This window comes from Cupressus sempervirens, chromosome 6, assembly GCF_028749045.1.
Source record: "Cupressus sempervirens isolate cs-2001-9-10 chromosome 6, ASM2874904v1, whole genome shotgun sequence".
Taxonomy (NCBI): domain Eukaryota; kingdom Viridiplantae; phylum Streptophyta; class Pinopsida; order Cupressales; family Cupressaceae; genus Cupressus; species Cupressus sempervirens.
This window is the reverse complement of record NC_143123.1, coordinates 135,764,624-135,836,712: the sequence shown is the minus strand read 5'-3', so window position 1 is coordinate 135,836,712 and position 72,089 is coordinate 135,764,624. Positions and strand designations below refer to the sequence as shown.

General features: G+C 32.7%; 1 protein-coding gene across 6 annotated transcripts; it reads left to right on the top strand.

Annotated features, from left to right (window-relative positions):
• The first annotated feature begins 28,210 nt into the window (after window positions 1-28,210).
• On the top strand, window positions 28,211-47,446 carry LOC149551591 (beta-glucosidase 16-like). Of its 6 annotated transcripts, none has more exons than XR_016353314.1 (10): window positions 28,212-28,434; window positions 28,511-28,580; window positions 28,662-28,720; window positions 29,171-29,242; window positions 31,064-31,116; window positions 46,497-46,564; window positions 46,656-46,721; window positions 46,809-46,898; window positions 46,998-47,063; window positions 47,157-47,446. XR_016353314.1 is itself a non-coding variant. In XM_089789711.1 (5 exons), exons 1-4 carry the CDS (start codon window positions 28,294-28,296, stop codon window positions 29,192-29,194), a joined length of 294 nt encoding a protein of 97 aa, XP_089645837.1. In that variant the 5' UTR covers window positions 28,212-28,293; the 3' UTR covers window positions 29,195-29,242; window positions 29,634-30,014. The 6 variants fall into 6 exon arrangements, 1 of the variants encoding a protein (XP_089645837.1); XR_016353313.1 differs by having other exon boundaries at window positions 31,047-31,116; XR_016353312.1 differs by having other exon boundaries at window positions 30,758-31,116.
• The last annotated feature ends 24,643 nt before the right edge of the window (window positions 47,447-72,089 follow it).

The following is a 72,089-nucleotide window of genomic DNA, read 5'->3' as shown; positions in this document are numbered from 1 at the left end:
CTTTGAGATTGTCTTGGTCTTACTTCTCCAACCTATATGTATAGTGGGATGTTGATTTTAAGCCTAAAATTAAGGGTTTGTCAAATTTCTAATAGAAATCACAAGGGATTATTCAAATCCCCATTAGACCATGTCACTAGGAGGTCTTCTTTGGCATAGGAACTCTTTGCTCCTAAGTACTTCTCTCCATCCTCTTGGATTGAAGAGTTCATTGCATTCAGTCCCCTCATCTATTGTTTCAATCTTTGTGATCCCTGGCCATGCTCACTTGGCTTGCCTAGGGCATCACTACAAAATAGCCAAAATTGATTTCTAGGGCCAAATATCTTACATTACTATAGTACAAGGAGTCTTCTCACACATTCTAAGAGACCGTACCATTGTCACAGTTGAAAGGTTTAAGTTAAGACTCCATTTTCACAAACTGCCTAGTTTACGACAACAACAGTGCCCAAACCAAACTATTTACAAAAAGGAAATGTAATTGAGTCAAAAAAATATCTAATCACACACAAAAATTGATTTAAAAAATATATTGATAGATGAACAAGGTACAATATAGAATTCAATCAATCTAATACCCTCAACAAGCAAAAATCCCATATTGTGGTAAAAATAATACTGAAATATGTTTGTTCATTACACAAAATTCTTCCACAATGCCATCCAACCCTTGTTATAGGTCAAGGGAGGTCTTAATTATCTCTGTTACACCTACTCAAACCATTTTGAGGTGGTTACACAACCATCTGATCAAAGTTGCACTTTTTGCAATAAAAGTTATCATGACAACTTTTGCAATTTTGCAAAATTGTCAAGCAACTCTACAACTTTTGTCCTAGTTAGACTAAACTTGATCTAGACCCCCTAAAACTATATCAAGTTCTTAGATATATTATTTATGATATGGAACTATCATTCCACCCCTTTGTTAACTGTTTTATCCCTCTAAATGCCTATTTATCATCTTTGACAAGAATGACAATGATTTCATCACAGTTGGCATTATTGGACAACTAGGTCACTTTGAATGTTCCTAAAGACCTAGTTAGACCTCCTTATAATGGAAAATATATACAGTAGGAGCCATTATTACCTTTATTATACTAGTGGTTTGGCTAAGGCCACTACAAGCCAAAATCTAAGTACGAACCCTAGGTTAACAATTGGCCTTACCTAGGTGCTCCTACACCATGCTCCCCACAAGAGAAAATCAAGTCACTCCTATAGATAATATGTCATCAAAAATTCCCATTTTCTTAAAATTTTTAGTAGCAACCCAATTTTCATTGACTCTAGCTTACCTTTCTATTTGATGAGATGTTCCATGTACACCTTGTGCCTAGTAGTCTTATTTACTCTTGAATACAGTACCTTCTCCATCTCTAGCTTCACCTTGCAAGGTAGGACATCAGATGCTACATACTTGTTGACCTCTTGGACATTCCCATCTACTTCACTTAGAGGTTCCTTAAACTCTATTAGATCTGGCACATTGAAGACTAGTGAGAGGTTCAAGTCACTAGGTACATCGACCTTATAGGCATTAGCTCCATACTTAACTAGGATCTTATAGGATCCCACTCTGTTCATTTGTAGTTTGGTAGGTACTCCCTTTTACAACCCATATTTGTTCAAGTGTACTATGACATAGTTACCTACTATTAATTGAATATCCCTTCTCTTCTTATCCACTTTAGCCTCCAACCTTTGGGTGGACTCTTGTATGGTCTTCTTCACCTATTCTTGAATCTCCTTCATGGTCAGAGTGAAATCTTCATCCTAACCACTCATGTATTCCATAGCTCCAAGATCTCTAAGTTCACACACACCCCTTGGATGCATCCTATAAATAATCTAAAATGGGCTTCTACTTTGTCCTCCTATTCACACTGCCATTATATGCTTATTCTTCTTGAAGAATAATCACATCCCATTTTTTACCATATTCCTTAGTTAGGAACCTTAACAAGTTACCCAATTTCCTATTGACCACCTTAGTTTGACCATCAGTCTGAGGATGGTAAGCTGATCCAAAAGATTGGTTAGTTCCCAACTTACTCCACAAAATTTTCCAAAAATGACACATAAACTTGGTATCCCTATCTAAAAAAATTCTTAGGGGTAGTCCATGTATCCTCACAATCTCCTTAAAGAACATATGTGCTAGATGACTAGCCTCATGGGTAGTCTTACAAGGTATGAAGTGATCCATCTTGCTAAATCTATCCACCACTACATAGATGCTATCATATCCCTATTTTTTCTTAGGTAACCCCACAATGAAGTCCATGCTAACATACTCCCATGGCCTATTAGGGACTAGTAAAGGTTGGTACAAACCTGTATTACTAGCTCCCCCTTTTTTCTTTATGCACACTACACATTATTCCACATATGTTGTCACATCCCTTGATGACTTTGGCCAACAATAGAACCCTTGACCTAGCTCTAGGGTCTTGTTAATGCCAAAATTTCCACTTAGGATTCCATTATGTTTTTCTTGGATAAGATTCTCCCTCAGAGAACCCTTAAGAACACAAAATTGGTGTACCCTTGAATGATAGTCCACTTTTCAAAGTATATTCAACAAAAGAACTATTAAATTTATTCTAAACTTTAGAGCATACCTTATACATTTCAAAAAAGTCTTCATCATCCTTGTAGAGGTCCTTGAAACTCTTTATACCAATTCTATGGAATTGAACTTATTTAATGGTCAGCATCCTCCTACTTAGTGCATCTATAACCTTATTCATTTACCTCTTCTTGTACTTGATGGTGAATGTGAATGCTTGAACATATTCCATCCATTTCAAATTTCTATTGCTTAACTTTTCTTGGGTATTGATGTAGCTAAGGACTTGGTTGTTAGTAAATACCACAAACTCCTTGGGTAGAAAGTAATGCCTCCATTTCCTAAGAGACTAAACCAATGAATACAACTCCAAGTCATAGGATGAGTAATTCTTCTTAGGTTCATTTGACTTCTCAATAAAGAAGCCTACTGGTCTACATTCTTAACTCGACACATCCCCTACTATCATCCCACTTGCATTACATTCTAGGGTGAATAATTTATCAAAACTAGGCAGTTTAAGGATAGGTTGTGTGGCTACTTGTTCTTTCAACTTTTCAAAAGAATTTCCTACTTTAGGATTCCACCTAAACTTGGTTTTCACTCCACCCTTAATGGTATCTAGAAATAGTGCACAAATAACATTAAAATTCCTAATGAATTTCCTATAAAATTGAGCTAACCCATGGAAACTTCTTACCTTTGTTTTTTTTGTGGTAGGTGCTGGCCAATTTAAGATAGCTACAACATTGTCTTGATCCATCTTCAAAGACCCTTTGGATACCACAAATCCTATGTATACAATCTCTTGCTTCATAAATTCACACTTTTCCAAATTGATTGCCAATTTCTCCTCATGCAACTTTCTTAGCACTAGCTCTACATGTTCTAAGTGCTCTTCTCTTATCTTGCTAAAGATTAGTATATGATCAAGATATACCACCACAAACCTTCAAGTTTAATCCTTCAAAACTTCATTCATGAGTCTCATGAATGTGCTACGAGAATTTGAGAGCCCAAATGGCATCACAAGCTGCTCATACAATCCATGTATGGTTTTAAAAGTTGTCTTCCACTCATCACCTTCCTTTATCCTTATCTAATGGTAACCACTTTTTAGATCCAACTTTGTGAAATATTCAGCTCCTCCAAGACAATCCATCAAATCTTCAATTATAAGTATGGGAAACCTATACCTTATTATGATTCTATTGATGGCCCTTGAGTCGATAAAAATCCTCCATTTTCCTTGCTTCTTGGATGCCAACTACTAGCACTGCACAAGGACTGATGCTCTTCTTTATTAGACCTTGATCTAGGAGTTTATACACTTGCCTAGCTAGCTCTCTATTCTAATCTAGGGTAAGCTTATAGGCTCCCTTATTTGGCAATGAAGCACCAGGTAAAAATTCAATCTAATGACTTATCACTCTCCTAGGAGGTAAAGTTGTAGTTGTCCCATCACTCATAATGTCCTTATACTTCACAAGCATCTCTTGGATCTTAGTGGGTAAGGGCTCTTATTTGGTTTTCTCTTCCTCCTTGGGCTTGACAAGAATAGCATACCCTTCATTGTCTTCATTCTTAAGGGCCTTGATGAACTCCTTCCCACTAGTCAACAATACACCAAGAGTTTTAGACTGTGATTCATCTTCCTCTAACAAGGATTGAATCTTTAAATTTCTTCCATCTTTCTTAAAAGAGATAGAATTATCCTTCCCATCATAGAGAACACCTCTATCATATTGCAAGGTTTTCCCAATAGAAAATGGCATGTATCCATAGGTAATATGTCACAAAGAAATTTATCCTTGTATCCCACAATTGAAAACTCAACCCAAGTTTGATCATTCACCCACTCTACCCTTTGTTCAACCATGTTACCTTGTATGGATTAACATGAGGTACCTTTACTAATTTGAGATTCTCCACTACTTCCTTTGATATGATGTTGTCTATGGAGCCTGAATCCATAATCACTTTGCACACCTTGCCCATAATCTTGCACCTAATTCCAAATAAGGCTCTTTTATGCTTGAGTTCATCCTTAGCTAGTTGTCTAATCAATACCCTCTTGAACATTAAGTTCTCTCCTCTCTTTGACTCAATATGATCTACCTCAAATACCTTAGAACTTATGGTGTCCTCATGATCATAGGAAACCCTCTTATCACCACTTGAAGAAGTAGGCTTGTTAGAACATCTATAGGCAAGGTGGCCCAATTAACCACAATATAACACTTCACACTTGCAAAATATGAGCTTCTCCTACCTGTACCTCTTCCTCTATTTGAGCCTCCTTGATTTCCTCTTCCTTTTGAATAATCTCCCCTTGGAGTAGTTTCACTAGCCTACTTAGCTAGTTTAGAGTCACCTTGGTTTCTCTGATCATTGCCTTTGCCTTGGTATCCACTCATATGTGCTCTTTGGTCTTTTCCCTTATCTCTACCTTTGAAACTTGAGTCTCTCTTCTTCCTATTCTTTTTTTCTACCTTAAGTTCCAATTGATGACACTTCTAAATGATAGTAAGGACCCATAGGCTTAGCTCCTCTTGCATGCTCCATTTAAGTCCACCAAAGTATCTTGCTACCTTAATAGGTTCCTCTTCCTAGATCTTTGACCTTAGGCATAGTTTTTGGAATTCCTCTATATAAGAGGCCATATCCAAGTCTTTTTTCTTTAGGCCTTGCCTCTTTCTATGCAACTATACCTCATAATCTTCTGCCAGATAGTTCTCCTTCACTTTGGTTACCATAGAATTTTAGTTAGCTAAATGCTTCTTTCCCATACTGACCCTTTCATTCTACAAGTATTTCCACCATGTTAGCATTGATCCTCTGAGTCTTGATTTTTTAACCTTCACTTTTTGTTCCTCTATGACACCTTCACATTCAAAATGACTCTCCATCCCCTCAATCCACTCCATCACTATATCAGCGTCCATATTTCCATTAAACAATGGAATTTCTTCTAGGACTTTTCCTCCTAGTGCTTTGATGGCCTTCAAGAATGGATCTTCATTCACTGGAGGGTCTAGTTCAAGTATGATGTCCTCCTCATCAATCTTGGCCTTTCCTTTTTCACTACTTCCACTTTCTTCATCTTTATTCTTTGCTTCTTCAAAAAATTCTTCTAGCTTAGTCTTCATTTCTTCTAGGGCTTCTTCAAGAATTTTTTAATCTCCTTTTTCTCACCCATCTCTTTGGATAACTCTACATTATTCACCATGTTTGTTTCACCTAATGACTCTTCTATAGTCTGAAACATCTATCCACTATCCCTAATCTTTTGGGGCTCTTATACCACTCTGATGTAAGGACAAGTATTTCTCCTTAACCCTAACTTCTCCTAGGGTCTAGCCTAAGCCTCTTCTCTAGCCTTTCGGGATTCTTTCACTAACCCCAACTTAGGAGGATCACACTCCCAATCCCTTTCTCTTTCAACTTGTCCACACCAATATAAAACTTAACATCAACTAGTCAGCCCTCCTCAGATGCCTTACTGGCTCATCTACACCAAACACCAGCACATGGTCACAATGCTCTCAACATGGGGGGAAGATGATTGTCCCTAGGTTTTTTATTCCATTCCAATATTCATTCACCAAAAATGCACTGAACTCTCTATTAATTCAAGAAATTTCTCTGTTTTAGGCCTAGAAGGGCTACAAGGGATTAGGCCTCCAAACTAACCTTTTGGCACTTAGCTTGGAAAAAGGCTTAATGAGGTGACAAACTAACATCACATATAGATACCCTTTTGAAGACCTTTGATATTCACCTGGTCTTACTTCCCCAACATATCTATATAATGGGATGTTGATTTTAAGCCAAAAATTAAGGGTTTGTCAATTTGCTAACAGAAATCACAAGGGCTTGTTCAAATCCCCATTAAAACATTTCAATAGGAGTTCTCTTTAGCATAGGACCTATCTACTTAAAAAATTTCAATAGTAGGTCTCTTTGGCATAGGACCTATCTACTCCCATTTCCTTCTCTCCATCCACTTGGATTGAAGCATTCATTGCATTCAATCCCCTCATCTGTTGTTTTAATCTCTATGATCCCTAGCCATGTTCACTTGGCTTGCCTAGGGCATCACTAGAAAATGGTTAAAATTTCTTTCCAAGGCCCAAGCTCTTGCATATCTATAGTAAAAATAGTCTTATCACACATTCCTAGATACCATACCATTGCCATAGTAGAAAGGTGAGTTAAGACTCCATTTTCCTAAACTACCTAGTTCAAGATAGCAATAGCGCACAAATCAAACTATTTACAAAAAAGAAATGGAATGGAATCAAAAACCCATCAAATCACACAAAAAACTAACTAAAAACATATAACAACACATGAAAAAGGTATAATATGGAATTCAGTCCATCCAATACCCTCAAGAAGGAAAAATCTTGTACTGTGGTAAAAATTACATTGAAATGTGTTTGCTCACTACACAAAATTCTTCCACAATGTCATCCAACCCTTGTTACAATTCAAGGAATGCCTTATGTAGCTCCATTACACCTTCTCCAACTATTTTGAGGTGGTTACACAACCATTTGATTGAAGTTGTACTTTTTGCAATAAAAGTTGTCATGACAACTTTGCAATTTTGCAAAAATGTCAAGCAACTTTACAACTTTTGGCTACAGCTAGTTAGACTAAACTTGATCCAAACCCCCTAAAAGTGTACCAAGTGCTTAGATATGTCATTCATGATATGAAAAAAATAATACCCCTTGGTTGACTAATTTAGCCCTCTAAATGCCTATTTTCATCTTTGACAAGAATGACAACAATTTCATCAGAGTTGACAACATTGGACAACTAGGTAACCTTGCATGTTCCTAAGGACCTAGTTAGGCTTCCTAATGGAAAAGACACACACTAGGACTCAATAGTCCCTTTATTATGCTAGTGGTTTGGCTAAGGCCACTACAATCCAAAACCTAACTAGGAACCCTAGGTTAAATATTGGCCTTAGCTAGGTACTCCTACACTAGTTACCTCTTGTTTGCATTCTTTTTCTATTCAAATTACCCTCATCATCAAAGATCTTGAGTTTTATATTTTAAAATTCTAGCTTGTGACTTAATTTACTCAACTATACAACACAAAAAAATCATAATTTAGCCCTTGAACCCAATATGCATCATCGTGTCTAATCTTATAATTCAAAATTAGTGATCCTCTACCTTTCACTAGATATGGAACATCATTAGCTAGCTTAGCCATTCCACCATCATCAATTTCCTCAAACTTATCAAACTTACTTAGATCACCAATCCTGTGATGTGAGCATCCATTATCTATAATCTATGAGTCATTCTTGCTAACATGTGAAATAAGGGTAGTTTCCCTTTTATATCATTCTCAATTAGGATCTTCATTGATAGAAACACATACCATCTCAACTACTTCCTTTTCATCATTATAACTAGACTCCATGTGCTCTTCTTCATCAATGAAGCATGATTTCTTCCTTTTATCTTTGAAATCTCCATTCTTCCTATACTTAAATTGTTTCTTATCATTTCTATCATTCTTACTTCTATTAGGACATTTAGCAACAAAGTGGCCAACCTCATTACATTTTTAAAAACCAGTGGTAGTTTACCTTTGTATTTATAGTTACTGCTTGACAACCTTCTTGCAAGAAATTCTTCATCTCTATCTAGATCATCCTCAGATTCAGATTCACTTTCTTCTTTACTTTATTTTTCTTTCTTTGAACTTCCAATGGTTAGTGAAGAATTAAAATAATTTCTAATTATAACCATACTGTTTTCATAATTTCTCAATTTAAATGAAGTCATCCGACCAGCTAAACTCTCAAGTGTCAATATATTTCTTGGCATAGCTCTCACTTCTTGAATTGCAAAGACTTTGATAGCATAGACATGCAAAAAAGTTCTTAGAACTTTACTTATAATTTTAGAGTCACTAATAACTCCTCTAGCATCTTCGATTGTGCTCATAACTTCTTTGATTTGGTATACATGTTTTATCTTTAGCTCAAGTTCTTGTAAATGTTTTCTCCAAGCATTGAGCTCTTGTACCAATTATAAGATAACTGAGAGGGGGGTGCATGAATTAGTTGTGTTTAGTTATCCTATAGTCTCTTCAAATAATTTTAGTACCAATAAACATTCATAATCATCATAAACTTTCACTCAATGTATTCATTGAACTTCACATCTAACTCATTCAATCACTTTACTCTAAATTGTTGTTTCATTGTTATGTTATAACCGACTAATAGTAGTAAAACTTAGTTAATACTGACCATAACTTAGTTGTTACCATGTTACAGTAAAATGAAAATAACATGTAAAACAACTTGCAACATAACAACACTAACATATTTTACACTAAGATTTTTATCATGGAAATCGTGTTAAGGGAAAAACCACCTGGGACTGGAAACCCAAAAATTCACACTCTTTTGGAGTGAGCTCTGCTAGGATCCAACCTTGTTAAAGGTTATAAACATATTTTAAATGTGACCTTGTTAGAAGATTTTAACAAAAATATCATCTAGACCTTATCACTCCTTAATCATGTCTAAAGAGTTGTATGCTCTAGAGGAATTAAAAACATCAATAATCAATGTTACCATATAGGATTTAAAAGACTTGTTAGATTCACTTAGTCTACAATATTTATTGCTAGAATGATTACAAAATAAAATGTGTAAAAAATGATTTGTTTAGGTATAGTGCTACCTTGCTTGTTTAGATCTCTATTTTGTTCGGGGAGTAAAAGCACAGATCTTTGTCACTGTTTAGGAAACCAAAACCTATTTTGGTCAAATCTCATTTCTCTATCAAAACTCAATCTTTTTCAAAAACTAAAAATACCCTTTTATAGATATCAGATTCAATATCATCATTATATAAATTTTTGAGCGTTTTGATTAGTTATAATATGTCATAATATCAAACTATTATAAGTCAATATTTCAACATTTCAGAAGATGCTACCTCAAAAAAGGAAAAAAAATAGTAAATCATATCAAAAATGGTAAAAGATCATATTTATCTCTAGAGGAGAGAATCATCTTCATGAATATGTAATTTTTTTCAAGAAGGTATAGATTTGATAGGGAAGTTTTGATAGGAAGAAAAAATTGTTCAATTTTGATAAGGTTGAACTTGAGTACTTATAACAAAGAAAATATAAATTAAAAATGATTATTTCTTTTTCTTTCCCTAGCTATACATGTCATCTATAATATATTTTCAGATCAGAACAAAAAAATATGATTTGCATATAATTGTTTAACGGGAATTACACCCTATATTTTTTATAGTTAAAAAAGGGTCTTGAAAATATAATCAAATGAATAAATTCTTACTCAAAAAATTATAAAATTTATAGGCATAAAATTTATCCAATTCTACACATTTCATCAATTTACATCATCTTCATATCCTAAACACAAATACCATTTTTTTTGTCATTAACGTTGAACTATCACATTCTGATATCCCATTTCTTTATAAAAGTTGACACAGGTTTGTGCTTTTACCCTACATTGTTTTAGATCTTCCACTCTGATCTATTTTAGTATTCTCTTGAATGGTTGATTCACTCATCTTTATTCTTCCTTCATCTCAACTTGGTTCACCCGATTCAACTATCTTCTTTCAATTTCAACAACTTTGCACAATCACCACCTTAATAATAGCAATCAACTCCAACTAGCAACTAAATCAATGACCTAAAATTATCTTGAACATCTCCTTAAATAATCATCTTTAGGCTATCATATTCTTCATTCTATTGTCACTTAATCACAATCATCGATCTCGATTCAATGAACTTATCCATGACATAGAAAATAGAACTTCATAGAAATTTGTGCTCATTCTTGTCCTTCTTCAATCTCCATCATCAAAACCTTATTGAATTTCCTTGGTCATTGGTCTTCTAACAAACTTTGACTCAGGCCTTTGAACATCTTAAACATTCTATATTTTCATAAAAAGTTGGTCATAGATTTCATCTTTACAATCTTATTCTTCTAGCTTTTACTCAATGAACATACCATTTCACTGAGGTAATATAGTACTTAGTCAATCCTAGAGTTACTCAGGCAATACTAGATTTCTAACTTACATTGTCAATTGCTTGGTGAACACTGTAGTGACTTGGTGAATATTGTCTTCCTCCTTTAACATTATCACTTGGTAAAGCTTGAGTAGCTTAATACATTACAATATTTCATGACTGAAAGTAACCAAACCAACATTAAATTATCACTATCCAACTCCTTCAAGTGCCCATTTTTTACCGTGCCTACTTATCATCTCTGTCTTCAACATAATTTCTTCAAATCCTCTTAATAAATCAAATTGATATAGCACAAGTACAAAGTTAGCATAATGTCTAGCCAACTAAGATTTGATAATAATGACAACATAACAACTGATATGACTCTTTTACATATATTCATAACATTATCAATTACATTATTACTTTGGGCTCACATAAAATAGAAAAATACCAAAATTTTAGATAATAAATTAATAAGAATCTCCAAAACTATAAAATGGACAGAATTCTTGTTGCACATTCAAAGCATGTTAATAACCTTTTAAAATGACAGAAACTAAGAGAATAATAATTATTGTGTGTGTGTGTGTGTGTGTGTGTGTGTGAGAGAGAGAGAGAGAGAGAGAGAGAGAGAGAGTGATGATTTAAGAAAAAGTAATGGAATCTAGAATTTGGTTGATGAGAGCCATTTTTGATCCATTTGTATGCCATAGTTTAATCCATTTCATGTACCCTCATATGAGTGTTTTATTTCTATTCTAATTTGTCCAATTTTACTATTTTATATTGCATTTGGTTTAATATATGTAAGTAGTATTTAATATGGCGTTGGGATTAAAATATGGAAAATGTATTATTGATTCTACTACTAATAATTATTATAATCTTAAGCTTTTGGAAAATCAAGCTTGCAGCATACAAATCACAAGAACTTTCTACTACAAGAACATTATGCCCTTCCTATCGCCTTCTTCACTAGAATCTGCTATCTAAAAAATTATTCCTATCATATGCCAAATTAGTCCCTTTTATAGTCACGTGGATTTATTTGATTATCCACTCCAACACTTTCTATATTATTATTTTTACAATCCATGTACATGGAGTTATTTATTACCCAATTATTTAAACAACTTTATTGAGGATTATGGAACATAATGCATTCATTGGCTTTGTGGAAGATCTCTAGATATTATAATATCCTATTATTATTTGTTGTTATAAAAATGGCTCTAACAAGTGGCTGGTATCCAAGATGTTGTGCATATTATTATGACATATATTTTCTTATTTATAGCCATGGTTATAATAAATTTGTTTAATTATGTGGCCAACAAATAATATATTATATAAACCAATTATTTTTAGGTTGTTGACCATGTTTAAAAACAAATTATCTATTTTCATATTTTTTTACAACTACAATAATATAAGCAGCATATGTAAATATTTGAATGTAATTCCTTTGTATCAAATTGCTAAGAAATAAAATCATTGTGCTAATTGTTTCTTGTAGTGCCTACCTCTAGTTAACTTTTTAGATTTTATTGCCGAACTCTTTTAGGCTTGTTTATGTTTATGCTTGATGATTAGTAGCATTATTTTCCAGATTATGGGATATTGTTTTCATACTCAATTGATTTTATAACAAGACTGCTTTTGTACTAGTTATTTTGAATGTATGCACAATTATACCTTGATGATGATTTTTTACAGTGATTTTAGTTATTTAATGATATTGTTTAGATGGATTATTTATACATTTTTTATATGGATACTTACTCCATACTTGCATGTGTATGGTGTGCATGTATGTTTTCTTTATTTATGATGTTTCTAATGTGGTTAAGGAAGGGAGTCATAGTCACCTGCTAGTCAAGATCTACATGATGTACCACATCTTGCCATTGCCTATTTGTTTTAGAATATATGTGTTTTTACATGTGTGGATTTTATGTAGATTATAGGTACCAGGTATCGACTTCCCTGAATTGTCAAGATGAGCGTACCCTATCACAATATCTCAATGGTAAGAGAGGGGAGATAAATTCTTGAGTCCAAATCCTAACCCTTTAAACCAATTGTCCTAGAAAAACTAGGAGAAGTATCTGAGATGATTACCCTTCCGAATTCATCATATGACATAAATATATGATTATAACCTTTGAGTTTGATCTTGTATGTGGTATTTTATGATGGGTTTCCATATTTCATCTTGTAAGTCTTTGGTGATTTTTCTATTAATTAAGTCAAATTAAAAGATTAATTAATGATCTAATTTAATGAAAATTTATTAAGATAATTACAATATTTAATTTAATTTAATTAATTGAGAAATTAATTAAATAAAAAGAATTAAATTTAAAGAGAAAATTATAGTTTAGTTTGAGAGTGTAATAATATTTATTTAATTTAATAATAATAATATATACTTAGGAGATCATTTTTAAATAAATGCTAAATATTATTATTACTTAAGTTAATAAATATTTTATAAATTAATGGTTCAAAAATTAAATAAAAAGTGAAAGAGAAATTAATTTATTAAAGATATTTAAAATTGCATAAAGTATGCATGAATACAAAAAAGTTAATAAAGAGTTAAAAGATTGTGATCAACGAGTTCCTTCATGTGATTACACAATTAGTACCCCAATTTCAGGGAAGAACTCCATATTAGAGATGGAGAGTTCTTTTCACAAGGACCGAGAATTTTGGAGAAGGGAATTTTTAGAGAGAAGGTTTTGAGAGAAGAGATTTCTCTCACAATCTTCATGTGACTACAAATTAGCATTAGAACTAGGCCTTGTGTTTTATGCACCCAGTGAATTATGTTTCTTCGAATTTTCTATCTTCATCATGCTTGTTGAATTGTTTTTTCTAAATTTCATTGTGATGATTCTTTTAAATTTTCATTTTGAAATTACTGGTATTCATATCATTTTCTTTTGTATATGTGAGGATTGAAAATATCAATAAAATCCTCATTCTATAGATTTAAAGGTTGCTAATTAAATCAGGAAAGGTTTTGAAAGAAATGGAAATTTTAGATTATAAATTTGGCTGGTTTGACGTATTTTCCCTATCAGAGTATTGATAGAATTCTTCAAAAAAAATATGTATTTTTTTAAATGTTCTTAGGGGGTTTGTTTTAAAAAAAATCTTATAAGAAAATTAAAAAATATAATTTGAAGGGGAGGTGGGCCCCCCAAACCCCCACCTCCCTCTTTTTTACCTTTCTAGTAGCGAATCTCTGTCACAACTGCTCGCAGTGGTACTGCGGCAGTAGGACAACTGCAACAACATGCCAGCCTTTAATGGCCAGCCATGCGGGCCTTAAACACTTTCCTTATGCAATTGTTTTAAAATTTATTTTCTTTTTTAATAATTAAAAAATTATTATTAATAATTTTATTATTAAACTTTGTTAATTGTTAGTTAATTAATGATTAATAGATTATTAATATAGTTTGGGTTTTTTTAATAGTTATTAATTAATTTAATTAAATTTAGTTTAATTAAGTTTAATTAATAATAAATATTATTTAATAAAGTTTTAAATTTATTTATTTTATTATTATTATTAATGATTTTGATTTTTAATAAACTTGTAATTATTTTAGTAGATAACCGATAATTATTATTTTAATAATTTAATAACTAATTATCTTTAAAGTATTTTAGAATATTTAATTGAAATCAGATAAGGGCAATTGTGCAATATGTTCAAATACAAGAATTGGGTTAAGTTGTTAGAGTTAAAATGTCAGCTTCACATATTTGAAATCTTACATTGAAATGAAAACTTAAACCTAATTATAAACTTAGACTACGTGTCTTCAAAATCAAACCAAACTATGAAACTACACTATTATATGCATGTTGTCTTGTGTTTTGGGATTGGGTTGAATAGAGTGTTTACCAGTCTTAGGATGTTTACTAGAGGCTTGGGAGTTCCTATGTTTGCAATGTTATGATGATGATTTGATCTTGATCTTTTAAACTCAACCATGGTAATGTTTTTGGTATGCTCTGTGATGAGTTTGGATTTAATGTTTGTCATTTCTTTTAGTATTCTTGTGTGAAACTGAGATGAATGGTATGACATATTTGACTTAACCTTTGAGTCTTCGATCAGTTATTTTTGGGATGCTTTCTAGTTGCTTGTAAAGAACTAAGGCATTATTGTGGATTATCTTTTGTTGCTTTCTAGTTGCTTGTAAAGGACTGAGGTGATATTGTGAATTACCTTTTGATGATTTCTAGTCACTTGTGTAGGGCTAAGGTGAAAATTGTGATTCTTTGATTTGTAATTTTATGAGCCTAAGGTAGGTAATCTATATGTTAAGTTGGGAAGTGACTTGCAATGGAGGTCGAGGCACAAAGTGGCTGCCAAGGTAACCCATTGTAAGTAGTTAATAAGTGAAAACACTACACTAAATGAGAGTAAAATGAACCTAATAAGAGTCTTATTTTTCCTCGCCCATGCCTCGAGTGCTAGTACAAACTAGGATGGGAGTAGAGAGGATGCTTGGTTGCGACCATGCATCATTAGTATGCATTGTCATTATGAAACGATACTAGTGCCACATAGAGTCACTAGGGGGCTGGAGGATTAAAAGACTAGCTAGGTAACCCTAGAGTTGGTTTGTGTGATGACACTTGCCCACTAGTAGTATATATTTCCTACATGTCTTTGTTTGCCTCTAGGTTTAGCTATTGATTTATCTTGGAACCTTTGTGTTAGATTACTTTTAGGGATTTCTTTGACCTAGATATTACCTTTTAATTTTTTGGGGTTGATATCCTATTTGGGACTTGAGACTATCTCCTCAATGCAGTGGGAGTGGACCTTTTGGGTTACCATGAGGTTGGGTGGTAGTGCATTTTTACTTTTACCATTAAGATCTGTTTGTTAATGTCATGGCTAGAGTTCCTTATCATTCTATCTTTGTGTATTATGATGGATGGTTCTATCTATTTCATGAATGATTTTACTTGTCATATTGTACTTTGTTTCATGGATCCAAAAGGGATGGTGTAATCTATTTTATAAATGTATATTCTTTCAGCCTTTCATACCCTATGACATGTAAAGTGGATGATTGTGCATTCCAAATTTTATTGCTAGGTGGCATTCAAAATAAATGTATATTATTTAAATGGACTTGAACTTGTAGTTATTATTTTATGTGGATGTGATTATTTATTGGAATTAGTATTATTTAAATTTCAATGTGATTCAACATTTTGGGATCCATAAGGAATGTAATCCGTTATGTTTTCTTATGTATGATTGTATGTTATTGCTTGCACTACTTTCTAATTGTTGTACATGTTATTCTTTTTTTTTTTTTAAATATTTTTTTTGGCAAACTTAGTAAAATTTTAGGTTAGTTCTTTTGGATCCCTTGGCAGGGCATTACATTTCCAACATCATTTTGTAAGCTTTATCTCTATCAACTAATTAGGAGGAAGGGTGCCCACTCTCCATTAGCTCATGGATGGTAAATATTATGTAACCTATATTGTGTGTTTTGGCTTTAATTCATTATGTTCTATATATTGTTTTGTTTGTATTCTTAGCATGTGTTAATAGTTGGTCATAGTTTTATTGAGTTTTATGATATTATATTTCTATGTTTACTATGTGTTAATAATTTATGTTTTATAGATTTGGATAATATAGTTTTCACATTTGATTTTTATTTCAGATGCTCCCATATTTTGTGTAGTCCTTGTAGAATTGTAATCATAGAAATAAAGAGTTAAACCAATTGTACATTATGGAATAATTTTATAAAATTAACCATTCATATCTTGTGCACGTTTATGGTTTGTTGATTAGTTTTATTTGGATTTGTAAGTTTTATTTTTGAAATTATTAGATCTATTAAAAATGTTATTCCAATAAAATGATAGTTCCTATTGCTAGGAAGTGGCATTTCTTGTCACCAAAATTGCCTTATTTTGCTGCAAATTCAATTTTGTCTGTTCTAGTTGTATTCATAATCACTCAACTCACAACCTACACCCCTTGGTGGTATTTTTCCTAGACACCTTTCACAAGATTACACCCCCAAATTAATTTAAATAGACCAAGATGAAAATTATCTTAATTTATATTCAATCTTTCTCATTATTTACCCCAGTGTTGGCCTATCATTTTGGCATTATTTTTGGGGAAAGGTGTCAAAGGCATGTAGCTTGATGAGTTGAGTTAGGAATAGTGCACTTTAGAAAGTGCATGATCAAGTGTTGAAATTGCTCAATCTGGTACCTTTGGTTTGTGTTATAGTAAATCATATAGATGAATTGTTTTAGAGTTTGCAAGTTAGATCCATTTTTACATTATAACTTTTTGTTTTGAATAATTGGTAAAAAAGAAGTAAATTTGAAGAAAATGTTAAAAATGATGGATTTTGAAGGTAATTCACACACATCAATTATGGGGGAAAAAATCTTTGAAAATATAAAATGTGAAAAGGATGTAAGAAGAAAGGCTCATTTCCCCTTGACCCAACTGGAGGTTTTGATCCCTTGTCCCTTACTCTCAAATTTAAAGACAAAGGAAGAAATCATGCCAAGTAAAAGTGATGTTTCTATACACTCTCTACTTAATGAATGTAACTTAGATGATCTTGATCTTCCATTATCATAGGTATGTCCAAATGTTATCTTTATGCCTGAACAAGAGTAAATAATTGATTATTTTATTAAAAAAATCTGATTTTGAGAATAAAATGTTTAGCCACACATTGTTATTTGTTATAGGCAAGATGATAAGTGCATATGCTCAAACAACCAAGAGAGCATGATGAGTGAACTACAAGATATTTGTGAGTTGTTCCATGATATAATGTAAGTGAACAAGTCTTCCTTGTAAGTAATGAACCATTTAAAATACAAACTCAAGAAGATCAAGGTACAAATTATGACTGTAACATGCATTATCACTCTATTACATTACAAAGATAACATGTTTCTTCAAATAATATGCATGATGAATGGAATCGTGAATACTCACAACAACCACTATACCCATTCTTATCATCTCTATTCTTCTTATCGTACTTATTCCCGCCCACTTTATACCCTCAAAAAGTATTTCCATTATCCCATTTACATCATATATTAGGCACTCCACAATATCCATGAAGGGAAAGTATATTTCTCCTAATAGATTTTATAATAAGGTGGATAAAACTATGCATATAATATCATTGAATTTTCAAGGATCCCATCACCATCTAAGGATGTGCTTGAAATTGGAAAATCAATGTTGGAATAGATTGATGCACATATGGGATGTAATTTTGGTTTAATTGTTTTAGAAGAACAATATAATTTATTGAATTATAATCAACTTTGTTCTTCTTTTGTACTTAGTGAATCAAACATGCACACAAATGAGGTAATACTTCAAAATGAGTCAATAGTAAATATAGAACTCATAAATATGTGTGTTGACATTACTCATACACTAAGTAATATTAAATCATATGCATTCCTCATTTGACAAATGTGTTTTGAGATTCTCCAAGATCTATATTCTATTACTTTTATATGTATACATATCGATATTTGGAGGCATACATGGTTAAAATATGTATTCCTCACATCCTTGTTGCTTTGGGACTAATAATTGATTAAGAAAAACCATAAGGGATTATACACATTAATGGCCAAATAAGTTACAAATGGATGATCTTTAATTTCAAAAGGATCAAAGTATTATTATCTATTCCTCACTCTTGATTCATTGAATTAAGATGACTATTCATTGATAAAAATGCATTATTTTATTCATTGATCCCTTGATTGGTCTTAATGTGGTATCTTTGATCAAGGAATAAGGTATTCTTAACTATTTTAAAATTCTTTATATTATCATCTTAATGCTCTCATTTCCTTGTAGTGTGAAGTTAAGTTTGGGGCGGGGGGGGGGGGTGTTTGGAATCCCTTGAATTCCAATTGATTCCTAATAAATCCTCCTTGAATTTTTTATTGGCAACTTTTCTACTCATAAATTTTCTGACACTTGGATCACATCAAGGTATGCATTCAAGTGTATTAGTCAATATTAATCTTTTTGTCACACACATGCTACTTAGCATCCAATGATAAGATTTATTGATCTTTTTGTGAGAAGAATTGGATGATTTCTTTGTATTTCCCTCATGGAAATCACAAGTGGATTATTGGGGTATTGATGCAGAGGCATCTGAGGGTCAAGGTTGTTGACTCAGATGTGGGTTTTGGTCGAGATTTACGTCCAGGGGTCATAACTTTTGACTTGGATTTGGGTTTCGACTAAAATTTTATAGGTGGTTGTGTGAGGAGGAGTTATTTGGATTGTAAATGGAGCTTTGCTCAATAGGTGGCCATTTTGACATCTTTTTGGGAGCCTAAAATATCATCTTGATCTTTGAAATTGGTTTTTTTGTGTTTTTGCCATGTTTTTGGAAAGTTGCTTTTGTAATAAATCTGAAATCATATTTTTGATTTCGTTGATTAGTTGGAAATTTTTCTTGCCTTAGGGGTTTTTCTTGGGAAAAATTGGGATTCGTAGGATGAGTTTTTAAAATTACCAAAAATGGAAAATTTCATTTTTCTTGAAAATTTGCCAAATATGGTAATTTTCACAATTGTAATAAGTAGTTATTTTCTTTCATAGTAGAGGAGAGTAGAGTTATGAAAGTTTAATGAAGAATTATGGCAGTCTGAAACATCTGTCTTATGTCAATTTATGATTTACTCTTTGATGAGATTGGGTTACATCATATATATGCTCAATATTTATGGTTACTAGATCTCTTTTGTACAACCTTGGACGCTAGATAATGTGACACTTGGTTTTTGAGATCCATGGGTCTTATATATTTGGTTAATTCTTCATCACACATGGTGTGAAGCCATATATTAGGAATCAGAAGACTCTAAATATGTTTTCATCATGAGTTTATTCATCTATCTATCTGGAGCTATGATGATGAGTTGTAGTGCTACGTTGATCTTTCTCTACATTTCCTTCTACTAAACCAATTGTGCATTATAGAATTATTTTATTAGATTAACCATTCATACCTTGTGCATGTTTATGGTCTATAGATTAGTTTTATTTGGATTTGTATTTTTTATTTTCTAAAGTATTAGATCTATTAAAATTGGTATTCCTATAAAATGATAGTTTATGTCGCTAGGAAGTGACGGTTCCTATCCCCAATATTGCTTTAGTTTTCTACAAGTTTATTTTTGTGTGTTCTAGCCACATTCATAATTTCTCAGCTCATGATCTACACCCCTTGATGGTACAATACTAAGACACCTTTGGCAAGCTTACACCCCCAAATTGACATGAATAGACCAAGCTGAAAATAATCTTAATTTATAGTAAATCTTTGTCATTTTTTACCCTAGTGTTGGCCTATCACTAGTGACCTTTCAAACATATTTTTAGATAAAATTTCTCGTCTAATGATGGTGAGAAGACCTAATCTAACTACTTTCTTTCTAATGTTGGTGTCCCATGAAAGACAAATCCCTTAAAAATAGAGCAACCACCACTTATATGATTTTTATTAATTATCAAAGGTGAGTGGTCCCATGAATCATATATTGTATTCTAGTTTAAAATTTCAGCTCCAAAATTGAAGGAAGTTGGGGAATTTTTAAGTATAAAAGATCAAATCAAAAAGTGAAAAACTATTTCTCCTTCTAATTTTTATTGTTTGTAGGGGAAAATGAGAATACTGTTGGCATAACTATAGAAATTTTCCCTAAGTTAATGGGGTTATTTCAAATTAAATGGGATGAAAATTATGGGTTGCAATTTTGTAGGAGAAGATTCTAAATAATCCTTTATTACCCCAAAAAAAAATCTTGTGGTACATCTCTTTCATAAAAAATAAAGCCAAAGGCCCCCTTGTGAGACCCCTTTCTAATCCCCTTTCTAGTTATTTTTTCAACAAATTTACATGTACCCTTTTTATGGGTTTGGAGAGCCCTAAATATTATTGTTAGGGTGCAGAATCCACAATCCTTTTTATGCATAGCAATATTTCTACCCATATTAAACTTAGTGTTTAAATAGACCACACTTTTATTATGTTTCTAAATATTATATGCTCGTGTAGATTCAAAAAGACATATATTACACTATTTCATGGCCTCATCAACCCGCTAGCCACTGAGAAAGACCCATTTTAATACATGTCTAGAGAAACTAGAGACAAGAAAAATTTCCAAACTCTCTCCTCAAGCTTTCCCTTTTCCTTTACTTTCTTTTGGAAACCACCACAATAAGAGGACTTGAAAAAAAATTAGGCAACTCTTGGAAGCATTTTGAGGGCCTATTGTTACGTGTGATATGGAAGGAGACTCAAAATATTTTAACATCTCTTGCACCATTTGTTTGTGCAAAAATCTTAGGCTTGAAAACCTCATATCAATACTTGATTAATCCTTGTATAGAATCAAACAAGATAATAAACCTCTTATTATGGGGTTTTGATTATTTATTTCTCTTCCCCTTTACAAAATAGCTTATACTAGAGAAATTATTTATTTATGGAGTCTAAGAATCTAAATACCTAAATCCATGGCATTGAGATTTTCTTTGTAATTCACTATAATGCATGTTGATTTGCATTTTGTTCAAACTATTATTTAATATTCACTTGTATAAACACATTGAACATCTTTTATGTTCTTTTATAAATTTTGCATATACTCAAGGATATACATTCCTATCAAAAAATATGGAGGATTTTGTCTAGAGCATGGAAATGTTGAGCTCGTGTGGGTGAGAGGGAGAAATTTTTCCTATTTGATTTTCTTGAGTCTTAATATTTAGTTTAAGATGATTAAATAGTTTTAATTTTTAATGTAAAAGAAATAAAGTAATAGAATAAGTATTTAAGATAAAATATTACTTGTCTTTAAGAAATGTCTTAAATTCCCCTCTCATGTAGGAGTGGGCAATAGGTGTCTCATGGTATTCCATCTTTTATTATATAAAATATAACATGTTTAATTTCTAATTTATCATGACCAAGTTGGAGGAAAAGTATTGCAAATAAAATTGGTGTCCTTTTGCATTATGAGGAGGAAATACAAGGTTTGGGATGTCTAGAATGTAGATACATCTTTTAATTCAACAAATTTTTTTTTGGAGCTTGACATGTCTATAAAATAACTCTTTATATGTAGAAACATGAGGAATAATTGAATGTAAAGTTACTCCATCAAATTAAGGACAATTTGAGGAATAACGAGGTTTCCCATAGGTACATATGTATTTCCATGTTGGAGGAAAAGAGGCAAATGAAAGTGCATGCATTATAATCTCATAAATATTTGAATATCATATATATTTCTCTTCTTGTGGAGGTTTCTTCTTTTTCAATAAGAGGTTTTTCATAGAAATTGATGTTATGTGATTCTCTTATGTTGTAGATTTGTATTTCTTTTCTACTATAATATGACAATGGCATGTCTTATTTGTTACTATTATATGTTGACATAATATAACGGTGTTAAACATGATATGTTGAATAATTTTTAGTATTATAAAGAAGATCATATATCAACTAATGGTAATCTATATTAAGGTCACTTAAACTTAGATTTACAAATAAAGTTCCAGTTTTATATTGTATTAGTGTAAGCCTTGTATCACATCTATTGAACTTATAAACTAATTATATGAATTGAGATTAAAAGTTCCAAAAGAAATAATGTATTAATAATTAAGAATATACCAACATCAAATCAACTTCAATAAAATTATATATTTTAAAGAGGCAATGGTTATGTTTATAGAAAATTATAAGATATAATTATAGTATTACATAATCTTTGTTTAAGACAAAATAATATTTTCAAGATGAAACCTCTTATATAAGTAAAAAAGTGATGGGCATATATGACATGTTTTACAAAAAAATGTTTTTGATTAAGTCTATAAAAAGTTTTTTACAAGGGGCCTAAAACCCCAATCATTTTATAGAAATACAAAAAAATTAAGATCCAAAGCATAATAGTGTTTTGACTAGTAGAAAAACCCACTGCCATATCCAACAATACATGGCTAAAGTCAACACTAAAACTAGCAACTAAAGAAACACAACTAATGGTCTCTAATAGTTTGTATGTTGTTTCATCCACTGTGCAATGGGAAATGTGCCAACCACCATATTTAAAAGGTTTCTTCATCAATAGTTATGTTTTAATCATTCATTGGGAGATTTTACAACATCTAGGCCATCCATTTCAAATGGAAGATCTACATTGACTATCCACAACTTTTCAGGCAAATTATATGATATTTTCCACATGTGTCAACTATATAGGTGTATGTGGGTGGGTTAATATACGTGTTATCCCATCACATATTTTTTGACAGTGGGACGAATTGATTTATTATGGCCATGACACATTACAAGGACCAGTTATTTAATGTTGAATGACATTTAGGGTCTTGTTCCATGACGCTAATGTATTCCATGTCTATTCATTACTTGGAAGGAATAGAACTTTGGGGATTTGAACTCTTATGGCTAGGTGTATTTCCTTTTGTTCTTTCCTATCACTTCCAATAGAAATTGCACTTCAATATCAAATTTCATTCTAATATTCAGTTATTGATTGTACAACTAGTAATTATGTCAACCAAGTGAGTGGGCATGTTTTCCAAAGTTCTATAATCAAATTTTCAATATGGTGGCATGAATTCACTAGGATCCAACATTCTTATAACAATAATTCTATGGAGATATGAATGGTTACTCTTGGTGAGGTATATTTCCTTCTAATTGGTCATCATTTGAAGATATACAAGAAACCCATTTTATCAGTGACTTTTATGGAACTCTATGATTTGGATGGTTTTGTTTCTATATGAGAGTTTCCATTTCTTTGTTCATTATATTCAAATTCTCATAAATGAAAAAAAAAAAAATGAAAAAGAAGAAATGAAAAATGCAATAAAAGATCCAACAATGCAAAACCTTTAAGAGTTGTTGACCAGCTAATATCTGAAAACTAGTTTCTAGTGGATGTTAAGTGCAAAATAAATTCTTAGTGGTGAAAATTACTTTGATAGTGTCATTAAGTGGTGAGTGATCTAAATGTCAATGGTCACTTGTCATTATCAAAATTGAAAAACCAAAATATAGAAAAATGAAAAAGAAAAAGAAAAAAAATGAAATAATTGGTTTTGAGCTAGCTATTTTTCAAGGACACTTAGCTACTTCTATAGCTCTTTACGTCTCTTAGTGTCTCTAACATCTCCTATTACTTAGTTTTGTAGTTGTGCTTCCATATGGTGATCACCATTGATCACCTTGGGCACATGCTACACATTCAGTTGAGGTATTATGAAAAGTAGATTCTACTCCCTTCGGTGTGGTATATCCCTCTTTAGTTAGACATTGATGGCTCCTCATGTTGCAGGACTTTTTCACAATTTTTGGTTTCTTCTAGCGGAATGTTATCTACTACTTTCAGTTAGATGGTGGTCTTTATTGGTGTTGAAATTCTTGGTATCCTCGTCAATTCATTATTGCAGCTTCATTGTCTCTATTATTGAGATTCTGTGGTTTCCTAGGACATGAAAGTTAGTGAAATGATCAATTATATATTTTTATTTTATCTCTTAACTTTATTAATATTGCTTATTGTATTAATCATTTTTCAGCACTCCTAGCTGTCCCCCTCCTTGTTTCCCAAGGACGGTTAGCATTTCAAGTTGGGGGGAGGTGTATCATTGTATTACTTATCCATTCACCCATTATTTCACTTTTTCCTTATCATTTAATCATAAAATTAATCATTTCAACCCACATAATTTGATTTTATTAATCAATAAAAGAATTCCTTATCTATCTCGATATCGTGAAAAGAACTTGAAATTTAATTTTTGAAACCTAAAACCAAAGAAGATCAAATTATGAGAACATTTAGATTTTAAAAATGATATATTGTTAGAAATTTCTAATTAAGTAAATTAGCAGAGGGTGTAAACCCAACAATAAAAAATATAACATAAAGTCCAGAGGATGAAAAGTCATAGGTTCACTAGTAGTGAGACCCTATAGAACTAGAACTAACATGAACTAGGCTATGAAAAGACCAAAAATCAATGAAAAAGATAGAAAGAACCATACTAGAGAAAACCAATATAAAATAAACCAACAAGCAACACAAACAAAAAAAACCAATGGAGACCTACCAACACCAAACCAATACCAACATTGAAACACTCAGCAACTACTTCATTAGCTCATTGACCTTTTTTAGAAAGGAAGGCTTCTCAAAAAAGTGAAAAGAAATAGAAACCCTCAAGAAAATATCTGGCTTAGTGTGGTATGAAGACCCTCCTCTTTACCATACGAATCTTCTACCCTTTTTCTCTAAAGTTTCTTCTCCTCCAACTCCCATTGAATTTCACCAATGGCTTTATCCATTCTATCCTAGGCCACCATCTTCTTGAAAGAGAGGTCATTGATTTGGTCCCCCAACTTAGCCTAGGAATCCTTCATAGACATCAGGGCAATGAGGATCTCATTCTTATCCTCTTCTAAAGGCATAAGGAGATAGATATCTAAGATTATCTCCTCCATTAACTCCAAATTATGCATTTTTTCCTAAAGTCTCTACCTACTTCCCACAAAGCCTCATCCCTTTTTCCTTTAGTCCAGTCCTCCACCTTTCTTTCTGCCTTAGCAAAAGCCTCCAACTCATCAATTTTTCTTCTTTATATTTGTAGCTAGTAGAGAAACCACTTGGTAACTACTTTGAGCCTATTATAGAAGATAGAAATCTCATGTGACTTAAGGGCCAGGTTAACACCACCATCATTGGCTCTAAGGAAAATACTGGGAGAAGCAATCCAAGGGATATTGTGGTCCTTAGAGTATTTCAATAGAGTCTTAGGGGAGAGGAGGAAAATAGGGGTAGAGGGCCTATAGTAAGGAGTGGAATCAAGGGTCTAGGCCAACTTTGTGGCCCACAATGAAGAAGATTCCAATTCATCAAAAAAATTCATGGTTTCCTTAGGATGACCCTATTGTTACTCTTTCTCAATGTTCTCATTCTTAACTTAATGGCCAAGAAGAAGTCTAGTACTCAAAAAAAAGGACACATTAGGGGGCTCCTAGGTTGCCAAAACTTTCTTGTCCCCAGAAGAGACATGGGTAAATACTAAATTATTGAGATCGAGCTTACTTGGCAAGTTAGAGCCTGGTGAAACTCATGCATCCTATAATTTAAGCTTTAGTGGAGAGGGGGACTACCCTTGACTTTGTCTTTCTCAATAGACAATGACAAAGACAAGAAAATCTAACAAGGCAAATAGAACTTCACATTCCTCCTGAAATGATTGATCTTTGGAAAGAGATGAGGATGGTGGCCATAGCTTTCCACTCCCTCAAAAGTTGTTCCCAGATGAAACCACTCTTTAGTTTTATGATTTCCTCCCCAAGCTCCAAGAACAACTTGAAATCTCCATTGAAAGGAACTTTAGTTCTCTTGTGAATTTTCATGCCTTCTATGCTAGTCTCGATAATAATTGAAATATTTTTTGGTTTCATCAAGAAAGAAACCCTACCAATAGTTACCTTCTCATCCTCCCAATTATTCACAAATGTTTGAGAATGATTCAAGCTATACCCCTTTATGCCTTCCACATATGAAGTCATTTTCCCTCTATCAATTATTTTCCACAACTTGGAGTCACTTTTAAACTCCTCCAACTTATATGAATCAATTTGATACGAATATCTACCCATCATAACTCCTAAGCTATCTTTCTCAGTAAGAAAAAGTCTAAAAATCCAACACCGGTAAGACTTAGCTAACACAAGTTGTTCAATGTTGTAATCAAGAAGACTCCACAATACAATAAGAAAGGAAAAATCATAGAAGGAAATATGAAAGACTTGCTATCCCAAAAGCCAAGGAAAAGGGTAAAAAAATGACAACTTTAAGTATCATTCATTGCATTGTCATTATTGTGCAAGATTGCAATGTATTGCATGATCGCCACACAAACCTCAAGAGAAATTGACAACATGTCTTCCCAGATTTTTAAGTACTTAGTGTACTTCCCTAGAGATGTGAGCCTATCGGCAATGTTGTTACCCTCTCGATAAGTATGATGGAAAATTACCTCCATCCATCATACCTAGTAATTGGATAGTATTTTTGATAATGTCCATAGCATTCCATCCTATGCTAACTTTGTTGTTCAAAATTTTAATCACATTAAGTGCATCGCCTTCCACTATCACTTTCTTGAAGCGTTTTCCTATCACAATTTTAACATCGTGGAAAAGGGAAAGCATTTCTACCTCATAGGCTATTTGGATACCCAAATTAATAGCATACGGAGCCAAAATTATTTCTCTAGAATTCTTAATGAGGCCAACCCCTCCTGTCTAAGCCAGGTTACTAAGCGACGAACCATCAAAGTTCAATTTGATTCATCCAGTATCAAGAGGGTCATATATTGTTTGAAAGTTATGATTATTATTTTAAAATACATTTATTACAAATTCAAACATAATTCATATGTAAAATATATAATGATTACATATCATTTTTGCAATGATTGAGAATTTTTATAGTAACAATTTTAATTTAGCCAAATATGGCTAGCAATTTTTGTTACCTTTAAACGCAAATTTTGCGGAAGATTTTAGAATAACACTGTGCATGTAATTTTGATTTTCTTAATTGATTGTGGGCTTCCCACTTAAATTATTTAAATATATTATAAAGATATTTTTGTAAGGAATCTAAACTTGAACTAAAGATGAAATATATTTTCATTAACTAATTTATATTTTTTTATCATTAGTATCCCATTATATAATGCACACACGTAAACTCAACTATTAACTACCATTCTTTATAACCTTTATGACTATAATTTATAATAATCATCATTATTTGATTAAAAAAACCTATTTAACTATAACAATATCACTATGTTTTTGATATTTTTCCTAAAGATATCTATGGTACCATTCATATAACTTGGACGATTTATCCTTCATATCCATTGATTACTCTCTAGTGATGCATGAAATATTGGTACTTTACGGTAAACAACCAACCAATTATTGTCAAAATATTGGTACTTAATGGTGAAAATATAAATCGTAAAAAGTTTACACATTATGGTCAATATATAAGGTAAAGGCAACTCTCGACGTACCCCGTAGAGTGTGAACTGTGGTGGTGATTGAAGGTCTTCGTACTAAAATATTCTTTTTTAATTATTTATTGGTTTGTTTTGAAACATGTTCGTAACATGGGCTCGTAATTCAATCATCAACTACCATTCAGCGGTAAACACCACCGACTGCTTCAACTTCGGATAGAACTTTTATTTGTCTCTTGATTAAGAAGTTCCATTTTCAATAAACTACAACACACGTAATCGAGACTATGGATCCATTTATTTCTCCATTCAAGCTGCTTGTTTGGTGCAATTTCAATTTCAAATTTTAACAATAAGTTGCAAGGATAAGGTGTGATGACTTTTTAACCGTTGAAAATTGTAATATTTGAGTTGGGTTCTTATCTTGGAACTTTCCAAGGAAAAAAATGAGCTGGTTTTGAAAATTTTAGTTTTGAGGGTGGAATAGATCATGAAGGGAAACGCGAATATGTCGAAAGTAGTAATTGTGATTATGATCATGATGGTGGCAACAGTTTTAGGAGAAGTAAATATTGATAGAACAAGCTTTCCTCCCGGATTTATTTTTGGAACCGCCTCTTCTTCCTATCAGGTTCGATTCCCCTTTATTTAAGTTGTAATTGATTAATACATTTTTTTGAATCATTGAACTAAAATCGGGCTTATAGGTGGAAGGTGCGTACATGGAAGATGGAAAGGATTTGAACAATCGGGATGTTTTCACTCACACTCATCCAGGTTTGATTATAGGTTTTCATAGTTTAAAGTTTTGATTTTTTTAATTTTCAGTTATATTGATGGGGAAGATTTGTGGAACAGGAAATATTGCTGACAGAAGTAATGGGGATGTAGCTGATGACCACTATCATAGTTACAAGGTATCTAAATACAATTATGCAACTGGTCTCTTTGGCTTTTTTATTAATTGTAAGTTAAGAAGATCAGATTTCCATAATCTATGATAGTTATGGTGCTTAACTTCTGAATTAGATTGTGTTAAGATTTTTACTATCAACGTTTCAAATCACACTACGTGATGTACCATCAGAATGAAAGAGCAAGAGATGTAAAACAACGTGATTCGAAACGTTGATGATAAAAATCTCAACACAATCTAATTGATAAGCTAAACACCATAACTAATTGAAAGTTTTTAATTAATGCAATATAAGAAAATATTGATTTGATGAGTTCTCTTGGGATGGACTCCTATCGATTCTCCATATCCTGGTCTCGAATTCTTCTAGGTATATATTGTCTATGGTATAAATTCATATAGAGGGATCGATCTTAATGTTATTCATTTGTACTTGATATTTGTGATAAAGATGGAAGTGGAGCTGTCAACGTGAAGGGAATTGAGTTTTATAATAATCTCATCAACACTCTTCTGTCAAAGGGTATGTTTCTGTGTGTATGGAAGCTTCTATTTTTTTTTTTTGTGGGGGGCGGGGGGGTTCTTTATAATGAATCAATAGGAGTCTTTTTATCTCCATGCTGGGTCTTCTGTCATTGGATTAATTTTCTTTGTGACCAAAAGTTTGTTATAGTCTATATGTAAGGGTGTCTATTATGCTTCAAACAGAATGTATTAAAAGTCAAAAAAGAAATTTTATTAGATCTACGGTGATTTTTTTTTTGTTGTTTTTTATTACAAAACATATAGATCATGAAGAACAAATGCTAAAAATTTCAGCAAAATCTATTGTATTTTTTATGTTTTCATATTTGATAGCCCGTAAATAAGCATTGCTAACTTCTTAAATGAGTTTGACTAAATTGTCGTTGCAGGGATTGAACCATTCATGACATTGAATCATTATGATCTTCCACAGCAATTAGGCCCCGTTTGGTTGCTAGCATAGAAATAGAAAATTAGAATAGAAAAATGGAATGGGAATGGAAATGAGGAATGGGAATAGAAATAGGCAATTCCAATCATGTTTGGTGCACTTGAAATTCGACTGAGAATATGTTAATCTATTGTTTGGTTGTACAAAAATAGAATAGGAATAAGGTTAAGTTTTTTATAGTTACAAAGGAATAATGAGGTTTGGTTTTCAATCTCACATTTTTCTTTTTCTTTGATTTCATATATAGTTGGATTTACTATTTGTCATTTTCATCACTTTCAGACACTCTAATAAAAGTATATTACTTTCATTTGTAAAATATTCGAGAACCTACTACTTCTGGAGTGGACAAAAGGTAGGGGTGAAGATTAAACACAAAAATTAATAGTTACACAATAGTTTCCCCTAAAAATGAATGGACAAGGCAAAGTATCACCTAAAACATGTGATCTATGTTTATTTTTAATGTTTCAATTAATGTTGGTTTTGTTTTGCAATTTCAAAAGGCTTATGTACATGACAAGATTAAAAAGGAAATAGGTCACCCAAAAAATGAATGTAGAGAAAACAAGGTTGAGTGGAGGGATCACAATAAGAAGGCCCAACATAGGGCTCAGAGAACCCACATTGCCACTACACACTATGATCTCTATCTACACACCATAATCCTCTCACCACAAACTATGATTTTGCAATTACACACAACAACTTTTTCACTATGCATCATAATTGTGCCACTACACACCATTATGCTCTGAGTATGCATCATACACAATCAAAGAAGAAGAAAAAATCCAAATGTCGATTTTGAGAAGAAGCCCAAGGAAAAGGCCCCTTCCAAGGCTAAAAACAAACTCAGGTTCATTTTCGTAGACAAAAGGTTTTCTCATATTTCTATGTTATACAATTGGTAAAAATTGAAATTAGACCTTAATGTGAAAGATTGAAATTTTTTTACATGGCTTCTTTATCAATTCTTTGCTTCAATTTTTTTTTTTTTTTAAAGTTTAAAGCTTTAATTTTATTTTATTTATTAAAAAAAAAAATTGTCTTCTTGTCTAGGCAAGAGGCGAGTGGCATCAATTGTTAGATGGCATGTTTCATAGGCATATGAATGCATTTTTGGCTAGGCAAGAGGCGGGTGGCATCAATGTGGAGATGTTGTAATATTTTGCAATTAGGGATTGTGATACTTTATTTGCAAGTCACCTTTAATTATAAGTAATCAAAGATGTTACAATGATATTGCCAGCCAATTTTCCCTCATTTTAAATATGTTTTGTTTTAGGTTTCCATGTTTACTTGTCATTGACTCTTTCCACTTTTCACTATAACCATTCAATGCTCTCAGAGTACAATTGTGTGCAGCTTTTGGAAGCTACAAAAACTTTCTTCAAATAGTGGGTGTCATCATTTACATGGTAAGGGTTTTTCTTACCAATTTTTTTCAAAGTAAATTGGGAATTTACAACAATCTATTAGGCATAAGAGTTTTATTTGTACATCACTTTTTGAAAAATGGATCTTGGAAAATGCTATAGACTTCTCATTAACATAGAGGAGTATTTAAACCATTTCTTTGAATGGAGGGTTTTATTTGTATGCTTGAGGGACATTTACAATATTTCTTTGATTATAAGGTTTTGTACACTTTTAAGAATTATTAAAACAAATAAATATTAGGTTTGAGTTGTGGAATGGTCTGATTTTTTGAGTATCAATTTTTTTTTTTTTTTTTAATGTTAGAGTTAAAAGTGTAAATAAAAAAAAAATTTCTCTCTTTATTCATTAGTGAAAAAGTTTCTAATTTCTAGAGGTATAACTTGGTTGTTAGATTCATCTACTATATTGCAAAACAAGTTTTCTTCTGCTTTATAACTGACTTGCATCAATTTATTCTTATATTGGTAAAGCATTCTTTGCCCCTATCAATCAAATTGTGACCAATTTTAGCATATAGTTAATCCAATCCCTATATATAAATATTTTCATTTCATAGATAGGTTGTCTTATGCATGGATATTTTTGAATCCCTGACATGTAGGCTATTGTGGTATACAAAAAAAGGTAGCACTCATGTTGATTAGGAAAAGGCTATGAAGGAGTTTTATATGCTAGGCCTTATAGATAGTGTCAAAAATAACATCCTACAAAGCCAATTTGGAATCCATCTAGGGTTGATCATAAACTTTTGTATACATGATGGTACGCCAATAATTATTATAAGTGCAGAAGTAGCAACTCGCCATCCACCTCCATCACCCTTAAAGGTATCCTTTGGGCCTATAGACATTTCAAATATCCCAAAAGAAGGAACAAATTAAATATTTCAGGTTATATATAGAAGAGAATCTATAAATTCTCCTAGCCCTTTACATCACTAGTTTAAAGAATAGAAGAAAATGGTCACATTTTAGGTTGCCAATATTAAATATAATTTTTTGATTGCTAGGTCTAAGAAACGTTAGAGATGACATTAAGACCAAAATTTGCATTGATAGATCAGGAACTTTTGTTGTAGCATCTAAAAAAGAAATAAAAATATTGCTAGGAGTGTTGTATTTACTAAGACTAGGCCTTTCAAGTTAAAGTGATAGATGGGTCACAAGTAGTATTTTCCAAATGCTACTAGTGAACTAATAAGAACCAAATTATCTTTGATGGTATTTTCTCTCTATGTAAGATTGGTGGAAGAAAAAATAATTAACCATTAGTAAACCATATTTATATGTTCTTCTACATGAGGGTGTGTTACACCTCTGAGTTCATCATGCATGATTTAGATATTTTATCCATTATTTTGTTTTGTGCTACTTTATTTCTTGTATTTTTTCTAAGATAGGTAATGATCTTGCAATATCTAAAATAAAATAAAAGACAATCTTTAGATTGTAAGAGAAATTTCACCTAGATCAATGTTAAACATCGAAGATGTATTGAGTGCATTAGAAGTATAGGATGCAAGTTATATTCAAATTATTCATGGATAAGAAAAATATTTGAATGAGTACTTCTAAAAACTATCAAACATGTATATTTGGTAAGGTTTCTGTTGGAAACAACAAAATTCATGCATTTTCTCCATAATAATATTTTATTATTACTAAAAATTGATAGAAAATGGTTTTTGAATGGTGTAAAACATGTTCCCACTTTTAAATACAAACTAATTTTTGTAATGTCTTCATTCTTTTTTTGCTACAATTTTTGAACTCAACACTTTGTATATAATTATTTATTTCCTTTGTATCAATGGACATGAGGTTGCACTGGTGTCCTTATTACAATTTATTCCTTTAAACTTAAAACATAGACCACTACCACAATTTGATAAGTCTGATTTCAAAATTATTACATCTCAAGATATTGAGTACACTACTCTCGTAATGCCCCGCTAGGGAACCTGAAAGAAATTAACCTAAAATATCACTAAGTTTGCCAAACTTTTTTTTTGAATGATTAAAAAAATAGTAGATAACATAGCAGAAGCATTAGCTCACATATGCATACAAACAATCCATAAATAGATAACTTCTCTTAAGGGTTCCCTGACATTGAATCACATAGATAAATTTTATTAATACTAAATATAATACATAACAAAATCCACATCATAGAATAACCACAAGTATGAATCCAATGAAATAATATACAATTACATAAGATGCCACATGGCATAACTAGAATGCATAATCCTCCATTATAAAATTCACATGGTATGAAAAGTTCAAAGAATATACATCATAAATAAATAAAACATCTCATAAGATCTCTAATAATCAAGTACAATACAATAGAATATAATCATCAAACATAAACACAAGATCTGAAAGAAAGGAACAACTAAATAGGTACATCTAGTAATAGCATCTAGCTATTGGATGAAAATGATATAAGAAACACTACCACCCGACATCATGGAATCTAAATGTCCCACCCCCACCATACTGAGGAGATAATCTCAAGTCCCAAATAAATAACAAATTCAATAGTCATAACCAACATCTAGGTCAAGTAAATCTTGATATAGCAATCTATCTCAAAGGAGCCAAGACACAAGTAACATCTAAACACAAAGTCTAGAAAGATTGATAGGAAATCTACTACGTAAGTGGGAAAGTTTCATTGCATGAGCCAACTCTAAGGTCATGTTGGCAGCCCCTCTAAACTCCAAACCCCTAGTGACTCTATGCAATACAATACTGGGGGTCAAATTGAGATGGTAATTTGCAATGGTGATATAATTCATTGTCATTTTAATGGGTTTTTTTTTGCAATTGTCCCCGACATCATTGCAATACCAAAGTTGGCATCATAATTGTGATGCCCTCACGAGCATAAATAAAATCAAATAAACACGACAATTATTTTCCATTTGTTTTGATTTTGGAGATAGTTGCGTACAAAAGAGGTGGCTCTAGAGCTATGAACATTGTTGTGGCACCCTTGTGGTCAATGCATTTGGTTGATGTACCCTCATGATACTTATATTTTGTTATCGTGCCCTTGCTCTATGATTTCATTATCATATCATGTCCTTTCTCAGTGATTTTGTTTTCATGTCATCCCCTTGTGCTATGATTTCATTGTCGTGTAATGCCCTTGTAATCTATGTACCCTAGCTCTATGATTTTTTTCAAGGGAGAAAAGGGATACATATATAAAAAAAAATTCTTTTTCTTGTAACCATGTATGTCTTTATATTTCCTTCTAAACATGTATCTCTTTATATATTTAGAGAGATCTTTTTTAAGGTTCTTATTACATATATGATCCAGCTACATACATATTCTAGAATTCAAATAATAAAACAATAAAAATCACTCAACTCGTGCTAAATGATTTACCTCAAGATCCTACACAAAAATAATGCAAACCATAAAAAATGGACTAAGTTCATAAGAAATTTTATTAAAAGATAGTATAGTAGATATTTTTAGAAAGAAACAAGTCGTAACCAATTAAATGGGTCTTGTTTCTTAGTAGTTGGGTTGATATATACATATATTTAATTGGGTTATGGCATCTATAAGGGAATGAGCCTTGTGATTATGCATATGTATTTGGTGGATTTCTTTCTTGCTATATATCTCTACATTTTTTTGTCATTCCCTTGCTCTACAATTTGGTTGTCATTCCCTTGTGATCTTTGTGTTTCATTTTCATACACTTGATCTGTGATTTTGGTGTCATGCCCTTGCCTTGTGATTTTGTTTCCTTGTCGTGCCCTTGCTCTGCAATTTTATTGATGTGTTGTGCCCTTACTTTGAGATTTTGTTTCCATGCCCTAGCTCTGCGATTTTTTTCAAATGTATGTAAATGTTGGTTTCTTTTCCTTCTAAATAGGTATATCTTTGTATCTCCTTTTGAACATGTATATTTAGAGATCTTTTTTTAAGGTTCTTACTACATATTAGCTACACAATAGAAAAATTGATCCAACTGCATACATATTCCAAAATAAAAAATAAATAAAAAATAAAACTCACTCAATCCGTGCTAAGTGACTTGCCTCAAGATCCTCCACAAAAATAATGTAGACCAAGAAAAATGGGCAGAGTTCGTAAGAAATTTTACAAAAGATATCATAGCAGATATTTTTAGAAAGAAACTAGCTGTAACTAGATTCTTTACAAGCTAGTTCATAATCTTTTTCAACAAGTTCTTCACAAACAATTTCAGATTTTTTAGAATTATTCTCTTTCATATTATCTTCATTCTCTATAACTTCCAAAGATTGACCTAGAAAGGGAATCCCCCCTTCAAGAGTTGGAAGTTCATTATCCCATTCATGAGAGAATTTTTATTATTGAAATCTATCAAGATGAGAAATTTGTTTGTTAATACTGTGTGCATCTTTTTCAAATTCAAGAAATATAACATCTCTAGAAATAACAAATTTTTAATTCTCCTCATCATATAGATGATAAGCTTTGGAAGTAGTTGAATATCCCAAAAAAAAGCATATTCTACTCCTAGCTTCAAATTTATTTCTCAATTGAGTAGGAATAAAGCATAACAAGTGCAACCCAAAAACCCTAAAATGCTTGACACTTAGAAGATGGCCATGCCACATTTCATAGGGAGTTTTTCTTTGTGGTGCAATAGTAGGACTTCTATTCTTTATGTAGACAACACAAAGAATTGTTTCTCCCCAAAACATTAGTTTAACATTTTAAAAAACATCATAGATCTTACCATATTTAAGAGTGTTCAATTCATACGTTCTGCTACACCATTCTACCATGGGTTATAAGGAATAGTTATCCAATGCTTAATACCATTTTCCTACAAATATTTATCAAAATCTTTAGAAGTGTACTCGCCACCATTATCACTCCTTAGGGTTCCAATATTGAGTTGAGTCTCATTTTTAATCCACAAATGGAAATTTTTTAAGGTATCAAAAGCTTGAGATTTCTCTTTTAATAAATAAACACAACACATCATGGTATGGTCATCAATAAAACTCATTATGTATTTGTTTCCATTTTCTGATGGAAAAGGCATGTAGGCCCACACAAATCTGAGTGAATGAGACCTAGCTTTCTAGAAGCTCTAAACATAGAATCATGAAAAGGTTGTTTACTGTGTTTGCCTAAAATGTAAGCATCACATTGAGAAAAAAAATTTGGGATAGCGAGAAGTCCTTGAATTCCATTTTTTTTCATAATTCTAAGACTATCATAGTTAATGTGACCAAATCTTACATGCCATAACAAGATGGAAGATATATTACCACCATGCTGTGAGAAATTTGCATAATTCTAAGAACTTGATGAAGTACCTTTCAAATATAGAAGTTTGTCATCTTCCACTCTAGTCATTACAATTACATTATCATCATCTCTTCTAATCTCAATAATACCATTAAACATATGTATTGAATGACCTTGTTGTCTAATATGCACAAGGGATATTAAATTTCTCTTCAATTGTGGAAGATAAAGAACATTAGAAACTATGTAATCAGCAAGACCTAGTAATTTAAGTCTAATAGATCCAATGCTTGAAGAGTTTAACTTAGATTTTTTAGCAAAATATACTACTCCATCCACGTGATCATTGAATGTCTCAAAAAAATCTCTTCTAAATGTGATATGACATGTGGCTCTAGTATCTAACAACCAAGTATCATTCAAACTAGAATTTGAAGTACTAAAAACTTCTTCAATCCCAACGTTACAATGTACTAGAACATAATGTGCAGATTCAAGAGGGTTACCTCTGTCTAGTGGCTTCTCCTTCTTGTCACAAATCTTCTCCCATGGAGCTCAACAAACATTGGAACTATGACCCATTTTTTCACATCTAAAGCATTGTATAGATTGTCTCTCTTTTTGTTGATAACCCCTATGCTAGTGTTGTGGCTAAAAATATTGTCTATCACCTTGATAATTTTTATTCTGCTTGCCTCTAGATTGTCTTCTTCCATGACCTTTGTTGCTACTTTCATGTTTGGAAGGCTCATATTTGGATGTTTGCCCCTATTGTTTTTGTGCCAGACACAAAGTCTCAGCATTTGAAAGTGATTCTTTCTTCCCAAATGTTTTTTCCCTCTCTACAATCTTCTCCACAAGTTTGTCAAATGTTATATATTTCATCTTTTCACTAGCTTGAAGAGATTCAATATAGTGTGAATAGGTAGGATAAAAAGCCTAAATAAAAGTAGTGAGTTGTAGATCTACTTTTACACCTATGGCTTCAATATCATGAAATAAAGCCCTAATTTCAGAGGCTAACTTCATCGAATCATTATCTTTCATTTCTACGTTGAATAACTTAATTAATAATTGAATGATTTCAAGTTCTAAATGAGAATCATACAGATCTTTGAGTTTCTTTAATGCTGAAAATGCACTCTTACAAGAGATTATATGTCTACTTACCTCTTCCATAATGGAGGTAGCAATGAGAACATAAACATTTTTGTCTTTACTCTTCCAGATGATGAGTTTCTTTTCGTTTGTGGGTTGCTTTGGCTCTTCATTTTCATCTTTTCTTTCACAAATATCATCCCACAAATCATTAAAAATAAGAGTATTTTTAACTTTTTGAAAGCATTCATGGTGATTCTCTTTTCCAAAAAGAACTATTCCAACGATTAAAATTAAAGAATGCATTGGAATCACAATTCAATCACAATTCTTTTTCTCCAACAACTTGGCTCTAATACCACTATAACAGGCCCAAAGAATATATAAAATTACACATGTACACTAATTGATTTATTAGTTAAAAGAAGTGAATATATACAATCTAAAATAGTTCAGGCAGTTGAGTAAAACTATATAAATAGTTACATAATTAACCTACGAGAAAACTACTTCCTAAAAAATAAATAAACTAAAGATATCCTGAAGGATTAGTTAGCAGTTTATATCTTATCTATCGTATTCATTAGAGACTAGGTTCTAAATTTTTTATTTCTTCTTAGTGTGGGGTATTAGATCTTTTTAGCAAATAGTCTTTCTATTACTTTTCTTGGATATCAATTTGTTGTTATGAAATGGACTTGAGTTATTACTTAATGAAGCTTCCTATCATAGATACATACTTTGTATCTCTCAACTTGCTTTGAAGTTGAAGTAATTCTAGTTCACTATAAATTATTTGGTTGTATTCTTTTCTATCTTTTTTGAAGTCAAGATTGGCGGGGGGGGGGGGGGGGGCGGGGGCGGAGAGAGAGAGAGAGAGAGAGAGAGAGAGTCTTTTGAAAATGTGTATTATTTGGATACTTTTGACTACTTCTAGCTCTACAATATTCAACATGTAATGACCAATTTCTTCAATGTAATTTCTCTCACTCTATTTTCTTATACTTAAATACAACTTGTTTGAGTTTTCTTTGACTTGGTAATCTCTAATACAATTTTTTTTTTTAAAGGCTTGCAAAATTAAAATATTAAGTATATAATGGAAATTACTTATATATTATAGAAATTATTTCAAATGTCAATAATATTAGCTATTAAATAATTGAAATAGATATTAGAATATTTGTAAATGAAAGAAGACAATAAAATTTTCATTTCGTGTACTTGTGTTACAAGTGTTCTTATAAATGTTAATACAAGTTAAATAAAAAATAAAAAATAAATCATGTGTTCTATTACTTTTCTAAGACTAAGTAATGAGAATTATTTGAATATTATTATCAATATTTTTTTAACAAATCTGATCATATTTTCTACAAAATTTTAAAATATTCATTAGCTATAGAAAATTTTGTTCATGGAACCACCTTCTTCCTTAAAACTAGAACTTAAACTCTCCTCATGAAAGCCTAACAATGCCTTAAAAAGCAATGTCATTACCCCAATAGAACATATTTATTGTGAATTTTAAAAATTTATATATAATTACATAATAATTTCACATAAATTACAATAATATTGCTAATAATAGTAACTTGGGTATGGTTGTCTTTTCATGTTATAGCACCTCCACTTACTTAGAGAAGTGATGCTTCATTTTGTTGGTTAGCCCTTTGACTTGTGGATTGTTGTGTGATACACTTTTCTTGCTGAGGAAGTTCTTGTACCACATTGCAGATAGCTTTGGAATTCGCTTCAGAGTGGCTTAATCAACATAGAAAAGCCCAAAGCGTTTAGTGTAGCCGTGTAACCATTCGAAATTGTCCAGAATCGACCACACATAATATCCCCTCACGTCTGCTCCTTTTCTGCAAATAAAAACATTCAATCCACAAAATATCAATCAAGGTAAAGTATTGCCTAGTGTGAGAACACGAATTGTTATAAGGGCGTTTTATAGACACCTTATTGCGGATGCCAAATATGTCAGATAGCTTTCTAGTTGTTTGATTCTTTGTTCATCATTCAAAGCATCTGCCAATGGGGCCGACGGATGATCTTGTTGAGCATAACCTGTGTGCACTTCCATTGTTATTACAACAAGTAGAAGTGCTCGTTATTGGAACAAATGGATTCATACAATTCCAACGCCATCAACACGTAAGTGTTAATTATTGAACTTATGTATAAAATAAATGCATATACATACCATTTTCTGTGATGATAATTGCAGGATTGTTGTATCTTTCTTTAACGTGCATTACAATTTTTTCCATTCCATATGGCACAACAAAAAATCCCTCCATGCCCGTCTGCCACCATGCCAAATGCCAAATTTATGATAATCATTATAAGAGAAAAGGGAGAAAAGATGAAGATTAAAAATTGAAAAAACATACCGGCTCGCCAATGGGTACTCCGTCTCTCTCACCTGCAATCGACTCAGGACTGAATAAGAATCCTTGTCAACAAAAGTTTTATAGATAATAAAGGTCTATACTTTAGAGATCCACCTTACCAGTTGTATAGACTAATGCATCTTGACAGTTCTGTATTTTTGAACAAAGCGAGAAGATGCAGTCCTTGGCATATGATGTTGTGTAATGGTTGATGCCGATAAAATCATATGAACCCTTCACTTTCTCTGTTATTTCTTTAGGAAAAGTAGGGAGGCGCCTCCCTAACATTTGGCGCATTTCAGGAGGATAATCCCCATAAACAATTGGGTCTAGAAACCTTCACAAATATCAACATAATTGACAAATTTCCAAAGCTCAATAAAATAAGGCAAGTTTATACTAAACAAAGAGCAATGTAGTGGTGCTATCCTTAAACATCACACACTGATGAAGAGATTAAGCTTGGAAAAATAAGTCAACTTTGACTATTTAACACTTTTAGCTTGAAAATCAAATCTTAGTATGTGATGTTGAAGCCGGCCAAATGTGATCTAGTCTAAACATATGATTGATTAAAATTCAAGGAGGACCATTTTCTTACCAGGCCGTATCAAATGCCAACAATCTTTCGACAGCTCCCTTGTCATCTGGTATATTCCTGAGAGGCTCATACCATGAAGACTGTATCACTATACCAATTGACCCTCCCTGCTTCCTCTGCAAATTTACGTGACTAATAATTATTGCTCATATGCTCAAAATGTACATAAATACATCACAAGTTCTAGCATGAATTATGGATCGGGAACACCCTCTAAACAAATTTTGATTTTTGATTTCTAACCTGATATTTTGTTCTGTAGACGTCAACAGCTGCTACATGTGATAATATGACATTATGACCGGCAATGTAGGGTTCAATTTTAGAATTGCCATCGGTACAATTCCCAAAGGGCCAAGAACAGCGACAAGGGGGATAAGTTCCCGTAAGATAACTAAACTGGACAAATATATTGGGCTCATTGAATGTTGCCCAGTATTTCACTCTGTCTCCGAATGCTGCAAAGCAAACGTCTGCAAATGCTTCGAAGTCCTTTCTGCAATGCTCTCATACTAGATTATGATATTATACTTCCCTCAATAAGTGCTACTTGTTATAGAAAATTAAGAAATGGATAATGATATAGATTATAACTTACATTACGCGGGGATTTAACCAGCCCCCATATGAATCCTCTAATTGCTGTGGAACATCATAATGATTCACTGTCACAAATGGCTCAATTCCTACAACAATCATAAGTAAAATAAAATTTCCAATGCTACAACTTTGGATAGCTTAAACATCATACACTAAGGTTTGATAAATTAAAAGTATTAAATAGTCAAATTTATCTTTTTTTATAAACTTAATTTCTTCTTAATATGTAATGTTTAAGAATAATAACACATAAAGATAGCAACATACCCTTTGACAGAAGAGTGTTGATAAGATTGCTATAAAACTCAATTCCCTTCATGTTGACAGCTCCACTTCCATCTGTATCACAAATATCGAATAGAAATGAATAACATGAAGAATAATCCGTCTGTATGAAATTATACTATAGGCAATATTTACCTGGAAGAATGCGAGACCAGGATATGGAGAATCTATAGGAATCCACTCCAAGGGAACTCATCAAATCGATATCTTTCTGTATTATACCACCATTTTCATTAACTAACAATTGTGTTCTAAAAGGCTTAAATATCATAGACTGTTAAATAGTCAAAATCAATTTACATTTTTCAAGCTTAGTTGTTCTTTTAATATATAATGTTTAAGAGTGACCATATTTGAATACCTTGTAACGATAATACTGATCATCAGCTACATCCCCATTACTTCCATCAGCAATATTTCCTATACCACAAATCGTCCCCATCAATATAACTGAAAATAAAAAAACTCAAAGTCTAAACCACTAAAACTTATAATCAAACCTGGATGAGTGTGAGTGAAAACATCCCAATTGTTCAAACCCTTTCCATCTTTCATGTACGCACCTTCAACCTATAAGCCCGATTACTTTATCTTGATAAATTAAACTTACGTTTAATCAAATACAACTTAAGTGAATGGAAATCGAACCTGATAGGAAGAAGAGGCGATTCCAAAGGTAAATCCGGGAGGAAAGCTTGTTCTATCGATCTCCACATCTCCAAAAACTGTTGCCATCATCATCATAATCACAATTACCACTTTCGACATATTTGGGTTTCCCTTCAAACGAATTCAAGAATATGATGCAGATGTTGGTAGTTGAAAAATTGGCATTTTTGGGTTCCTTCATTAACAGTAAAAAGAGGCTATTTTGAGGTAGCCTTAAAAAGAACTAAAATTGGAAAGAGTATAGTCTCAATCCACAGGAGACAGATTTATGATTGGAAAGAGTCTACTTGAAAAAAAGACGAGCCATCTTCTCTCCTCTCTCCACGAGAAGCATGTTTAACCTTCAAACTGTAGCGAGCAATTATTAATTGTCTGGACAAGTCAACCCCTTTTCATTTAGTTGCATCCACTTAAATAGTATTTAAATTCATGGAGTAGTTGTTTATGGTTTCAAATTAGTTAATAAATATAATTACATCATCAAATCAGCTGACATTTGTCAGTTGTGTAGCTGTTTCCGCACAATCTGAGGTGTTGCTACCGTGCATTACATGTGCTTATAAAGAAATAATATAGGTCGTAGACTTCGATCACCACCTTATTATTATAGGATGGAGAGAGATAATAATAAAGATTATTATGATCAATCATTTTCATAAAGGTAGCGAGTGATGAGAGAGGTAGTGCATCACAATTATAAAGAATAGTGGTTGATAATAACTATAATATATAATGTGATAACAAATGAATAAATTGTTTTAACTACATTGCATAATGTGATATATTATGATAATAAAAGAATAAATTATTTGATCGAAAAATACTTTTAACTAAAATTTAGATTCCTTCCAAAAATTAAGGAAATCTTGAAATTATATATGTAGGTGGCACATAGTCAATTAAGAAAATCAAAATTGCATATCTAGCATTATTCTAAATTCTTCTTCAAACGTTGCACTTAAAGTAAGAAAGTTAGCTAAACTGTATTTAATTAAATTTATTTATTTTTTCTATAGAAAACTGTGAATCTTTACAAAGTTAATATGTAATGATTATATATTTTCTGCATGAATTATATTTAATTTATGAATAAATATTCATTTCAAATAATAAGGATAACTCTCAAATCATACGTCAATGTTTAAATCTAAATGTTGTCACACTCTAACTTTCATTTCTATAGGTTTCAAAAATCAATTTCCATATTCTTTCGACAATATCAAAATAATGTGAAATCAATTTTTAATGTTTTTAGGAAAATAAATTTATGTTATTATAAATAATGTCATCTATCTAATAATTTTCTACAAAAATATGCCATATACACTCATCACTTTTTAATTATATGTAAGATTTCATTAAAATTATTATGGCTTCCTTAAAATAAACTTAAGTAAAACCACATAAAATGATTTTAAATAAATCAATTTGATATTGGTTGATCCTCAATTACTACTATATTCTTTTTTTTGGAAATTTCAATCTCAATTCAAATAATTATTTTATGGCTTCAATGGGTGAGATACAAGGGTTGGACTAATCGAGTTGATCAAAACGTTGAAAGCTTTATAATGAATTTGATAAGAGTGTTATGGAAAATATTTCCTATTTATCAATTGATGAACTTAAAGGAATTCATAACGAATGGTTCATAAGGTGCAACACTTGTTGAAGGTTTACAAGTGGGTTTGTAAGAAAAGTGGTCTTAACCTTGGAGGAAACTTCACAATTAAGCATGTTTGAGCTGAAGTACTACCGGGATGGGTGGCATCTTGATAACTCTTGGTGATTAGCCTCTAGGAGCATCACCTGTAAGTAATGAGTGCCAAGTGCTTCATTCATTCTCATGAGAGATGGGTTTTTGTAAACAACTACTCATGAAACATGGTTCAATAATTTTGACTCAAAAGATACATAGTTGAATCCTAATAGCAATATGGTTATTTAACTTATTGTAGAAAATATCTCCTTTTAATCACTTAATGAGCTTAAGGGTCTTTGTGATGAATGGTTCATAAGGCACAACACTTGATAAGGCCCTTCTAACATCTCTAGAGTTGAGGTTGCTTTGAGACTTCTTTCTTTCACTCGCTAACAATTTGTGGATGGCATTGTGTTTTTTGGTTCTACTTTGGTCTCAAAGGCTATTACCTAGAAAATCCTTCTCTCAATGTATGCTACATTGTCAGGACAACACACTAACTTTCAAAACAATGAGATCTTCTTCTTCAATACTAGGCCTAAAATATAATTAAGAATCTCACTTGTGGTGGAATGTAACATAGTTACTATCTCAAATATGTATCTTGGTCTCTTATTCTCTCCCGTCAAACCTTATTCTTTATACTAGAACAAGATTCTTGATAAATTCCATAGGAAGTTGGTTCGGTGGAAAGGAAACCTTCTAAATTTGGGAGAAAATTTTCTTCAGCTTAAAGCATGCCTTCAAAGTATCCCAATATATTTTATGTTATTTTCCCTAATGTTGGATAAAATTAAAAATGCACTAGAGAGAACCCAAATAAAAATTTATTTGGTCTAGTGGTGAGGAAAAGAGGAAAATGACTTTGGTTAGTTGGAATCAAGTCTACAAACCAAAAGGGAAAGGGGGTCTAAGAATCAGAAGTATAAGGGGAATGAATAAAGCTTTGGTTACTTAAGATAACCTTTCTAAAAGAGGGTTTATATTTGCTAATAGATGTGTGTCATGTGAGAAATAAGTAGACTTGATAGATAATTTTGTATGCATTGTTCTCACACTTGTGTTCTATGGAGATTAGTTCTATGGGAGGTATAGTTTGATCTACTGATGCCTAGTTCTATCAAAGACTTCATCTCTCTCTAGAATCACCCATCTTTTCATTTCTCTATTTCAAGGAATCTTTGATTTCTAGTTTTACTTGTTGTGGCCTAGAGTATTGAGAAAGAAAAAAAAATAGAATCTCCAAAGAAGAAAAGAAGGAAAGGGTAAGTGCACAAAGTTGTGGTGTCAAAAAGATGACACCCATTTTATTTTTTCTAACTTTGAATAGTGCGTACACACTTTTTAAAACCCCAAAATATTATAAATGGGCTACAAACCCGTAGCCCATTCATTTTTTCATCATTTTGCAACTTCCTTTCCTCACAGCGCATACATGAATTCAACAAATTGAAGATTTTTGCCACTTGCCTCGTCAATATGCCTCCTCATCGTCAAAGTTCAAAATCATGATCATGCCATATCTTTTCTAGCATTCTTTTTGCATTTTTTTATATGTTTTTGTATTGTTTTATAAGTTTTCTTCAATTTTGCTTGAAATTTGTTTATTTATTTAGATTGAAATTGGTTTCTTATCAAGAAATGTGAATAATGAACTCACAAATCCCCAATAAGATCAAAACCAAAACCCTCAACAAGATCCAAACCAAAACCCTAAATAAGATGAGAATCAAAACCCTTCACAACAAGAACAAGAAATTTTGCAACCTGCACTGATTGGAGACCCTGCTCCTGACACACAAGACAACATAATAAATGAAATAGAAAGAGGCAAAAATGAATTAGAAGCACTGATTGGTAGGATGAAATCTTTTGGACAAACCAATCCAATGAGAGCTCAATTACCATCCTCCCTCGAGTCCATTATGACCCACGTAGCTTCTGTTAGTGGTCAGTTAGATATTTGGCTGGTTAAGAGGGATGAACAAAAAATATAATATGCAAACAAATTATCATATCAAGATGTAAAAAAAAAAGATCAACCAAAAGGTAGCATTTGTGCATTGTTTAGAAAGCTTGGTGAACAAAATATTGTTAGAGAGACAACCAAATGGTTCCCCATTCATTGGTGCATACACAATGTTATTAGAAATAATTTTTTGGATAGATGGTGGATGGTTTTTGATGCCCCTTCCTACAATAATCACAAGGTCCCAATGTATTTCTTAAGGAAATTGTATTGTGAGTTTGTCCTTGGGGAGATCCTCAATTATTTTGATATATTAGAATCTCAAGGTAGAGGTGGGGGGTCATCATTTGAGAGGTCGGGGGCACATCATGACCCTAATGTAGTTAGGGCACCTATGGTCAAGCCACAAGGTGAGCATGTGACTATTCCTTCAGTTAAAAAGGAACATGTAGAGGCCAGCACTTTAGGGACTATTAATGCTTTGATGCAAACCCTCATTCATTGCACGAGTCCATTAGTTGACAAGGAGCCTTATGTTAATCATGGTCACATGTACACATCATGTGCATCCTTATGTACATTTGGCAGTCATGCCAGAAATAGTGTGGATGATGGGCTAGTCACCGATCAGTTCCTAAATGAGACATTTGGCATTGACACACAAGTAAATTATAATTATAATAAACTAATTTGATCACATTTCATATGTATAGTGAATGACTAATTAATTAGCATGTATTGACATTGTTCAAAATTCAGGGTAAAGTGTTGGCAGCCCTGGTAGTGATCCCTCGGCCCCATTTTTTGTCCCATTGATGAGTCCAGAGGTATGTATCAATTTATTCATTTAAATTAATACATATACTTATTAAGTAATCATATGAAGGATTGACAAAAAAATTTATGCATGTGCATCAGTTCTCTTCATGACCATCAAGATTCACTAGGGACTCTGAGCCTAGATGTGATATGAGCTTTGTAGAGGTACATTTGTTTCATGTTAATTTAATTCATTTGATTATATTGTTTCATGTCTCATATTACATGTAATGTGTATTGTATGACATGCAGCTCTTGACATCTGAGACTCCTCCTCATCTTCAGTAGTCCATCAATCGTGGAGTGGCTACAGCTATGGCTAGTTCACAACCATTGACTAAGGTATGGAAGAATTTTCTTGGTTTTAATTATTGTTTATAATAGTTAGTATCGAATTTCTATTGTTATTTATAAGTGATTATATTGATTGAATTGTTATAGGGTCTTGTTTCACCTGATCGTCCACAAGCATTTGAGGTGGACTTGCAGAGCGACTATTTGATGGTGGTAAGAAAATAATTAATTTTGTGTGTACATATATTTGATTTCAATGTATAATAATTATTGATTCATATCTACTTTTTTTTGTATCAACTTAAGGTAGAGAAGAGCCTCAACAAGAGGATGAGTGAGCATGTGAGGAAGACCCCATCATTCCCATCATCTCCCTCCACACAATGACCAAAGACCTCTAGAGATTTTTTTCCTTCCCACGAGAAGATATAGTTGATAAACACACATGTATAGGCATCAACAGACGTACATGTTGGATTTTATGTCAGTGGACATATTCAATATACATTTGATGTATATATGACATTTTATATTTGATGTATGATATTTATTTGATGCATGAAATTATTAGACTTATTACATTATTGGTTAATATATTATATGTTTGTTCATGTATGACATTGTTGGTTATCATAATATATTATGTGTTTGTTAATGTATGACATTATTGGTTATCATTTTATATTATATGTTTGTTCATGTATGACATTATTGGTTATCATAATATATTATATGTTCCTTCATGTATGACATTATTGGTTAACATAATATATTATATGTTCGTTCATGTATGACATTATTGCTCATCATAATATATTATATATTTGTTCATCTATGACATTATTGGTTATCATAATATATTATGAGGTTGAATAGGTACTTGTATGCACGTACCCAAGTACCAGGTACATGTATCCCAAGTATTGGGTACTCGATGGAGAGCATCATAGCTAAGGATCTTGATTGAGATTTTGGATTATTTTTTTCAATTTTTTGTTTGTGTATCAGCTTGTTGTTTATCAAGCTTAATTTAATACCTAATCAATTCAAAACTTTGACAGAATATTGATTAACAATAAACTTTATCACTGTTCAAGCATAAGTTTATCATTTCCAAAATGTCATCATCATATGATTTATGATCTTGTTCATGTTTAAAGTTTTCCTTCTGTGTTATTTGTTTATCAAGCTTAATTCAATACCTAATCAGTTTAAAACTTTGATACAATATTGATCAACAATAAACTTTATCAGTGTTAAAGCCAAAAATTTATCATTTGCAATATGTCATTGTCATATGATTTATGATCTTCTTGTTCATGTTTAAAGCCTACCTTCTATGTTATGCATCTAAACATTTATCATAAATTATTATTACAAACATATAACAAATTTGAAATTGAAAACAATACATTACATTTGCAAACTTTATCATTGTTCTTGATTTGAAAAATCATTGTCATGACTCATAAATTTAGGTTTTCTATAAATATAAAAGTATAATTAAAAATAAAGTTTGACATACCCAAGTACCCCTATCCCCTATTATAAAAAATAGTTGTACCTATACCCGTACCCATACCTATACCCTAAGTACCCCAAGTACACCCATTCCAGTGCAACCTTGTATATTATATGTGGATCTTGGTGTTTTCTCTACACCTATGTGGTCTATAGGATCTCTTGCTACTTAGAACATCCCCTGACCTTGCCCAACCTACTCACCAAGTTAATTGATCCAAACTTGCAGCATCACTCCCTTACTCTTCTAGGAACAGTATCCCTCCAAAGATTTTATAGGTCTACTAGGGTACCACAACACTCCCTAGTCCAACCAAGGTTTCCATGATGTCCTAAGGTGTTACTAGAACACTTGTACTATGCTTCAATGGATAACAACAATGGGTTTGTACCTAATTTCAAGATTTCTTCACAAAAGGGCTACAAGGAGAGCCCATAATTAGGCCTCCACCCAGATTTCTAGGGCCAATAGCTCCTTTTTCTTAGAGTTTAAACACCTCTAACCTTAATAAAAATTGATATATAGGACCCATGCTCAAATATTTTTAGGGTCTTGGGGTGCATACAGGCCATACAACAAAAATAGAAAAATTGAGGCTTTGGTAGGGTTTTCTTGGCTTCCTATTGTCCCCACTTTTAAGAAACCTTCCACACTTCATCAAGACTCCTCCCCCACAACTTAGAACCTCCTCATACCCCTCTTCAATCTTGTAGAAGGGAAAGTCTTCATTCTTCAAGCTTTGCTCTCAAGAGCTCTTTCTTTGCTAATAGTCCCTAGTCAGGCATTGCCTAGCTTGCCTAGGGCTTGGTCAAAGATTTCTTTACACTCACTTTCAGGGATCTTATATGCATAATATAATACATTAGGGTCTATAGCCTTGAAATCCAGAAGACCATGGAATTTCCATAGTGGAGACAAGACTTATAGCCCTTTCATGATATACAACTCCAAAACTGGTAGCAAATAGATATCTTTGAAGAAATTTACAAAACCTTTCAAAACATGGTCACAAACTATAAGTAATGCATGAAAAATGGAAAAAAAACAGTAAGACAACTACAACATGCAACAAAATGATAATATCCATGTGATTTTCCTCCAAACAAGATTAAAAACTAGTAAAATCTATGCTAAAATAGTCACAATCTACTGCACACATTCCAACAATACAGATTCGTACAAGAAATGAGTTGCCAAGCCTTGATTAGGGTTCCTACAAGTAGAAATAGGTTGCTCCTCAGGTTAGAAATAGGTTTTAGGGCTTTTTCAAAACTTCTTTACAAAGTACATGAAAATATTATACCTATGTTGGAACCCAATATTGGTTTTCATGACAAGAAAGAAGATATTCTTAGTCAGTTAAATATTCTTGCTTGGTAGTCTAGGAGAACTCGAGAAGATTAGCATAGAGCTAGTAGAGTTCTCAGGAAGGAAGAAGATATAGATGATGTTCTTAGACAACTAAAAAAACAAAGACAAAGACAAAACCAAATAACTTCTAGAAACCAAAAATCCCAAATATCTTAGTTTGTTAACCATTGTTGGGAAAATTGGAGTTTGTATTCTCTAGACAATACAATAGATCTCAAAAAAGGGAAGGTATCCCTTATTCTATATTTCAATAATTACAAGATCTTAACTTCTCACCAAATCTTATAGGATCTAGGAGAAAAGAAAAAAGTAGACCTTCATCTCCTTTGAAGGAAACCCAGTCAACTCCCACCCTACTATTTGGAAAAATTAAACTTTACATGGGACAAATCTTTCCCTTGAAGTCACTATCTCAACTCTAATCACTGCAGTGGCTCGACCATGGGGAGCTTTCACCTCTTAAGTGCTAATCTAAACAACCTACCCAAAGGAGCTAAGGAAATCTTGCCCAAGTTCAATGGTAATTCTTATCGAGAGAAATGTTTGTTGACTCTACAAATTGTCATCTTGAATATAAAATTGACGTAAAAAAATACTGTGATATCCTCGTAATGTCAGAATATCCTTCATGCACTATTCCAACAAGAAATCAACAGATCCTTAAGAATCAGGGCAATACATTCTACCCAAAGTAGCTAAACAAAGGTAAACATCATTTTCATTCAACCTTTGGTTCAAAATTTCAAAGTTCAATGACTCCAAAATCTCATTTTCTATAAAAATGTATACTTTTTTAATTTATCCAAATCTTTAAAAAATCCCCCCTGTGAGTACCTTAGATTGAAGCCTAACAAATTGGATAAGTCGATTGAATATGTCATAGGTCATCAATTTGTGCCTAAAGTTGTTGATAAATAATTAACTAATGTTTTATCTGTAGAAATCGGTCAAAATTATGTAGTTCATTCATCCATTGTTAAATTTGAGGCTAAAGTTGGTTCATATGACAAATATGTCTCATTAAATATGAAGCTTAAACCATTCTATATTTCTATGTTCATACACAACCATAAGATCAATAATTGTATAATTGACTCTAGGGCCTCTGACAACACAATGCCTTGTATGTTCTGAAATCCTTAGATCCACCCCCCTCCCCCCTAACTAAAATCTTTGGTAAATGGTTTTTTATGGATTATAAGAAGGCCCCCCTAGTACAACAAATAAAAAATGCTCAATTTGCATTAGCCACTCATCTAGGCAAGACAGTAAAGATAACTATTTTGGTTCCTAATATCCTAATTAGTAATGACATGTTGAGAAAGAGTTTTTGTAGGGACCTAAGAGGAAAAGTTAAATTGGATTGGTTCCAAGATACTATACTAGTGGGTAAGGAAATTGTGACACTCCAACCAAATGGAAAGTCTATGTATATTCATATCATCAAAAGATCCCTGAGCTCAAAATTTATGCACTAGGGGTTAAATTTCTAACTACATTATTTTAGGAAGGGAAGAGGTTGTTGAATCTAAACTTAATAATAAGGATTCCCTATAGGATATTGAGTTCAATGGCATCTATTCATCCAATAGTATAGGAGTTGGTGTAGTGTTGATATCACCACAAGGTGATAAATTCCCTTATTCTTTTAAACTAGAATAAAAAACAACACAAATACAACAATGGAGTACAAAGCCTTGTTGGTAGGTATTGTTGAGCCTTGTTGTTAGGGGAATATTAAATGTGAAAAACCCAAGGGTGAAGAAGTATCAAAATAGGGCATGGGATGAAGTAGAAAGATTTGATGATTACCTTATTACCATAAAAAAACAACATGTTCAAAATGATGTGTACGAACACCCCTTTACCTTCTATTGTGAGTCTCCATTATTAGACGAGATGACATATCCAGTTGCCACAGTCAAAGATCACTACCCTATGGCATTTAGTGACCCATAGGGATGCTTTGGTTTGACATGCCTGAGAACATCTGAGCACTCAAAGGGATGGGAAGACCTTGGGGCTAGTGTTTAGCTAGCCACCCAATGCTAATGGAACAGACAGTTTGATCCCATGACGAAAGGTGAGAGAGATTTGGCAGTTGGAAACTTTGTACTAGCCAACACTACAAGTTTCAACATCACTCGAGATGGCATCACAAAATAAAAATGGAGTATGATCTCCAAAAAGTGAGAGAGGTTATTTTAGGTCTCCGCAACATGGTCCTATAGGACCTAGAATCGCATCCATACCTCACACAAGCTTTGAGATATGCCCCATCAAAGATCACTGCCCTATGACATTTAGTGACCCTTAGGAACATTTTGGTTCGATGTGCCCAAGAATGTTCAAGCATTCAACAAGATGGGATGAGCTTGGTTCTAGGGTTTACTCAGCCACCTAGAGCTAATGGAATAGATAGTTTGATCCCATGATGAACGATGAGGGAGATTTGGTAGTTGGCAACTTTGTACTAGCCAACAATATGAGTTTTAGCATCACCTAAGATGGCATCGCAAAATCAAAATGGAGTAAGATCTCCAAAAAGAAAGGGATATTATTTTAGGTATCCACAACATGGTCCTATAGGACCTAGAATTGCATCCATATCTCACACAAGCTTTGAGATATCCCCCGTCAAAGATCACTGCCCTATGGCATTTAGTGACCCTTAGGGACATTTCGGTTCAGCATGCCCGAGAATGTTCGAGCACTAAATAGGATGGAATGAGCTCGGGGCTAGGGTTTGCCTAACCACTTAGAGCTAATGGAATAGAAAAATTTGATCCCACGATGAACAATGAGGGAGATTTGGTAGTTGGCAACTTTGTACTAGCCAACACTATGAGTTTTAGTATCACCCGAGATGGTGTCACAAAATCAAAATAGAGTAAGATCTCCAAAATATGAGAGAGTTTATTGTAGGTATCTATAACACGGTCCTATAGGACTTGGAATCACATCCATACCTCACACGAGCTCTAAGATATGCCCCATCAAAGATTGCTACCCTATGGCATTTAGTGACCCTTAGGGATATTTTAGTTGGGCGTGCCCAAAAATTTCGAGCGCTCAATGGGATAGGACAAGCTTGGGGCACTAGTACATTCAACCCCATTTTTAGACCAAAAATTTTGACCATCCATTAAAATGTTTTAGATTGGTCAGAATATGGAAGGAAAAATATGTTTTTGTTAAATCCATGCCTGTGTTGGTTGAAATTTTGACCAACATGAGCCCAACCAACTCGTGTTGGTCAAAATTTTGACCAACATGAGCTTGACATATTAAAATTAAAAAGGGTTTCGAATATTTCATTATTTTGTTCAACACACGCACGCAGGAGCTCTTCTAAAGAAATATGAGAGGCTATAGAGGCCAATAAACCTAGTATTTTGATATTGGGTACACTTTGACTCATCGATTTGGAGGTGGGTGTTGGGAGCAAGAATTTTTTCTTGAGGGTTTTTGTAGGATTCAGAGCACCACAATGTCTTCTCCAAGCAAGAGGTATTTTATTGAGTTAGGTGTGTTTATGCCCATTAAATAAAATCTCTGGATTGAACAGGATGATGGGGGACTACAAGGTGGAGATGATAAATGAATCTCAAGGTATCGATGAAGATTAGGTTAATGAAAATTTAAAAGGTAGGATATATTTTGTTATTTTTCCCTCTTTTATTGCTTTAGAAATTGTACAAAATTGGGATGTAATTTTAGGAGCATGCCCATGTGCTTTTAGCTAGAAAGATATTAAGGTAATGTTCATGGGGTAGGGGAAACCTTCTTGGGTGTTAAGAAGTGAAACTTTAGGACCTCAAGGTTTACAAGGCTATGATGATTCTCTGCAATTGGATTTATTCCATGGCTCACTAGACCTAGCAAGCTAGTTCTAACTAGGATGTATCCTTTGCTAGAGAAATTTAATGTCTTTGAGATTCGATCTTGGATCTCTTGAAAGTATGGGGAACATATGATCCTTGAGCTTTAGCAGTCCACAAGAAATGTTTCCTTATGCCAAAACACTCATGAACCAAACATTAGTTATATCCTCATAGAGGTTATGCTATTTTGAAAAGAGCATAAATTGCCTAAGATTTAGATCCCATATTTGTTGATGAATATATATTTGGGTATCTCATTGAGTCAATGACTAGTTTTGTAAGGAAATCCCACTTACTGGTGTTATGCAAAGGTGATAGTATTGATAATTTATTGCTTGGATGGTAGGGTTGAACTTGAACTAAGCTAGAACCTTATAATGTTGGGGTGATGCTGCTATAGGCTGCATTTTGTGTGTTATTGGGTTGCCTTCCACTATCAATATGTACATATCTTCCAATGAATGATTTTCTCTATGTCTGATCTTTGAACTTGGTTTTTTGAACATGAATAATATAGTCAGTGTTTAATAGTAGAACATCAAGCATTTGCAGCTCAAAACAAATTAAAAAATTATGTTTAGTTGTATCTATGTGAACTAAGAGTTCCAAAATGTTTAAGCTAGGAAAACTTACCAAATCTATATTTGTGGACTTGACTTTTCGGGATAAAAATTCACTTAGCAATTTCAATAGTCATTAGGAAATGTTACATATATTTTAAAATTTCTATAGATAATTCCCAGCCTAATGGTATTTTTTCTTGTTGGATGTGCATTATATTTCACAAGTGGTGGGCATTTTCTTGGAAGAAGCAGTTGCCACAAGTTCATATTCAAGTGCATTTATGGTTGTACTCATTCTTCAATAACAAATTTTTTCACACCTAGTTAAAAATTTGCCAATTTTACATTTTTTATCCTTGCTTCTCTTAAAAACTAACCAAATACATTCTAATGATTAATCATGATTTTATTGGATAGATTTGTAAAGTATTTTATGATTTGATAAAGAGTGGATATGATCATTGAGCTTTCGTACATGTGTGTCAATTATGATCTTAGTTTGTGCTAAACTAGATAGATTGGTTTACTTCAAACAATTGGATCCAACTTTGAGAAAAGTGATTCATATTAAGATGAGATTAATTACTATCGGAAAGCACTATATCCTTTTCTATAGGGTTGTTTACCCAACTTTCACTCATTATTTCTAGTGATGGAATGATTCTAAGGTACAAGGTGAAGAAATGTGGTCCTCATGATTGGTAAACAATTCCTAAATTCCTAAATTATACTCTCCTAGATACATGATTCACATTGGTGGAATGCCATTCTTTCCTACTGTCAATTCTTTTACCCTAGAAAGGAATATTTGTCCTTGCTCTATAGTGGATATTTTCTTAGTGTTACTGTATTATGCTCAACAATTTATGAACAAAGAGATTTAGGATTTTTCTAATACCAATTATTTTGGATATATGATGTATATTTTGATCTTTATTTTTGGAATGTCATAATTTCTCACGGTTATTACTTTATTTCATACCAAGGATTAATGCCCTATTCTCTTTGCAGTGGACAAATGCTACTTTGTACAACTTGGTATGCCTGTATTAGGGTTAATATCATACAAATGATAGTGACAGAAAAAGAGATTTAGAGATTTACTAATTAGTGTACTGATAAATTTGACAAAAATTAACCATTCCTTTGTGATATTTCTTAATTACCATGTAACATGGTTGACACATTTTCAATTGATGACCATTACATTTTATTTGCAATCAGAATAATATGTCTAATGTAGTCGAGGATATTTGTTTTTGTGAGCCAAGCCTTAGTTGGTGACCACTGACAATTGTAAAGTGTTGTCTAAGATTTGTTAGCCTGATTTTGTGTGAATGGTAAGATTTATATAGAAGGCTGTGACTCTTAGTTCTTTGTTAGTGTTTCCTTAATACATTTAGCCTTGATTTCATGATATGGTCAAGAAGAACTCTCCTACAAATCAATTCATCACCACTTAGAATTTTGTGCACTTTTATACCAAACTTTTTATTTAAAGTTTTACATTATGTAGAATTGGAATTAGTCCATCTTAAGGGATGCATCATTTAGGCAATCTTGTTTATTGTTCTATGCCTATTTGATTATTTTCCATTAACAGAGGTCTCTTTTGTCAGTGGTCACTAAGCATATTTTTACGTATGTGGTTAAAATGTCTTAGCATTATTTTTAGTTCATGAAAACATATAGAGAAGGTTATATTATAGGAGTATCAATCAACATTGTAAGTCTATAAGCTTACAAGCTATCAAGGAAGGTCAACTATCTTGGACCAGACACAATCATGGACAAAATTGTAACAATTATTATCTACCAAATAGTGTCATGACTACCATGAGGACTAGCAAGACCCTAAACAACCATGTCTATCTTAAGAGTAACATACACATCCAAAGATTAATAGGCTTAGAATTTCCTTTAGTTATTGACTAAACCAGATTAAGTTTTAACAATAGCATGACTTATAAATATAAACATATAATATCAAAATTTGGTACATCCATCAACTACATGCATTTAAAATTATCATAATCATGAGTGGCAACATGGAAATGTGTATGAAACACAATTTTCTTAGTGCAGGGTTATTCTGTTAGAGGAATTCTACGGATCTTGTCCTATTGGTAATAATATTTGAGAGATTCTCAAGGAATGCTAGCTAGATTAACCATTGAGAGAGTATTAGCATAGTGTTTGAAGTAAATTGTTTATATGCTTTCTTTGAAGTGTTGGTTGGCTATAGTGCTTTTGTAGGTTTTTTCACATTTTTGCATCATCTACATCTCATTTGTGGGTTGTTCTAATTTACAATCCTAGCTGAAGATGCAAACATTTTCTTTTTCAAAATTTAACTATAGTATATGGATTTTCTATTAAGGAGTGGTTAAAAGGCTTGACAGTGATTTGGTTTTGATCAATCAGGTACACTTCATGTGTCCAAACTTTTGCCTACTTAGAATTTAGCTCTTGTTTATGACCTATTATTATTATGAGCTTTATAAGTTTATATAGTTCATTTCTCTATTAAAAATTGCTATTACATTTTGGTTTTCTTTGTGTTTCACATAATCCAAATTAGCCTTGTTGTCTTGAACTTCAAAACTACGAAAGTGCTTTAAATTTTTTAAACTTATCTCTCCCATATGCCACTTTGCATCTTCTAGGTTCGTAATGGGTTTCTCCTTTTCTACTGTACCAACCATTTGTAGGGCCCATTTGCCGTTACACCAAAAGCCATGACTGTTAGTGAACATGGAACACCACATAATTAACCACCTGTGGGCAGGGGAGCACGTCGCATCACCCAACAATCTCCCCCTCGACGCGCGTACTAGGTGCTTACGCGGGTCGGGAAGGCACCGGGGAGAACGTTGCATCACCCAACAATCTCCCCCTCGACGCGCATACCAGGTGCTTACGTGGGTCGGGAAGGCACCGGGGAGATTTGAACCCATGACCAGGCCAAAACTAGGCTCTGATACCAATTGTAGGGCCCATTTGCCATTACACCAAAAGCCATGACTGTTAGTGAACATGGAACACCACATAATTAACCACCTGTGGGCAGGGGAGCATGTCGCATCACCCAACACCATTCCAATTGCATTTGATGATAGTGATTATCTATGCTATGGCCTTTTTGTATGTTCTTTTTTGGGCTTCTTTTATATAAAATATCTATGATTTGATTATGATCTATAAGAATGGGGATTTAGGCAAGCCTCTTTGACAAGTGCTCAAATCTATTTTAAGTAGAATCCATCTCTCTTCTTACTTGAGCTAAGTATAATTTATTAAGATCTGAGAAGGATTGCATGCAATAGCATTGTTTCTCAAGATAGCTGAATGAAATCTATCAATGTATGAAGCAATGGCCTTTTTTTAGAGACTCATCATCGTACTATTTGAGAGCATACAATGTTTAAATAGGCTTGAGACAAAAAATTGTCAAAACCTAAGGAATTTCACTTTTTGAATTAAGCAAAGAAAATAAGCCTCTTCAACTTTTAGAACCCATAATCTCTGCAAAAAAATCCCACTGAGATTAAACACAGTAATCGGAGTTTGACTTTGGAAACCACCTAAAAAATAAGTTAAAAAGAGTAGCTTGAGCCTCCTCAACTCTCCAATATCAAATCACCATGACTAGGACCCCCTTGATAATCATCCAATGATGTATCCAGACTAGCCATCTTGTCATAATCTAAGTTGGCCCACTATTCATTAAATCACATCTTTTCTTTATTCTGCAATTTGTGCATTGTTTCTCCAAAAACAAAAGCTTCAATTTTTCCTCTATTGGGAGCTACCATTTCTCTCACCTCGGACATTTTGCCCCATAAAAATTCCTTAAGTAAATCTATAATTCTTGATTAGTAGATTATGCTTTTATTTATTTGGAGGTTGAAATTAGATGTTCAATGACAATGGGTATTATTAGGTACGACTGGAAACAAATTCCTAGATATGAATGAAAGCTAAAAGAGTGACATAGGATTTATTTGTCTTCCATGAATGAGAAGCATTTTCTATCTTATACAATTTTGGAAAGCATACATAGTGCATTATGTAAGAATTTTTGGCCTAATTCAGAATATGAGATTTATTCCCCATAAGACTATGGTGCATCATTGCTTCTGCTTGCATAGGAAACTTTTTTATGATTTAAATCAAATTCTAATTGACAACTACTACCATAGCTAGATGTGAATAAGGTACATACTTCTCCTACATTGGTTTGTACTAGTTCATTGCTAATATCAACCATGGTTTCATGTTCCCATTATAATGCATGACAAATCCACCATTTGTTAGCTACATATCAATGCTTGAGTAATACGTTTATCTTAGTAGATGCCACTAAGGATCAATTGGTTCAACTAGAATGTAAGAAAAACTGAAGGAAAAATGTCTAACCTCTATAGAATTTGATCAACTTTCCTATGCTTTTGATAATGATATTAGATTTTCAATTAGGCTTTCTTCCATATAAAATAGGCCCACCCACAAACATCTACGTTGAAGTGAGAATGAATTTTGATGTCAAATAATTTGAGATATTTATGGTACTAATGAAATGTATCATAACAAGTTTCAATGGCACCAGTCCAACTTTGATGCATATCTTTAGAGGAAAAGTCTCATGAAGTTTTTTTGACTCATAAGATCATCATCTAGGAAGACCACTTCCAACTGTAGGGTATGGCTAAGGAATATGGAAACTTAAATGTTTCAGTATTGAGTGGTACTTTGGGTTCTAAATCTTAACAACACTCTTCATATTCTAAGAACCTTCAAAGTAATAGCTATGTGTTTGCACATCTTGTAGCTACTTCATAATAGAGCATATGATGCATTGTGCCAAGTAAATTCATTTGCATTCTGCACTTTTATTGTTTCTCCCTTGTAGCTATTCATAGCAAACCAAGTCTTCACGGCACCATGATTGACATCATTGGTGTGTATGGAAGACAAGCTACTGAGGATATTGAAAATTCTCAATTGTTGAAGTCACCACCATAGATATTGCAGGAACATTATTAAATAACACATTGATATGTTAGGATTGTGATTTTGCCCATCTGTTTACCTCTGAAGTTTATGATTTTTGGACCATTCCTTAGTCTTCTTCCCAAACACTATGTACTCTCAGGTATTGCCTTCATAGTTAACTATTCTAATGTTGTACTCTATAAAGTGGCCATGTTTACATGTTCTACCAAAGATTTGGTGCCTCTTGTAGCTGCTTTATCTAGAAATCTTAATTGAAAGTGTGAGAATTGGGGATAGACTTTAAAAGAATTCATGGTCAAATTAGTGAACAACAAATGGATTTGATGGGGGTTGCGTTATTTGGCAGAATGTAGAGGACTTTAGAAACTTTAGCTAAGACTAAAGTCTATCCATTGGGCCAGAGTCACCAATAATGCTAAATACTATAACTTAAACTAAATTGCAAGTATCTCTTTAGTTCTCTCATATGCTTAGCCTACTATTATAAATTAGAGTTAATTTTCAAGTTTCTCTCATTCTCCTAGATAGTTAGCTAGATAAATTTGAAACTAAATTACTAAGTTGCATGTTAAGACTGAATTCCTTATAGCTGTTATGCTACTCAAAGTCTCCTGATAGACATACCCATAATGTATTAGCAGTTTGCTTTCATCCTAAACTTCCTATCATTATCATTGGTTCTAAAGATGGTATTGTATGCATTTGGCATTCAACAACATACAGGCAAGTTTATTGAATTATTTTTTTACTGGATTTTGTAAACATACAATCTATTTTTGGATGATAGTGCCACTTGCATTTGGCATTTTTAGCACATCCAATGATGTATAATTGTTTTTTTTAGTCCATTTCTGATAATATTGGATAAAATCATAAATATATGGTCTCTTGTATATGGTGTACTTGTATGGTCTCATGTATATGGGCTGCATAAGGGACATATTGTCACGGGACTTGTATTTTTGTTTATGAAAGCAAAGAATACACTGATTAACTTTTGCAAGGATTATCATTATTGTACCTGACGAACATTTGTCAATATTTAGATGTGATGGTTGAAGTTGTTATGTGTTGAAAACTATGATTAACTATTGAAGTATTCCTTTGCAAGCTAGAAAATACATTAAATTTGGGACTAGAACATGTATGGGCCATTGGCTATGCAAAAGGGTCAAATTGGTGAGGATGTATTACTTTGTTAACACTTCTTTTGTTTGCCTTCATGTCACTATCTAAATATCTACACTCTACATTTGTTCAACAAGCTAAAGACAAAACATTCTGTATGACCAATTACAAGACCCATCAATGAAACTAATATTGGCAAAACATTTTTTTATTTCATCTCTTAATGTTTTATGTTTGTGTATTTTCACATATGTACAAACTTGGATTAATAGTAATAGTTGATTCACGAGGTCTATCTTGCTAGTTTGTTGAGCAAAAAGTGAAACTATTGTTTTTTTCCTTTAAATCAATTCTTATTAAAGCCTAGATGATTTTTTTTTCAATTTTTTATTTACTTCAAAAAATATTCATGTTATTTTATTTATTTATTTTATAAAATATAAATTTACCTTTTTACCTTTTTAAAATAAAAAAAAAAATTATTTATTTACTTTTAGCTATCTATCATAATTTCCATTTCTTATGCTTTCTTTTAAGTTGATTAATCTTGTTTTTCACAGGTTTTTTATTGGTTATGATGAAGGAACAATCATGATCAAAATTGGTTGTGAGGAGCCAATTGCTAGTATAGACAGTGGTGGGAAGATTATTTGGGCAAAGCACAATGAGATACAGACTGTAAATCTTAAGGCATTTGAGGCAAACATCGAAGTTAGATCTCTTTTACATAGTCCTTGAGGTTTATTGTTGCATGCACAAAATTTATTTAGAAACTTCTTATCTACAAATAAATATATTTTTTGATTTTTGTTGTTTACGGGCGACAGATGGGGAGAGATTGCCCTTTGCTATCAAGGAATTGGGTAGCTGTCATTTATATCCACAGGCAAGGACCTTGAGATAGTAATTGATTATTGTCTTAACTATTAATGGGATTAGGGTTATAAGTCTTTATTTGAAAACATAAATGTATGTGGGTATGTTTTTGTGTTTTAGACAGATGTATTCAAGATATCTATGTTAGTATGTATGCGACAATTTTCATTTGACTTTGAGAGCTTATGCATATTAGTTTTTTTGCTAATATCTTTCATTGAGAAAAATAAAATCAACCATGGAAGTTCAACCTAGTCCACAAGATGACAAATAATTGGGGACTCATATTTAATTGTAGGAAAGAACTTCAAGTGATTGTTCATTGCTGATAGACATCTTCCCATACAGTAAATGATTAATATTCCTTGGCATGTGTATTTCAAATAGGTTGTCTATGGGCTCTTAAGTTAATCTTTACCAATTTGTTGATAAATGAGTGATTTGCAAACTCACAAGTTGCAACTTTCAAGACATGAAGGGTTGTGCGAGCTGAAATCTTTTTGAATAATCTCAAGCCTATAATATACTATCTTGAATACAATCAATCATTATACTTCTATTTTGATCATCTATGTTCTCTCTAGATTTCTTAAGTAGAAATATGTTTAGTAGCATTATTAAAGTGAACTATTGACACAATATTGCCATTCCACACTATCTACAATGATTTTGTTAGTTTGGGCTACTCCTTTTTATTAGTTTGTGATATTTTGTCCAATATAGTATATTTCTTCAAATGAATGAGTGTTGGGAGGGTCTAGTTCTATTGATTTTTGAGCCTAATTCTAGTTTAGTTGGCCATGCCATAAATTAATTTCAGAAATTTTTTATTTTCTTAGTTGAAATTTGTTATTGGTTTGTGAGAAGAAAGATACCCATATTTTGGACCAATTCCTAATAAGCAATAGCTAAACAAGAGGATTTTGTGTAACAATTGTTAATTTTTGTATAGTTAGATAGAAGCTTGCAATTATTTGTGTTACTTTATTTATACTTATAAACAACTGTGAATATGCAAGGTGGTGTGCAAAGGGTCCATCTCTTGGATGGTACAATTGGTGGAGTTGTATTACTAGAACTATTCAAAAGAGATGGCATGGGGACCATGGTAGCAAGGTTTGTTTCTTTTTTATTTCAAGCATCCATTTAGTTACGGTTGTGGGTTTTGATCATTTTTGAAATATTTATATGAAAATGGATTTTATATTAGATGAATGAATAAATTGTACATCAAGAAGAGCATTGCATCATAGGATTTTCTTTTCCATCCTAATCATTAAAGGAAGATGTTTACAATATCAAAATCTTTTATATGCTTTGCAAGTGTTGTGAGTACAATTGTCTTGCATATATGTTGTCATGGTTGTCAGCTAGACATCAAAACTTTATAGGATAATATAAGATGACAAAAGAAGTGATTCAACTTTGAGATTTTAATAGCATTTTTGAAAAACTAAAGCTAACTGTGGAAATCACCCACAAAGTCTTCGAACATTTTAACATAAATATTCATTTTTTTAGGAAACAGTGCCAAATATGTTGGGCAACATCAGATTACAGACACTGAATCATTAGAAGTAGCTATGGAGGAACCTGGGACAACTTGGTTTGCAAAAGAAGCCAAACTTTCTCTTGGGCCACTAATACCAAGCCTTTGGCATCATGGTGATAATGATCATTGGCATGATGAATTTTCAACCATCTTAGATAAGAAAACTATGGATATTCCTCCCAATGCCCTAATGTGTTCTCTTGTATGCATTTTTAGATATTTGCAACATGTTAGTCATAAAATAATGGAATTGGTCTTAAGTCATTCCATGTCACATCCTTCCTCAACTTAATATGTGTAATCATTTAGGCTTTGATCCATGGTCCATTAGATAGATTAGTCATGGATGTCATTAAAAATCTTCATTCATTCATTCATTTATCATTTTCTATATACATTTGTAGCTTTTTACTGGAAATCTCTAATGTTTGCCACTTGAAGTCTCCATCATTTGTGACAAATAGAGTTCTAGTGTTTTTTTTATCATTTTTTAGAAGAAATTAGTATGACTTATTTAGCTATGATACATAGAGGTGATAATGATTTTGGTTGTGATTGTAGGCATGTCCACCCTTCCTTATCATTTTGCAAATGACTTCATTGAAGTCCTAAAGAAAAAACATGCTTCTAGCACATTTAAAGAAATGGTGAGGAAATACAACCACTTAAGAAATGCAGGACTATTATATTTTCTCTTACATTTTAATAAACTTACATTTTTCTCTTTTAAAACTAGTAGTGGATAATTTTGTATTACTATTGTCAATTTTATGATTATCCTACATAGGCTGGTCAATCACTTTGAAAACAAGCTAAGATATCTCTTAGGAGTCTTATATATCTATGATTTTGTCTCCATTTTTGGTCAATCTTATTGCCTTGGATACAAGGTTGGTTGGGAAATATCTAATTCTACTTTATGATTGAAAATGCATGTAGAAAACAATGTTATTTGTATGGTACTACACTAGATTCAGTAGCTAAGGTCAAGGGACTCGTAAAGTTTGATCTTCAAGCAGAACTTGAGGCAGGAAAGTTTTAGATTGAAGTTGGAGGCAATGTGCTAGGGGTTTTGACTTTGGACCTAGAATATTTGGTTCTTAGGCAATATTTATACTGAGGGATTCTGGGTTAGATCTGGAGGAGGAAAATGGTTTCTTGATCTGTTTTGTTCATGATGAGAACACTGGGTATGGTTCTAGCTTACACTTAGTTTTTTTGAGTCCCGAGTTGTCTTATATTTTTCTCTAGAGATGAAAAGAAGAAACTTATATTTATGTGAAGGCTATTGTCTCTCAAATACATGATGAATCCATTGTCTAGTACATGCCACTATTTCAAGAGATATAATCTTTAACAAAATGGCTCAAAACAATAACAATACCATAGCCAATACTGAAACTAGGATCAGGATAAATCATAGTCTTTACTATTAATCCCTATATTAGTAGGTGACATGTCAAGAAAAAACTGATTATGTAAGAGAAATCAGCAGTTATGAGATGATCAATCAAGAGGAAACAATTGAGAGCTTAGAGTGACACAATTTTTAGATGATCATATGAAATGAAATGGCTGTGCAAGTAGAAAGAAACTAGAAAGACATTGTGTACAGATGAAGGCATGAAATGGATGGTTTTGGAGCACTTAGCATAGACACTCAACATTCAGTATCATCATTCGAGATCAACTGGGTGTGTGGGATTATACGCACAGTGAACAATAAAGAAGGGAATTGAACCCTTCCTGAGGCTCACACTTGTTGAGGTCCACTTCAGCAATGGCCCTTCCTATGAAATTGTTTTTTAAAACCTTTCTAATGAGATAAAGGTTTTAGACAGTAATTTCACAGGAAGGGCCATTGCTGAAGTGGACCTCAACAAGTGTGAGCCTCAGGAAGGGTTCAATTCCCTTCTTTATTGTTCACTATGCATATAATCCCACACACCCATTTGATCTCAAATGATGATACTGAATGTTGAGTGTCTGTTCTGAGTGCTCCAAAACCATCCATTTCATGCCTTCATCTATACACAATGTCTTTCTAGTTTCTTTCTACTCACACACCCATTTCATTTCATATGATTATTTGAAAATTGTGTCACTCTAAGCTCTCAATTGTTTCCTCTTGATTGATCATCACATAACTGTTGATTTCTCTATAAAAAAATCAACCAACCATTGGTCAAAATTTTGATCAATGCTGGGCAGAAATTGTGCCAGCAACTTTGAAAATTTTTGACCAACCAGATTTTTGTCAAATTTTCAATAGGAATAATTACAACCAATGGACTGGTCAAATTTGGTCAAAGTTTGGTCAAAATTTGGGTCAAAATTTTGACCAATAATGGTCAAAAAATGACTTCAAATATACTAGTGGGGATAGGGTTTACCCAACCAACTAGAGCTAATAGAACAGACAGTTTGATTCCACAATGAATGGTGAAGGAGATTTGGAAATTGGCAAATTTGTACTAGCCAACTCTACGAGTTCTAGCATCACCCAAGATGGCATCGTAAAATCAAAATGGAGTGAGATCTCCAAAAGTGAGAGAGGTGATTATAGGTCTTGACAACATGGTCCCATAGGACCTAGAATCACATCCATATCTTGCACAAGCTCTAAGATCGCTCCCCTATGGCATTTAGACCCTTAGGGATGTTTTGGTTCAGCGTTCCTAAGAATGTTTGAGCACTCAATGCGATGGGATAAGCTTGAGGCTAAGGTTTAACCAACCACCCAGAGCTAACAAAATAGATAGTTTGATCCCACAATGAATGGTGAGGGAGATTTGGTAGTTAGCAACTTTGTACTGGCCAACACTATGAGTTTCAGCATCACTCAAGATGGCATCGCAAAATCAAAATAGAGTAAGATCTCCAAAAAGAGAGAGAATTTATCGTAGGTCTCTACAACATGGTCCTATAAGATTTAGAATTGCATCCATGCCTCACACGAGCTATGAGATATGCCCTATCAAAGATCGTTGCCCTATGGAATTTAGTCACCCTTAGGGATGCTTTAGTTTAGCATGCTCGAGAACGTTTTAGTGCTCAAAAATATGGGACAAGCTTAGAGATAGAGTTTACCCAGACACCTAGAGCTAATGGAATAAACAATTTTATCCCACGATGAACTGTGAGGGAGATTTGGTAGTTGGCAAGTTTGTATTTGCCAATGTTATGAGTTTCAACATCACCAGAGATGGTATCGCAAAATCAAAACAAAGTAAGATCTCCAAAAAGTGAGAGAGATTATTGTAGGTCTCCACAACATAGTCCTATATGACCTATAACCACATTCATACCTCACTCGAGCTCTGAGATATACCCCATCAAAGATCACTACCCTATGGCATTTAGTGACCCTTAGGGACATTTTAGTTCAGCGTGCCCGAGAACATTTGAGCACTCAATAAGATGGGATGAGCTTAGGGCTAGGGTTTACTAGGCTACCCAGTGCTAATGAACTAGACAATTTGATCCCACAATGAATGGTGAGGGAGATTTGACAGTTGGCAACTTTGTACTAGCCAACACTACGATTTTTAGCATCACTCAAGATGGCATCACAAAATCAAAATAGAGTAAGATCTCCAAAAAGTGAGAGAGGTTGTTGAAGATCTCTATGACATGGTCCTATAGGGCCTAGAATTTCATCCATATCTTGCACAAGCTCTGAGATATGCCTCGTCAAAGATTGTTTCCCTATGGCATTTTGTGACCCTTAGGGATACTTTGGTTCTGTGTGCCTAAGAATGTTCGAGTGCTCAACAAGATGGGACAAGATTGGGGCTATGTTTTACCTAGCCACCTAGAGCTAAAAAAATAGATAGTTTGACCCCACGATGAATGGTGAGGGAGATTTGGCAGTTGGCAACTTGGTACTAGCCAACACTACGAGTTTCAACATCACACGAGATGGCATTGCAAAATCAAAATGGAGTAAGATCTCCAAAAAGAAAGAGAGGTTATTATAGGTCTCCATAGCATGGTCCTATAGGACCTAGAATCACATCCATATCTCGCACAAGCTTCTAGATATGCCCTATCAAAGATCACTGCCCTATGGCATTTAGTGACCCTTAGGGACATTTCAATTCGACGTGCTAAGAATGTTCGAGTGCTCAAAAAGATAGGATTGGCTTGGGGCAATGGTTTACCCAACCACCTAGAGCTAACAAAATAGACATTTCAATCCCATGACCCTTTTCCCACTAAGTTGCAAATATGAGCAACTTTTACAACTTTCACCAATGCAACTTTGCACAAAAAGTGCAATTTTTACATTTTTCACTTGATTCCACTTCTACGACTTGGAAAAGGTTCCAACATACCTAAAACCAACTAAAAACAACTTATTCCTATGATTTCTTGACCAAAAACATTAAAAATCTAGAATTTTCCTAATAAGCAACTTTTGCTTATAAATTGCATAAAGTGCCTTAAGCATACAAAATGGTGTCTTTCTTTGACAACCATGGACTTCTCATCCAAGGGTTGTTTACTCTAGCCTAAGTAGGTAAAAAAAACACATGAAAACCTAAATATAAACCAAGTTGCAAGCACCTATCAGCTTATCAATTTCAAATTCGGTATAACACCTAAATTGGAGGTTGATGCTTTTTCCTATTAGTATGATGAAAACTCTACCATGGTTGTCTATCGTTCCATTAAATTATATAAAATCTTGTTATGTATTTGAAGAGGCCCTTTGATACCTTTGTATGTCTCTATGAACTTTGTAAAAACCACTAGATTGGGATAGTATCTAAGATCATGGAGGTAACATTGTGTCTACTAATCCTATTTATCATTATGATGGTGTATATTAGCATGTATATCTTCATACTATTGTGTATTTTTGACTTGATGATCCATTTGCCTTGGTGCACTGCACCAATTTCCTTCAAGAAAAATGATGTAACCATCCCCTTTCTATTCTAACTATGACTTAGGGATGGATTAATAACATGCATCATATGTAATTATGCATACAAGTGAAGGGAATAATCAAAGGATGTAGATGATCGATGCAGAGTCTACAGCTTTAATCCACCAAAACATTCTTAAGTGCCTAGTAGCACCCAACGCACTGCAAGATGCCAAACAAGGTTTCTAGCCTTTACCCAATGCTAACCTCTGTCTCTTCAAGTGGACTCCACTTCTCCAAGGTCTTATGCTCTCCCTAGGGTTCTTAGCAAACTTGGGCCAAAATAAGGCTTTAGGGACACTAGCCCTCAACTAGGCCAAATAGGGAAAATTAGGCAGACTGCTTTCAAGGGTTCAGACAAAGACTTTTTTTTTTCATAGTTAGTCCTATCCCACTAGAATTCATTCACTTTTAGCGTTCTCACACCACCAATAGACCTATTTTTCCTAAATCTAGGCCTAGAAATCCTAGTAGGTCTATTTTTAGTTTTCCAAGGTTAACTCCCAAACTCCCCAAACAATGTGATAAAAAAATACCTTTTTGGATACCCTTTTCTAGACTCTTGAAGATTCCAAAGACTCATGGTCTGATCCTACTCCAACATATCCAAACACCAACTAGGTTCACAATCATAATAGGCCTAATTAGGCTAGCTTTCCAAGGCAAGTGTCAAGAGATGGGGTCATAGAATCAGAAAAACCACTTGGGACTCTTCCTCACCATTATAAAAATTCATTCCACTCTTCACCTAGGTCATTACAACAAGTTTGAGAGTTTTACACCAATTTCTCTTCAAAATCGGGTTGAACACATGATGATGTTTAGCCTAGGGCCTGCAAGAAAAAATAGTAAACCAACTTTTCTATCCCTAAAAATTTTCTATATGTAATAATATAACCCTAAAATTCTTCCCACCAAATGGCATCAAGATTCCATTGTTGGATTGCAAATTAGAGGGCCATAAGTGCAATCTAGTCAATTTATAGGCTTACCCAAGCAACCCTCGATAAAATGGCAATATCTTACACAAATGAATAGATCAAAGCCTCAAACCAAATGTAAATGAAAGATAATTAAAATACCTATCCAACCATTTCAATTTTTCACATTTTTCAATCTGTACACATCCATACAATAGCAAAACATAGGAAAAATGGAAGAAAAATAGGTTTATATTGCTTCAAAAGACATCAAATCTATACAACCATCACCTAATGAGACATGTATGATCATCTCATATGTATATGCTTCCATGAAAATTTTTATAACCACATTTGAAATGGTGGTTGTAATGTATACTTGGTTTTTCAACAAAATTGTAAAGTTGTCAGCATTTTTGCAATTTTGCTTTGACAACTTTTGCAATTTTTTGTAATTTTTGACATCTTAACTCCTAGACACCTAAAACTTAACCCAATGACCCTAAAGACCTTTATAATATTCTAAGAAACATAAAAATCCTTTTTTCCTTGAAAAATCACCTATATTGCTCATTTTTGACCCCTTGGTTCAATTTGGCACTTTGGCCTATAATGGCACGTAGAGTCCAATTGACCTAACATCTTGGGTCTTATTACATAATTTTTCAACCTTGTTCCTAATTCACAACTAGTATGACACTATATATTTTCCTTGGTGCCCTGTACCAATGATCATCCAATTGGACAAGTTTGGAGTGCTTGGGTGCATGAAAATGCATTAAATTTGATGCCATAGGTATAGCAGCGGGAGATCTGCCTAAAGGAGGCCATGGTTTTATGTAAAAAAAAAAAATTAATCATCATAAACATGGTTTAGTATCAACTAACAGGTCCTAGAAGTGATTTCTTGGTCAGATTTGAAGAGGCCTTAGTTTTTGGCCTTATTTGGTGAAGGTTTCATAAAAAGCACATATAGAGAGTTGATGGGTTCAATCAAATTGAAAAATCCTCCCTTTAGGATCATGTTAAGATACTTTAATAAGTTTTATGCTTGGGGGATAATTATTCCATATAGTTCCTTTATAAATGGAGGGGTTTTTATGCCTAAAAAGTGACCCATAGTGTAATAACAAAGACTTGGTCCAAAACAACCATACCTCATCTTTTGATATGTTATATAGAAGCCAAATGGCTATCCTATTATTCAATTTATTTTCTTGATGTTATGGAAAAATTTGAAGAAAAATGCAAGAGGACAGCATTTGAGGGCTAAATGAGGCTTGCAGACCTAGTAGGTTGGGATGATTGGTTTACCTTAGAGATAGGCTCTTGGTATTTAGTAAACTGGTTATTTGGGGTGTATTAGATTATTAAAAACCATTATATTACTAAGAAGTCTTTAGATAAGTCATTTACCTAATTTGGGAAACTTAAGCCTTAAGGTTGCATTCGGAAATAGGTACCTTTAGGTAGATATTTCTTGATATGTCTTCAAATTGTGCTAGAGCTATGAAAATATATTAAATATACACATGATGGTAGTATAGGCATTACACCTTTGAGACTTCACATATATTTGTATCTTTCAAGGTTTCTTTGTCCCTTGTGAAATTTTTTAAAGACTACTTCTCACGTCACATTTTTTCTTGAATAAGTGTTTTCTAAAAAAGTTCTTTTTGTAATTGAACTCAAACATTGTCATATCGTCAAATATTACTTAAATAATCAAAATAGTGAGTCAAGCTACATCTTTTAGGTTAAACTCTAGGGCGTCTTGCACTTTCTATTTCTTTTTTTGAATGTAGTTCTGAGTTTGATTGCATAATTCATCATTATATAACCTTCCAATCTTCCAGACTATCATTTGTCTTCTATTGGTTTATGTCATGTCCCCTATTTTCTAATCAAATTTAATAATATAATGAGTCAAAGAAATAATAAAATTTTAAAAGAGAACATAATATTATAATAATTATGTTGATAATAATCATATAATATGACAGTAGCCAAGAAGGAAGAATTAACAAGTAAACATAATAATAATATCATAATATTATTATAGTATTATAATAATATTATTAAATATATTATGATAATAATATAATATCAGAAAGAATATAATAATAAAGATGATTATAATAAAAGTATTATTAACAATTATAAATTGCATATTATCTTGTAATCAAAATTATGACAATATGATATGAGTATAACATAATTAACACAATGAATATAATAAGATGATAAATCAATTATAAATAATTGAGCTCATATTAATTTTCTTGCTAACTATTATTATATTAGAAACACCAAATTAGTGAAGATAAGTAAGTTGACAACAACCAATAGTCGCATCCTTCAAAATTCATGACTTTTGGTAGGAATATAAAAAATGGGAACATAGAAGGTCATCCAATTTTATGGGGGAAAAAGGATATAAGCCAATATAATGAGTATTGTCATTTGTCATGGTGAGTGGAAACAATTTAAGTTGGATAACACAATATTGTGTTGAGATTCATTAAATGATTGTTCTATATGGTGCAACAGAAAGATATTTAAATCACTGGTATATAATAATTGGGAAATAATATGCGATCCAAGGCCATGGTGAATATGGGGTTCTGCAACCCAACAATTGTTGTCAACACATTCCATAAACTATAATAATGATAAAGTATTGACAGGGCTGGAGTCAATATGGAGTCCAAAAAAAGGTACAAATAAAGAAAATTCGAACAAAACAAATGAACCCTCAAAATGGGTTCATTACAGTTTATCACCACAGTTCACCATTAATATGCTTTCTAATAAGTCTAGTGCCTATCTTCTAGTGATTTATCATGTTGTTGTCATTTTGTCACCTGGTTCATAGATAATCATTAAATGATAGTTGTTCCAAGCCTCTAAAACTTCAAACTTGCTCTTGGTTGGTTAGGGCAACCTATACTTGGAGTTTCTAATTTTTGGTCTATAATAGTAAGTTAGTAGGGTGTTCACTTGTCAATCTTTCTTAGCATAACTTTTATTGCTCTTTTTATCTTATTTTTGCTTTCTTCACAAGTTTTGTACATAGGGCATTTACCCATGACTTAAACACCTTTGGAAAAGTCATATTTTCTCCTTTTTACGTCATCACTTTGGAAAAGTGGAAATATTACTAACCTAGTTTAAAAATCAAGTCTATCCTAGTTATCCTATTGAATTATTGTATCTTCTTTCATGTCATTTACAACTAGATATAAGATTTGCCAAGGAAAGTGACCTAAGGCTATCTTTAACATATCACCTAGAAGAGAGATGGAATTTTTGGGTTTTAATCCATTTTCTACTACCTTTAGTGAGTATACACCCTCTTTACTGAGATTTGAAAATCGTGTCTCATTGAAACTATCTAGGTAGGAGCATGAAAAGAGGATCAAAAAACTCTTATCTAGGATGGTAGACAAATGGTTATAGTGTACAAAATAAGGA

Bases quoted from the DNA above. Each gene is read 5' to 3' on its own strand.
- LOC149551591 (XM_089789711.1), top strand. From the start codon at position 28,294: ATGAAGGGAAACGCGAATATGTCGAAAGTAGTAATTGTGATTATGATC. The intron at 28,435-28,510 runs GTTCGATTCCCC...TCGGGCTTATAG, and splicing joins CCGCCTCTTCTTCCTATCAG to GTGGAAGGTGCGTACATGGA. The intron at 28,581-28,661 runs GTTTGATTATAG...TTTGTGGAACAG, and splicing joins TTTCACTCACACTCATCCAG to GAAATATTGCTGACAGAAGT.